At 41.6% G+C, this 64,164-nt stretch overlaps 1 protein-coding gene across 2 annotated transcripts; it reads right to left on the bottom strand.

The window, feature by feature from the left end:
- Positions 1 to 18,302: 18,302 nt before the first annotated feature.
- AGTR1 (angiotensin II receptor type 1) lies at positions 18,303 to 44,803 on the bottom strand. 2 transcript variants are annotated; one of them, XM_068145579.1, is made up of 3 exons: positions 44,588 to 44,803; positions 40,128 to 40,245; positions 18,303 to 26,295 (listed from the first exon to the last, which is right to left on the bottom strand). In XM_068145579.1, the coding sequence occupies exon 3, from the start codon at positions 26,245 to 26,247 to the stop codon at positions 25,168 to 25,170; it is 1,080 nt and encodes a 359-aa protein (XP_068001680.1). In that variant the 5' UTR covers positions 26,248 to 26,295; positions 40,128 to 40,245; positions 44,588 to 44,803; the 3' UTR covers positions 18,303 to 25,167. The 2 variants fall into 2 exon arrangements, 1 of the variants encoding a protein (XP_068001680.1); XR_010988199.1 differs by lacking the exon at positions 18,303 to 26,295 and adding an exon at positions 30,628 to 30,864 and having other exon boundaries at positions 44,588 to 44,801.
- Between the last annotated feature and the right edge of the window lie 19,361 nt (positions 44,804 to 64,164).

The raw sequence follows: 64,164 nt of genomic DNA, 5'->3' as shown, positions 1-64,164 counted from the left end.
CCACCTGGAGTACTGTGTCCAGTTCTGGAGCCCCTATTACAAGAGGGATGTGGAGGTGCTGGAACGTGTCCAGAGAAGGGCCACAAGGATGATCAGAGGGCTGGAGCACCTCTCCTACGAGGACAGACTGAAGGAGTTGGGGCTGTTCAGTCTGCAGAAGAGAAGGCTCTGAGGTGACCTAATTGTGGCCTTCCAGTATCTGAAGGGGGCCTACAGGCAGGCTGGGGAAGGACTTCTCAGGATCTCAGGTAGTGATAGGACTAGGGGGAATGGAATGAAGCTGGAGGTGGGGAGATTCAGGCTAGATGTGAGGAGGAGGTTCTTCCCCATGAGAGTGGTGAAACCCTGGAATGTGTTGTCCAGGGAGGTGGTCGAGGCCCCGTCCCTGGGGGTGTTTAAGAGCAGGCTGGATGAGGCTCTGGCCAGGCTGATCTAGTGTGGGGTGTCCCTGCCCATGGCAGGGGGGTTGGAACTAGATGATCCTTGTGGTCCCTTCCAACCCTGAATGAAACTATGAAACTATGAAACTATAATACTCCTACCTTGTGATGTTTCATAGCAAAAGATTAATTTCCTTCCCTGCTGTGGTCACCTGGTTTTTACTACTACACAGCAGAATGCTTGTAGAAGGGTTGGGGAATTTTCTTTTGCTTCCAAAGATTTTCCTACCTAAGCAAAGCTGCCTCTTGGTTTGTTCATTGTGTTGCTCACATTTCACTTTGCTTTCTCACTGGAAGGCTTACAGGAGAATTGTGTGACATTTGGAATATTGCTTGTTTCATTCATGGTTCTTAATCAAATATTATACTTTCATTATGCTGCCTTTTGCCATTCCAGTTTTTTACATTAGGTAAATTGCTGGAACTTCTCACATTTGAAGAAACTGGTTATGGTTATTCACTCCAGGAAAATAAGAGTAGGTCATGATGTTCAGTACCTGCCCCTCACTGAATAGCAAGCTTCTGGAGCTTGAAATGAGAGGTTATGTCAGGGCTAAACATTGGAAATTAAATCCAGTGAGATTCTCAGTCATATCCTCTTGAGATGTATACTTTTGAGATGAATAAACTTTTCCCTTTCCCTCTGGTCATTTCATGGTCTTTAGATGGATGCTTCGGCATATCCTAAATGCAAAGGACTCATGAAGAGTGATCCATGTGGAGCAAGCCAATGGGGTGTACATTATATAAGAGAAACAGACAATTCATTCATACAGCAGGCATGAAAAAAATTCCTTGAGAGAGTTACACAATCCCAGAATAAGCTGTCCAGAATATGCTAAATGTAGAGGCATTTACTATTAAAGGAGAGGTCTCTCTTTTTCTATGACTTGCTTTACTGAAAGTTAGCATTTGATTTGATTTGGAAGTGCAAAGCTGAACTGGTTGAAAGATTCATCATACTTTTAGTAAATAACACACAAAAAGAAGACCACAACATTTTAATCTGAAATATGACTTTGTTTAGTTGTATTTAAGGCTTGCAGTTCTTGTGGCATACAAGCCAAGTGACAGTGCAATTTGTAGGCGAGGGGTTGAATAACAGCACTGCTGAAAGGAAACCTTAGGCCACAGGGACAACAGTCTTCTTTTTCTACTGCTGTTCTCCTGTTTCCATGTCGAGTGGAAAATCCAGCACAGATTCATTTGGTCTGCAGTGCAGAACTCTGATATTTTACAGAGGAGAGGATTTATAGACTTTCTAGAACATTTTACATGGAAAGTCCTCAGATGTCTTCAAGGTGAGCTGCTGTTCATACTTTTACCCTGGTAGTGTTTATAGGGGTCTGTTGGGATGATGACACTTCCAAATCCATGTGAACCTTCTGCACTAATAAAAGCAGCATGGAACAGCATTACCAAATATTTCAGGCTCTGGCACTCATGAGACCAGGTGGCACAGGGCAAACCAGTGCAGATTTGATAACTTAAGTATTGATCAAGCTTGCTGCAGTTTTTTTCTTGCAGATTCAGGATAACTGCTAAGGTGCTGGTGAAACTGGTAGGTTAAAGGTTGCTATAATACGCTCTGCATGTTCATTGTGTGGTCTGGCAGAAGTGAAACAATTGCTCTGACTTAGAGCTTTCCTATCAGTAAAATAAGGGTATCTGAAGGGCAAAAATGCTGGTTGTGAAACCCAGCATTTTGTCTAAGATTTGACATCTGCAGGTTCATGCAAAACTCAATGGATCAAACTGGGTAGCAAAACAGTTCAGCCAACATGCTGAACAGAAAACTTAGCAATGAGCTTGAAAACCTAAAGCTGATGAGTTCCACCTAGATTTGCTTTTTCCTCTGGCTGATCAGAAGGAAAACAGAAATAGATAAGAAATTTCGACAGCATGATAGGAAGTGGGAAGGCAGGTTGAGAATAAGAGGAGATAGGGAGACTGAGATTAGAAAGGTCTTGGTTTGTCTTTGCTGCACTGTCAGCAGATTTTCAGTATGCTTTGGGATGCAGTTCTGTCTCAAAAATGTGGTTGTCATTGGTAAAGGTTTTATATTTACATGCTGAGATACACTGCAAGGTGTGTGTGCTCACATTTACTCATTGTATGTCTAGGTATTATTTAAATATACTCCCTTGAGCTGCCAGAACAGCAGACCTTCAGCATGTTCTGTGTACACAAAAAGAAATTGATCTTGTATCTGTTTTCTTTGATACTCCAGATTAATGAGTGCAGTTCAACAGGAAAACAGAATCTTTGTCCTTCCAGGCTGGATGTGAGGAGGAGGTTCTTCACCATGAGAGTGGTGAAGCACTGGAATGAGTTGTCCAGGGAGGTGGTTGGGGACTCATCCCTGGAGGAGTTTAAGCCCAGGCTGGCTGAGGCTCTGGCCAGGCTGATCTAGTGTGGGGTGTCCCTGCCCATGGCAGGGGGGTTGGAACTAGATGATCCTTGTGGTCCCTTCCAACCCTGACTGATGCTATGATACTATGACTTCTTGCTTTCTCAGGCATCACATTGTGTTATTCTGTTCACAAACTTATCAAGTGCCACCTTAGGTCTGTTTGGCCTGGTGCTCCCACTACTCCTGTTAGAGAACTGTTTCTAGGCATCACTCTTCTGGTGAGTGGAAACTGCATTTTAATTAGTAACCTTAATTTGTTCATTCTAAGCTGATACTCAACTCTTCATGTATCAGCATTATTGGTTTTGTAAGAGAGATGTACACTCCATTCCTCGCTGTCCCAATCTGTGCAGTTTCAGCCTCAGACTTTGCTTCTATCTGTGGCTAACCAAACTAGCACTTCAGAGGAAGAACCACTAAAAATTTCCTTAACAGCATCAGTGTTTTCCCAGCTCTTGACAGCATTTCATGCCACACATAGCAGCATTGCAATGGCTTTCCCATGATAGCATTGCACGAGAAGCTGATGATCAGCTTGGTTTTGATCACAACTGAAACAGCTCTGATGCTGATAGAGAACATAAAGGGCTGAGTGGTTTTAGGTCAGTCCTACACTTTATCTTTTCCCAAGTCAACTGACTCTCTGCATAGCTTATTACTTCAAAATGCTCCTAGTCACTTCATAATGTCCAATTAAAAAGCATGTGGATGTATGAAGGAAACTTCCTGTAAATATTTGGGCTAGACTTAAAAAATGTAAATGAAAAAAAAAAAACATCAAAGCATTAAAAATATTGGTACCCAGGGAGAGCAATGGGCCTGCAGCACTTCTTTTATCTAGTACCTACTTAAAGGCATGTGTGCATTTCTTTATATGTGGGGGAACTGCAGTAGGGAAAGTGTTTGTGGATTTGATTATTTTTTTCCCCAGATTTCCACTCTCAGCTCCAAGTTCATGAAATACAAGTGGCTGGTTTGTCTTACTGAAGATAAACCTGGATCAAGTTAGGAATATTATGCAGAAAAAAAGAGAATAATCTTTCCATCAACTTTCTCCTTCATTATATATATTATATATAGGTACAACTCGGCTTTCAGCTGCAGAGAGCTGGCAACAAGTGAGGCCTTAAGTGCTTTAAGAGCTATACAGGAGCCTGAACAAAGGCTGATGGCACTTCACATCCCAGTGTCCACTTGTATGTGAACATTACCTGGATACCTGCTCTTGTCACAGTGCATTTTCCTGTTACTTCCATATTATGCTTTTAATTTCTGTACAAGTGAGAGACTTGAAGGTGTCCAGAGAAGGGCAACGAGGCTGGGGAGAGGCCTTGAGCACAGCCCTGTGAGGAGAAGCTGAGGGAGCTGGGGTTGCTTATCCTGGAGAAGAGGAGGCTCAGAGGAGACCTCATTGCTGTCTACAACTCCCTGAAGGGAGGTTGTAGCCAGGTGGGGGTTGGTCTCTCCTCCTAGGCAACCAGCACAGGAACAAGAGGACACAGTCTCAAGCTGTGCCAGGGGAGGTTTAGGCTGGAGGTGAGGAGAAAGTTCTTCCCAGAAAGAGTAATTTGCCATTGGAATGTGCTGCCCAGGGAGGTGGTGGAGTTCCCATCCCTGGAGGTGTTCAAAAAGGGATTGGATGTGGCACTTGGAGCCATGGTTCAGTTGTCAGGAGGTGTTGGGTGACAGGTTGGACTTGATGATCTCTGTGGTCTTTTCCAACCTTACTGATTCTATGATTCTATGATTCTATATTCGAAGATGTGACCCTAATATCCACAGCAGTTAAAACTGTGATCTGTCTAACTCTTATATTTCACTAAATTCCAGTGGCAGGAGCAGTGGGTGGGAGGTGGAGCTGTTTGTAACAAAGAAGATTCATCACATTTTATGGAGAAGTTCCTGAGAAGAAAAACCATTTAATTGTTTTTTAATCATTTTGTAGCACTTATTCTTTGAAGCTCATTTTTGTATCTTCATAGCTGCAAAGGAAAGGAAATACCTGTTACTAATTCTTCTTAGACTAGCAAAGCAAATTCTGGTGTAGTCATTGTGCTCTGCTGCAGATGCACAGGAGTGTGTGGTGGAGCTGTTCACCTAAATAGCTGCTTAGCTGCTGTCTCTTCCCTGGGATCAAAGAATGACAGAAACTACTGGGAAGACAGATTGGAAGTCAGAGGCATCCCGGACCTACTACGGAAGCACAGTGAAAACCAGAGACCTTGAATGATAATAAAGCAACTGGCATGGTAAAAACCCAACTGATGGAGCTCTCATGTGGAACACATTGTGTCTACAATGTTACAGGTCATTTCCTTTGCCTTTCTCTATAAACATGTTTTTCAAATTGGTTTCAAGTTGGTCCAGCTGCTTCAAGCACAGTATATTGAAAGCATATTAATATGACAGATAACTAGCAGCTGTTGTTGGAAAATTGACAAAGCAAAGGGTAGATGTTGCTTCAGAGGATGAACTTGGGCTTTCAGGCAAAACATCTTGCTCGATGTTTTGTCACTCTATGAATTTTTCATTGCAAGGGCTGGGCTGGTGACACAGAGAGGCCACATTCTTTACAGAGTATCTCTAGTAAACATAGACATGCCTTCAGATGAGGAGGCTCAGAGGAGACCTTATTGCTCTCTACAACTACCTGAAGGGAGGTTGCAGCCAGGTGGGGGTTAGTCTCTTCTCCCAGACAACTAGCACCAGAACAAGAGGACATAGTCTCAAGCTGTGCCAGGGAAGGTTTAGGCTGGATGTTAGGAAAAAGTTCTTCCCAGGAAGAGAGATTGGCCATTGGAATGTGCTGCCCAGGGAGGTGGTGGAATCACCATCATTGGAGGTGTTTAAGAGGGGACTGGATGAGGCACTTGGTGCCATAGTTTAGTTGATTAGATGGTGTTAGGTGATGGGTGGGACTTGATGATCTCCAAGGTCTTTTCCAACCTGGTCTGGTCTGGTCTATTCTATCCCTATCCCTATCCCTATCCCTATCCCTATCCCTATCCCTATCCCTATCCCTATCCCTATCCCTATCCCTATCCCTATCCCTATCCCTATTCTAGTCTATTCTATGAGACAGATATGCTGATGAACTCATTGTTCAAGGCACTGAATGACAGGGAAAAGATGTTCTTAATCTCTCTGCAATTGGTCTCTGTTAAAGAACATACTGTCATCTGTGAACCCTGCCTATGATTTATTCCTATCCATAGAAGTATTTCTCTATTGAAGATCTGGCAACTGTATAGAGCAATACACATGCTCCTGGTGAAAATCTGTGTTCCAGAGGTGACCAGATACATTTACCTGTGACCTGCCTCCTACCTCTTCAATTCAGACTGGTTTAAATTATCTTTTTTCCCCTCCCAAATGCAGTTTGGTTAAAAGACAGGAAAGTGCCCTTTTCATGACTTAAAAGAAATACAATTTTCCTTTCTAACCATGGGTTCCTTTGGTTTCTTGTCTAAATCACTGCATTCTTGGCCTGAGAAGGAGAGAAAAACACCACAATCCATTTAACTGACAGCATTACATTCTTATTTTGTATTTAAATCTATCAAGACACACACTGCTTCAAGTTTATTGCTGTTATGATCCTACAAGTTTCACACAATGCACATTGCCTGTAGCTGTCAAATACCATACAGCTTTCTTAATAAGAGAGAATAAACACGCACGTACTTTGATCTACTTCACTGCTTCAAAGTTTAAAATGCACTCTGAGAGCTTTTCATGGGATTTCAAAAAACAGTTATTGAGAGGAGTAATTATGAAAGTAGTAATTTTCTCACTGAGGTTATTTTGCTATAATTGAGAGTTAAGCAGTAAGAGCATTATGTTTCTTTGTATTTTTTTCTCCCTGCAGTGTAATCTACAAGGACTTTTGATTTATACCCTTTTTCTCTCATCATTCATTCTGCCTTGAGGAACTGCTGTCAGGCAGAAGGTTAGGAGACTAGAAGAATGCAGAGATGCTATAGAAACATATATAAGCAACCTGACAAGCACAAAGCATTTAAGGAAAAAAAAAGCCCAAATAAATCTGCATTTCAAACAGACTTGCATCAGAAGCTCTTAAGCTCGTTTCTGAGCTGGGCTGCGTGGTGAAGGGAAGATTGTTTGTGTAATCTCTTTCTGCCCATTCAGGAATTGTGCTGACCTTCATTCCTTTCATAATTTTTGAGCATTACTAGCATTTCTAGCAGCAATTACTTAACATGGAAGAGGGATTTAATGTATGTTAAACTTCTTGTAATGCTGTTTAGCATCTGGAAACCTGGAGGACAGAGTCTGCTTCCCAGGGACCGCGTTTCAAGAAGTGCTGACTTAGGCCACAGTTCCATTCAGTCACAGGGATGCAGCTGTACAGAGCTCTTTCCTCCGAGAGCCTGTCATTACAGGGAGCTATATAGTGGTACAAGCTGATTCCTTTTATGTTGCATTAATATTATTTCAGATGCTTATTTGCTTTTCCTCCCATTTGTCCTGAATTCTGCATTAATAAAATAGCTGTTTAAGGTTGATGCCCTGTTAGGAAAAATGTAATCATGTTCTTATGAAGCTGAGAAAGCAAGCAAGCAAGCAAGAAAGAAAGCAAGAAAGCAAGAAAGAAAGAAAGAAAGAATTGCTTGTTTGAAAAGAAAAATGGCATTGTTCTCTCAAGAATAGCAATGGAGCCTTTTGTTTACTTCCTTTTTATTTTGTTTTGTTTTTTTTTTTTAATGGCCTCCACTCTTCTGAAATCTTCTTTCATTATTATTCAGATCTAAATTCTTTCAGACTGTTGTTTGTAATTCCTGCATGGAGCCTGAAAGAAGTAATTTCTGATTTCCTTGCCAGCTAGACCAAGTTAAAAAGGCTGGTGGAGAGAAGGGAGTTCTGTTTGACACGCAGGGTCAAATAACTCACAGGTTCTGTTATCTAAGAACATTCTTCCTTGCAAATCTGCAAGGTTGGAAGAATTTTGCACTTTTTACAGATCTCTAGCATCAACATCTCCAAGGTTTTGCAATCTCTGCAAGGAAAATTGTGAATCCTGTAAAGTATGTGTTCAAAATACACATGGGTCATCGTGTCAGTGACTCACGCCTCTTTCAGAATGTGCAAAGAACAGACACTCTCCTGCCATTTTTGAGTCTTGCATCCTTCTGTCAGAGTTTGTAGCTGTGTTGTGGGGAAGCCAAGTTCTGAAAGAGCCAAAGGTAGTTCAAGAGTACTGATCTTAATGATTTCCTGTGAAATAACACCTATTAGAGGAAGACCATCCCAAGGGACAAGAAGCTAAAAAGCATCTCAAACTGTTGAGGCTGAGCTCTGCTAAGGTCTTTTCTAATTGTTCCAAGCTGACCAAAGGCTTTATTTCCCTCCTATACATTATCCTTGTCAGTATCATGAACTTCAACCTTAGCATTATGCCTTTGCTGTTTCCAATGAATGCTAGTGTGTTTGCCTGCTGTTACAAACTGCAGCAAGAGCTGAGAAAGCTGATGTCTAAATGAAAGTGAGTTAATCCATCAGTTTGCCCTCTGCCTCAGAAGTAGCCTGTAAACTGATAGAAAGTTTCTGTCAAGTTAGCTGGCTGGATGGCCTGCATCATTCCTGATAGCTGTCCAAACTACCTGCTCTTTAAAGTTTCCAGTAGTACAGATGCCAAAATTTCTACACATAGGAGTTTCAAAATGTAGTAAGTAAATGTTGCAACATTTTAGATAAAGCTCTATATGAACAGAAAAAAATTGGTTGAGCTCTGAAACATGGAAACCAAGTCTGCTTTCTAGTCTAGTAAGTCAAGAAGAGAAGCACACAGGTGTGTTGCTACGAGTTCATGGCTGTAAACAGGTCATTTGACCTGCCAGCTGAGGAGTTTTATCACTGGGACAAACCAGGCTGCACTGCACTTTTCTTCATTGCATAATGTTTTGATGCTTGTCAGGTGAGATGGAGGCTTAGAAAGCAGGTAGATGCTAAAATGTAACTGAAATTATTTTGGCAATCCCAACCAAAGCCCTCCCTCATGAATTCTGAGGTGAGTTGTGTAGGATGCAATGATAGTGTTGAGTAAGCTTGTGTGGAAAACTTTTGTACCCCAGTCTCTGACACAGCCAGCTCTTACCCCCAGTGACCACTACCAGACTAATTTCAAACCTCTCAGCTGCACTGGAGACACTTGTCCTTCATTATCTCTGGGACTGGGACAGACAGACCCAGGCTGGGCTGAAATGGTGGCCTGAGCTAAAGGGTAGGGTGGAGATGTCCCAGGTGGTGCTCCTCAGGGCTAAAGGGTAGGGTGGAGACACCCCAGGTGGTGCTCCTCAGGGCTAAAGGGTAGGGTGGAGACACCCCAGGTGGTGCTTGTCAGGGTTGTTAAGACCACCCATAAGTGCCCTCAGGACCCAGAGTTTGTTAACTCAGGACGTGGTATGTGTCCTGGGGCTGAGCTCTGTAGGATGCTGCCATTTTCTCCTCTTTGGTGGGCAGTGTTGGTGGTTCTGGTGTGTCTTTGCTGTGCTGGATGGAAAAAAATCTCTCTGTGCTGGGAGGAGTGAAAGACTGGTGTCACAGCCTTCCCTTTCTCCTGGTGGCTTGCTTCGGGCAGGAGGACTCATGCCGCAGCCTTGCTGGCCACCAGCCGCCTGACGATGAGAGGACAGTTCTGGGGTAAGTTGATGGTTTGGTGGGCTTTGGCATGGCTGGCTTATGAAGAACTCCTTCCCCCTTTTGCTAGCTGATAAATGAATGAGGAAAGAGTCTTATTTCATGCTCAGTGTCCTGATGAAAGGCAAACGTGCTGTTTGTGAGCTGTATCTGACACAGGGACCATGAGCTCTGCCAGCAGTGAAGCTACGCTCTAGTCAGGTCTGTTCGTGCATCTGTAAGAGCTTTTATCCACAAGGATTGTGCTTGTTGGGCTGGGAAAGAAAGTACATGGCCAAATCCTGATCTCAGTTGCACGTGTGCGGCTCCCAAGGCTGCACCCTGGCTCAGCACGTGGCCTAATGAGGTCTTGCATGATTGCAAATAATGTGGATGGCACACTGGAGAGCCAGCGAGCGAGCAAGCAACTGTTCCTTGTTTTGCTGTGCTCTCTGCGCTGCAGCATCTGTTTTGCTTCACCATTTTTGAAAAGAAAACCACAAATATTTGTCACTGGGGAGCTGATAAATAGCAGTGCTTACAATATTGCAAAAGTTTCAGAGGGGGTAAAAGTGGTGTCTGAAGTCCTTACGTTTGGATTTGAGCATTAATTCACAGATTGTCTCTTATTATTTTGTTCCCAGCTCGGGAAATCCTGTGGGGTATTTTCCCTCAGGAGATCACATGGGGTGATGCCTCAGCTTGATTGATTTGTATTTCTGTGTCTATCTCTGCACATAATTGCCTTTTGTAGCAGCATTTGGGTTTTTTTTTTAATGGAAGATTTGTGTTTGTTGGAAATCTGGGCAAACCTGGGGAGTGTTTAACAATTTGCCTGTGAAACTTGAAACAAAATCTGTTGTGACTTTGTGGATGTACTCGGTCCTGGCTCGGTGGGTGTGATGGAGTAAACTAAGCACAATTTTAAAGGGCTGTGGTCAAAAGGTTTACATGTTTTTTTTTTTTTCCAAAACAGCTGCTTGAGAGGAAATGCATTCTAGTACATGGCAGACAATGTGTGTAAACAGAAATAGAGTGAGATGAGTCTACTCTTAGAGCTTCTCCAATACTTTGTATTTCTCTGGTGCTTTCAGTCCTTTTAAGTGCATGTTTCACGTGCTATTTGTATTCTTGTGAAGAAGTGTCCTTAGCTTCTCTTTCATATTCTTGACTTGACAAAAGGTTTAAAAACTATCATCTATCACAAAGGATGTTACATAATAGAATTAACCAGGTTGGAAAAGACCTTTGAGATCATGAAGTCCAACCTATCATTCATCACTATCTAATCAATTAAACCGTGGCACCAAGTGCTCCCATCCAGCCTCTTCCTAAACTGTGCTGGAGTTTTTGTGATGTGGGATCTTCAAAGGGTCATGGTGTGATTTTGAAGTTATTCCTGAGTAGGTTCTGAGTTAAGTTCAGATATTTTTTGGAATGAGAAATATGTGTACCTTCTTATATATATGTATTTTTCTAAGGGCTTAAATACACACTGTCTTGTTTCTGAATTTAAGTGACAGCTTGTTGTATTGTTGTTTACCCAGCATCATAAATAGACAAATGATTCTACAGAGCAAATGCAAGGATCTGTTTCCCTTGCCTACACAACGTTTCATTATAAAAGCAGACATAACATTTTAGCAAGAGACATAACAAGGAGGTCAACAACAAAGCAGGGAAGAGAGCTGTTTTCTGACTAAAGCTCTTTGAATTTTTTTTGTCATGGTACAGTTAGGGTTAGACCTTCCAAAGGTTACTGAAATAATGTGATTAAATCCAAGCCAAGACTCTAATAACCTCAGAACATACCAAAGACTGAGGGCCTTGCTTGGGTCTCTGTTATGAAGAGTTGCAGAAGTTCATTGTTCTAAGCAAGTCTTGCTGCATGGCCTGTGAAACAAATGCCCTTTTACGTTCTGTGACTGAGTAGAAGTAATTTTTAGCTCCTATGAAAAAGGTGGAGCTTTGTTTATGTCATGGTATTGGTGCTTGAAGATTTGCACAGACTTTTACAGTACTGGGTTTTCTTTTTATAGTGCTTTCTATCAATATTTCTGACTGAATTTATTGCAGTCATTTGTTACATAACTTCTTATTCAGTTGATGAAAAACTCAGCATGAGCTGGCGATGTGCACTCATGCAGCTCAGAAGGCCAGCTGTGTCCTGGGCTATATGGAAAGAAGTGTGACCAGCAGGATGGTGATTCTGCCCCTTTGCTCTGCTCATGTGAGACCCCACCAGGAGTACTGTGTCCAATCTTTGTGCCTCAACACACAAGGGAGACATAAACCTCCTGGAGTGGGTCCAGAGGAGGGCCATGAAAATGATCAGGGGGATGGAGCACCTTGCCTACAATGACAGGCTGAGAGAGTTAGGCTGTTCAGCCTGGAGAAAGGAAGGCTTTGGGGAGACCTTATAGCAGCCTTCCAGTACTTGAAAGGGGCCCATAAGAAAGCTAAGAGACCTTTTTACAAGGGCTTATAGTGCTAGGATGAGATGGAATGTCTTTAAGCCTGAGGAGGATATTTTTAGCCTAGATATCAGGAAGAAATTCTTTACAGTGAGGGTGCTGAGACACCTGTTGCTCCCTTGCTGGAGGTGTTCAAGGTCAGGTTGGATGAGGCCTTGGGTGACCTGTTCTGCTGGCAGGTGTCCCTGCCCATGGCATGTGGGTTGGAACCAGGTGATTTTTTTAAGGTCCCTTCCAACCTAAACCATTCTATTAAAACTGTTTCACTACTGTTCCTTTCTCTTGTAATTCCTTCACTATAATTGGATTGTATATTTTGCACTGCTGTGCAACACAATGTAAGTACTAGGTACTGAAGTGCATATTATTACTTGCAAAACTCTGATTTGGTGACAGGAATTAATTACAGACATAAATTATTACATAAATCTCCTGTTATGCTGTGTGGGCTTCAGGGAAATGCTGATACTGGATCATTAGCTGGTGCTAATCTGTATCTTCCATTTTGGATAGCCCAAAGAAGATTTGATGTTTCCTTTAGTGAAATAAACAAAACCAGCTTCTGAACTGTCAGAAAACAACAGCAGTTCTCGAGGGCTAATCATTACCAGACTTTGTCATGGGGTTGTAATTGTTTCATGAATTCTGCTTCAATCAGGGAAAAATAGACTTAAGTGCCAATAAAAGTTTTTATGCTGCTATGATTTCCTCCATCCTCATCTTCCTCCTCCCAATTTATGGCTTTATTTCACTGCCTCTGTTACTAAGCAACACAGTACATGGCTTTAATGCAAATGACTTCAAACTCTCTGATAGTGAGGCAGAATAACATCAGGTTAATTTCCTGATTAATATATGCTACATAGAAGTCCTGTACACACAAAAACACAAAGGCTATGGCTAGGAAGCTGCCTCATAGCATAACAGAAGTATTTCTTGGGGGGGGGTATTTTCTAGATTATCTTGTCTGTGTTTAAAACACCCTTTTCAAGCCAGAGGGATCAAATGCCTGGTTCTGTCATTTTTGACTCAATCTGTTCTGTGCTGAGCTGCCCAGCTGCTTGCACAGTGTCTCCACCATGATGATGCACGTAGTTCTCCTGTGGCTTCATGCTGTATTTTCAGCTCTGTACAAGAGGACATAAAAGGATTGTTTGGATGCTGGTTTTGCTCCATTCCTAAAATTAATGGCAGCATGTGAGACTTTCCAGAACGCAGTGTTGTCTTTTCATTCGAGCCAATGTTAAGATTCCAGCTGACATCAGCATGAGCAGGATTTGACCAGTGTTTGATAGGCTTCTTGTTTGATGGTTTGGTCAGGAGGAAGTTTTACACAGAGAGAGTGATTGCCCATTGGAATGGGCTGCCTGGGGAGGTGGTGGAGTCACCATCACTGGAGGTGTTCAGGAGGAGACTGGATGGGGTGCTTGGTGCCATGGTTTAGTTTATTAGGTGGTGGTGGATGATAGGTTGGACGTGATGATCTTGAAGGTCTCTTCCAACCTGGTTTATTCTATTCTATAGGCTGCTTTAGTGTGTCACAGTACCACTCCCCATATTCTTAAACCTCTCCCATATTGTGGATTGCAGGTGTTTGCATGTTTTTCTTCCTTCCCACCCTAATCTTAAAAACACAGTTATATTTTTAGCCATGCAGCAATGCCATTTCAGATGGCAATAAGACAGATTTCAGTGCCATGCTACAGAAATGTTAGGAGTAGTGTTTAGGCTGCAGTGTTTGCTCACAGGAACAGCTGTGACAGGTTTTTGGGGCAATGTTTGCAGACTTACTTTGGCTACTTGAAATCTATGTCAATATTTGCTATTACAAGGTGGATTCTGAAGGTCTTAGTGTGGACTATTAAAGGGTTTAAAGTATACTTAAATGCATGTTTGCAACTCTAATTCCTGTAGTGCCTGGAGGTTTATACCTTTCAAACAGCCTGAGGTGATACTGAGCTTTCAGAGAACTTCTGCCTTCTAGATGGGTAGGTTTGAAACTAAGAGTCTACTTTCCATGCAATGTAAGTAAGAGTCTGTAAGGCAGCTCTAGGAACCAGCTCTTCATTGATCTGTCTTCAAGTGTTTCTTGTTCTGTATATTTTTAAGATCCCCCACCTTGTTTAAAAAAACCTTCTATCTCCTGCTACTTAGAGGCCCTCTGAGAGAGGGAAATACTGAAATGGCTGCCAGCAAAATGCTGTCAAATGCACAATCAACAGAATGAGTAGCAGACCAAAAAAAATAATCAAAAATGTAGTTTAAAAATGATGTTGAAATTGTGATTCCAAAGTTGTGCCTAAAAATGTTTGGTTTTCAAGTTAGGCAGGGACCTCCCGAGAGAATTGTTCTGTGGTTTGGGGAAACAAAACATTTCCCAAATTCAAAGCACACAGAGAAAGTCTTTTCGACTCCTTTTGTTTTCTGTGAAAACACACATTTTAAAAACAATGTGGGATTAACAGGGCTGTGGAGCACGGCTTCGCTACTGCCCGTGTGGCTTTCTCCAGTGTTATAGTGCACTTAATAGCTGTGCTTCAAATACTCTGTAGGTTAGGAGAAGAACATATAACGTGTGTGTGCATAGTGCAGTGTGCAGCAGCCAGTATTGTACAGTATCAGCAGATGTAATGCTGCAGGCATTGCTGGTATTTCATTGCAGGTGAAATTTGGGGATACATCACATTAGCATCTTCCCCACCTCATGCCTTGCAGCACTGTTGAGAACTTGAAACTTTAAAAGATCCTTATACTGCTTTATTTTACTACTAAGAGCTGCTACAGGACGTGTGTGTATGATCAATACTACTTCAGGATAGCTTGGTTGTACCAGTGCAGTGATAGAATAGAATAAACCAGGTTGGAAGAGACCTTTAAGATCATCATGTCCAATCTATCATTCAACACCACCTAATCAACTAAGCCATGCAACCAAACACCCCATCCAGTCTCCTCCTGAACACCTCCAATGATGGTGACTCCACCACCTCCCTGGGCAGGCCATTCCAATAGGCAATCACTCTCTCTGTGTAGAATTTCCTCCCAACATCCAGCCTAAACCTCCCGTGGTGCAGCTTGAGACTGTGTCCTCTTGTTCTGGTGCTGGGTGCCTGGGAGAAGAGACCAACCCCCACCTGGCTACAACCTCCCTTCAGGAAGTTGTAGAGAGCAAGAAGGTCTCCCCTGAGCCTCCTCTTCTCCAGGCTAAGCAACCCCAGCTCCCTCAGCCTCTCCTCACAGGTCTTGATGTAGGGATGCCTCAACCTAAAGGTTCCTTTGTTCCAGGATGTCTTTGCCTCCCTGGCTGTGTCGGGCCAAAGGAGTAAACTTTATTTGCAGTAAGTGAAACTGGATTAAATTAATATGTAGTAAGCATGCTGATGTTCTGTGCAAGTTTGGAAGTCAGGGGTGATAACCTGCTTGTAGCTGGAAGTTGCTGAGCTTTGCAGCATGGATCAGCTTCTCCTGTGACACAGGCAGATCATCAATCAAGTGGTATCACAGGAGAGATAAAGGCATACTCTGTCATGGAATAACCTTGTCAAAATATTTGAATTAACTTGGCAGAAAATCTTGCTTTTAAACAGCTCCAAGATAAGCAGTGAAGTGTAAGGAACATTTTATCTTGTGTATAAAATATGCAGCCTTCTTTTGGCCTGGAGGTTGTGAGGTTAAAATTGCAATATACCTTTCAAGGTGTGTGTGTGTGTGGGGGGGTGGTTTGATTTTTGACTTTTCTACATGTACTCTATGCTTTTCTACTCTCTCAACAGTATCCTGATTTGGTTCCACACTTGACTCCAACACATACTTGCATGTCACTGTAGCGAATGCTGATGTTTTGACACTGCTCTGTCAAGGTCTTGAAACATGTTTGATGTACACGTTAGCAGTGAGTCCCCCAGGAAAATTGAAGTTAGGTGCTTAAATAGATTGTAGCTGAAAGAATTGTAGTACTCTTTCTTGGTAGAGTATTATCAAGACTCAAGCAATAAGTACAATGTATTTTTTCCAGTGAACTTATCAACTTTTCTTTAGCAGAATACTGAGTCACAAACCTTGCTGCTCAAAATTATGTGCAACTTCAGAGTTTCTGAGGTGTGAGCTCTACAGATACATTGCCTTTTCACTTAGTGTAGTGTTCTTGCCAGGCTTTGTTCTGCTACCTCTGCTGGGAGTTAAAGGCAAAACCCCTCTGGCTTTGTAGGTTTGATGAGAAACAATTTAACCATAGGGTGTGCTGGTTCAGTAAAAGCAATGCTTAGTTAAAGTTATTTTGTCTTACTTAGTACTTTCAGTATCTCAAAATACAATCAGTCTGATGTAGATATTTCTGTGAAAATGCTTACATAGAATAGAATAAACCAGGTTGGAAGAGACCCTCAAGATCATTGCATCCAACCTATCATCCAACACCGCCCAACTAACTAAACCCTGCAACCAAGCACCCTGTCAAGGCTTTTTTGGTGTTTTGGTTTTTTTTTTTTTCCTGGTTGTGTTAGATAAAAACCTGTTGAAAATGTGAATTTATTTTTCTAGTGTAAATGGAGTGGTGCATCTCTACTGTCTACTCTTCTGTAAATAAAATACAGATGACAGGACAGAGGCCTATCAGATAAGCAGAGAAATTCAATGCCAGAAGTACACTCTTGCTGGATTTAACATTTATACACTACACTGTATAGCACAGTCTCATTCTCACTCTATCCATATGATTCAAAGCATGCCCTTGTTCATCCTGTACACTCTTCTCCAGAGTAATCATATCATAAAACCTAGGTTCAATGCTAACAGTTTTCTAGCAGGTAAAATTCAGTCTCATATAGACTAATTTATGATGTGCCTTTGAAAGGTACCCTACAAATCATACCCGTCCCCTCACTTTTTAGGTGCACTTACACAGAAAGAGGGCTGTGGGTCTGCAAACTCTTCTCATGCTTGGGAGTGTATTAGTGTGAAATGAAATCCTTCTGAAAGCTACTTGAATACAGACTTGTGAAAACAAACTTATTTTAGATCCTTTAGTATTTGATAGTGCTATATGTAAATTTGACGAACAGCTACTATAATATACTATATTTTTGTGTTCTGGATTGGGGTTTTTTGTGTGTGTATTTGTATATTGTGTGATAAACTAAGCATAAGGAGGCGTTCAGGCTAGGCAGGCAAAAGGGCAACAAAGCTGGTGAGGGGTTTGGAGCACAAACCCTATGAGGAGAGGCTGAGGGAGCTGGGGGTGCTTAGCCTGGAGAAGAGGAGGCTCAGGGGAGACCACCTGCTGTCTATAACTACCTGAAGGGAGGCTGTAGCCGGGGGGGGTTCTCCCAGGCAACCAGCTCCAGAAGAAGAGGACGCAGTCTCAAGCTATGCCAGGGGAGGTATAGGATGGATGTTAGGAAGAAGCTCTTCATAGAACGAGAGATTGGCCGTTGGAATGGGCTGTCCAGGGGGGTGGTGGAGTCACCATCACTGGAGGTGTTTAGGAAGAGACTGGATGAGGCACTTGGTGCCATGGTTTAGTTGATAGTGTTGGAAGATTGCTTGGACTTGACCTCAAAGATCTCTTCCAACCTGGTTAATTCTATTCTGAACTCATGTAAATCTATATGCAGTACCTCATCTTCTCTTCTGGGCATATAATTATCTGATGGGTTTCTAATGCATAATTTAACTTAGTTTATCTGAAAGAAAAGCCTTTAGTGGTGAACAGTTTGCTAATATCTTATACACATCCACTAACTAAAATGTTTCTGGATCTTCATTCAATTTTGTAAAAGTGGCCAAGTTTACATTTGAGAATATTAGTTGGAGATGCCTAAAAGTCTCTGTGTATGTGCAGGGCTGTTCCTTACTCATAACATAAAATATTTCAGTATTTTTTTTCCTACTCTGTTTTCATATTTTCAGTGAGAGAGAAGGTTTTTGACTCACTTAGGAAAAAAGTATTGCAAAAAGAAAACACCAACTCTTTAAAAATGATCCAACAGCAGGGTGAAATATCTTCACAGTTTTCTACTTGTTCGGTAACAGCCTTTGCTTTTCACTTTCTCTACCAATTTTTCACCCTCTGATTAGGCTGTGAACCTCCAAGGCTGTATGTCTCTGTGTACATATACCTCCTCCTGCTCCAGGGCTCGTGTGCCTCACAGCACTGCCAATATATAAAGCTGAGGAATAATTAAAATCCATAAAACCCAAGTGAGTTATTCAGTAGATAAGCTGTAAGAATTTTACAGGCCCAGCCTTTAACTGGTTTTCAGTTCTTTCCAGTGTACAGTGCTATAAAACGCAGTGTGAAGTAGGATTCACTGGGGATATGCAAGATTAAATCAGCTTTTATTTTCATACAAATTCAACATGTAAACACATGATTTGTTCTATCATTCTTTTGACAAAAAGTAACCCAAAACACCAGCCCCTTGTTTCCACTGAAGCCACTGTACCAGTGTGGCACTGCTTGTGATCATAGAATGGTCTGTGTTGGAAGGGACCTCCAAGGTTATCCAGTCCAAACCTCTCTGCAGTCAGCAGGGACATCCTCAACTAGACCAGGTCACCCAGGGCCCTGTAGAGCCTCACCTTGAATACCTCCAGGGATGGGGCCTCAGCCACCTGCCTGGGCAACCTGTTCCAGTGTTCCACTACCCTCATGGTAAAGAGAACACTGAATCTTTTTCTAACCAAGTGGATACATTTACATTCAATGCTCAGCTACAGATGGCCTGAGTCTGGCTTTTCAGAGCCATTATCCATAGTGTAATACAATCCTGTATTTGACACAGTATTCCAGGTAAATCTTTCCCTGTAAGTTTATTTTAGCTTCTAAAAATTTAAGCTGAAATTCTGCCTTTTAGTCTAAGCTTTATATATAGGAAAATTCAATAATTTGTGGATTATTCACTCCAAAGAAACTTTGTTTTAGCCAGTTCTGGGAAGCACAAGTAAATTACTGGGCTGCTTATGTGGTTTTGGAGCTAGCCAGATACCCTTTCAACTGTGAACTGCAGATAGAGCCTGTTTATCTCAAGAGTTTAGGGGAAGCTGGGTTGAACTTTGAGTTAAAAGCAATGAGGAATAAAGGTATAAAATATTTCAGCATAAACCAGAAACACTTTAAGGATGATATTGCCAAGGATACATAGCTACAGGTACACTGGTGTTTGTGTCCTACTTACAATAATACAGAACCATATCTCTCTGCAGCAGAGACAGCTTTCACAAAGACATCTAGAGATGGCATGTATGGTTTTAGTAATACTTCAGACAATAAAAGCTCTTATATAACAGTAGTAAGCTTCTACAATATAAAACTGTATCTATTGAAATAGAAAACATCAATTACTTCACGAGTTATGACTGCACAAAAGTAGCTAAAGTAGTATCTAGTCCTTGACACTTAATTTACCAAATACTTCTAAAGCTGCAGACCACAGCACCAGTCCACTAAAAAGATTGCACAGTGCTGTTCTCAAACATGAGCTGTACAGATTTTCCTGAGTGCCTGGCCACATCTGCAGAACTGACCAGTGACAATGAGCTTGACAGCTCTGCCGTTAGCATTGAGAATTTGTCAGCTCAGCCTTGGTAGTGAGGTCGCTGTTGAAATGGACTCGATGATTGATAGAACAACCTCCTCGTTTCCCTCGAGCTGGTGGGACAACGATCTTGCCAGGCCTTTAATGTGATGTAGAGCAGAGCTGGAGACCCTGACCTTTTGAGTGGGGTAAGAGTGGTTTGATATGTTCCACACTGAGCAGAACGTTATTAGGAAACAGAAAAATCGAGAAGAGCCTTTCCAAACTTTCTGGAAGATTTTGCTACTTAGCTGAAATATTTGTTCTTAGGTTTTGTTGAGCTGTTTTATGGTTGGGTTTTTCCCTTTTTCTTTTCAGTTTCTTTGTTGGTTGGCTTTCATTGTTGACATTTTTTCCTTTTTATAAAATCTGTGGCAAAACAGTCTTTACATTTAACACTAAAGAGTTCCAAAATCAGTAAGTCCTTGTTGTACACCGCCTTCCTCTCTCTCCCAAGTTGTTTGTTTCTGTTCTACAGTGCAAACTTCTCCCTGGGAATATTTGCACTCCAGTATACTTAAAGAGGAGATCAGCAAGATAAATCATTGCTGGAGCTGTGCAAGCAAAACTAAACCAAAATGGAGTCCTACCATATTCTCTGCTGCTGTCACAGTTTCAAGTAGATAATGAAAACCATCACCTAAATAGCAATTCTGGTAAAGGGCTCTTGGCCTCATGCTTACTCTCCATCCTCTTTATTAACAATGTAAGCATGATGAAATAGTTCAGCAGAGATGCCAAATCAATCCCCACCGTATCTGTAATGGTTTTGTTGAAATTTGGGTTAACCAAGTGAATGTAACACGTTATGATTTAGGATAGGCATAAAATGGGCAAGCAGCTAGAGACCAAAGCCTGAAACATGAATCATATAATGTACTATTGCACAATAAATAGCAATAAATATTATGTATGTACATGTCAAACACAATAGGGATCTAGTGATTATTCTGCCAGCAGAAAGTAAGTATTCAAACAAGTCAACAGAATATAACTGACAGAACAAGGGTTGTGATGCCTGTATTCAGGGCTACGTGCTGTTCCCATTGAGTTCCTTGCATCAGGAGAGCACAAGGACAGACTAAGTGTTTGTCAAGTATTTTACTTTGGTCACCCTGAGAATGAAAAACACTTTGGATACTCCTTTTAAAAATAACAGTGTAACATTGTGTTGCAATTAATTTCACATTCTTTAATACAGTGGGAGTTTGTCCTTAAACATATATAGGTAGTTCCCATTTTGATATTAAATAATGAGGGTTTGACCCCAAGATGGCGAAGTCAGAGATCTCATTTCCTCCTCTGCTGGCAAAAGTTCTTGCACCAACACCCATCTCTTACTTGCCCCTCTGTAGAGACCATGCAGATAAGTGTCCATAACAAATGTCAGATCCTGCTCACTGCTTTTCTCAATGTCCCATACACATGTCTCCAGCACAGTAGGTGAGCAGGTGAGTACAAGTCTCAGAAGCAATGTACTTCTCATCACCTGCATTAGTTGCAGCTAGATACAGAATGGAAGTGGTATGGATATTGAGAGTAATGGGGACTCTTTGGCTAGCTGTTAGTTTGGGCTTTTGTGGGGATGTCTGAAAGTGTAGACGTGGCTGGACACAGTAACCCTGTGCTGCAGGAGAGTTTGCTTGCTGCTGCCACCCAGTCAGAGTTGCTAGACAGTTTTATTTCTGGATACTTTTCAGAACCTAACAATTTGTCACATTTTATCATTAAAAAGCCATAACAACCACCACACAAACTTTTCCAAGGAAACACTGAACTAGGAGCCACTGTATTTGGCAGCTGATGACCACTTTCCTAGCCCTTAGGAGAAGAAAAATTTCCTAGCATTATTTAAGAGCAGCTTTGCCCTCCACTTTTGTTGTCTATTAATTCAAGGTCAGTCTGGCCTTCAAAGTACACCAGCTGCAATGCTTTCCTACCTTTCCTGAGCAACCCAGGCAAACACACGTGCTTGTGCTTTTTCATGTGACACTGCTAGGCACAGGTGGCACCAACAGCCTAGGCTACATGGTTCAAAATGCAGGATCTGGCATGAAATTATCAAAATCACTAACCAATGGCTTCTCTTGTTTTCTGCTATAAGGGAATAATCTTGTCATTCTCAGTCACTTGTGATTCAACCTCTTTGTTATTGGTGTTGAATCCTTTCAGCTAATTACTTATCACTTGTGCAAATAATGCTTTGCTTTCTGTTTTTGAACACATAGCTATTTCTTCTCTTTGGAATGGGATGGCTCTTGCAGTAACACAATCAACGTTTTGCAGATGAGCTAAGTATTATGGTGGTTTGGAACACTGGAAGAGACTGGATGGGGTGCTCAGTGCCATGGTTTAGTTGATTAGATAGTGTTGGATGTTAGGTTGGACTCGATCTCAAAGGTCTCTTCCAACCTGGTGAATTCTATTCTGTTTTGGGGACCAAAGGGATTTGCAGATTCTGAGCAAACTGCAACAGGGTAGGTTTGGACTGGCCATTAGGAAAAGATTTTTCACAGCCAGAGTGGTCAGACAGTGGAACAAGCTGTCTGGGGAGGTGGTTGAAGTCACCAACCATGGATGTGTTCTAAGGTCATTTAGATGTGGTGCTTGGGAAAATGATTTAGGGGTGAACATTGCAGAGTAGGGTTAATGGTTGGGCTTGATGATCCGAAGGATCTTCTCCAACCTGAATGATTCTGTGAAATGCTAGCTTAGCCTCTGTCGAAGAATCCAACTGCCTGCCAGCTGGACAAGCTTATATTTCACTTCTACAGGAGTTTTTGTCGCAGGTGAGAGTCTCCAAACTCATCAGGAGCCAGGGAAACATTGCCGTCGCAATCTTCAATGAAAAACGAATTTGTGGCTGCATCCAGCAGGTGGCAAGCACAGCACACTGAATTGTGGCTGAGCAAGAGCTCCCGGTGCTGCTGAGCACATGCGTACATGCACAAACAACATCACACAAATAAAACACAAGCTCTGTCAACCCTTCATCAGTTTACTGAGTGCTGAGGCAGTGGTACTATTCTGGATGCTATTTATAATGCAGGGGATTATCACCATATTCATCTTTAACAAGTGGCTGTCTCACACGTAAGAGCAGATAGAAGCTAAATACAAAGCATTTCATATGGTAATTAAACTGTGTCTTTAAATGATCCATTCAGGTTTCAGATTTCAAGATACTAGCTTGCAATTACAGTAACTTAAACCTTTAATGAAAGAGTTTTGTTGGCTTGTTGTGGTTGGTTGGTTGTTTTTTAACATACAGCTTTAGGAGTTTCAGTGACTCTTTACAGTGTCCTGTCACACAGGACTTGAGATTCTTCAGTTTTGCCTTTGTTGTTCTAACTGCAAAATGTGAACAAACTTGCCTCTAAGTAAATGCAGGAAGGTGCACAAGATTCCCAAACCTGGTTTTAGCCCTGTGATTCCCAAACCCAGCTGTAGTCTTGTTGGTGTTTGTTTGGTTCAGCCAAAAAGTATTAAGCTACAGAAATTACTCTTCTGTTGTATTTTTGATTTTTAAAGTTATTTCCTAATGTAAATACCAATTATTTGCATATATGCAAAAGACTGATAACCAGAAAATATGGATCCTCCAGCTGCTTGCTACCTGAAGTGAAACCACATTAGATGTCAGACTTTGAGGATCAGAAATATGGTAAAGGTTCAAGGGTGTGTGATTGCCTGTAGGAGACATACAATTTTGGATATTTTTTTTCCCTTGTGTCAAAAAATACTTCTGAACTCATTTTATCTTTGAAGAAAACAAATAAGTGTGAGTCAAGAATAAATCTTTTTCTGGAGCTCATAATTTGAGGTAAAAAGGACACATGAGCAGATAATTACTTGAAGCTTCCTACGGTATCATAGTATCAGTCAGGGTTGGAAGGGACCACAAGGATCATCTAGTTCCAACCCCCCTGCCATGGGCAGGGACACCCCACACTAGATCAGCCTGGCCAGAGCCTCATCCAGCCTGGGCTTAAACACCTCCAGGGATGGGGCCTCAACCACCTCCCTGGACAGCCCATTCCAGGGCTTCACCACTCTCATGGGGAAGAACCTCCTCCTCACCTCCAGCCTGAATCTCCCCACCTCCAGCTTCATTCCATTCCCCCTAGTCCTATCACTCCCTGAGATCCTGAGCAGTCCCTCCCCAGCCTTCCTGTAGCCCCCTTCAGATACTGGAAGGCCACAATGAGGTCACCTTGGAGCCTTCTCTTCTGCAGACTGAACAGCCCCAACTCCTTCAGTCTGTCCTCACAGGAGAGGTGCTCCAGCCCTCTGCTCATCCTTGTGGCCCTTCTCTGGATGCAGTCCAGCACATCCATGTCCCTCTTGTAATAGGGGCTCCAGAAGTGGATGCAGTACTCCAGGTGGGGTCTCACCAGCGCTGTGTTTATCACCTTTTCTTCCTCATTTACATGGACGTTCTGAGCTAGACTTTTATTCTGATTTATGCTAGTATGAATAAATTAATAGAATTCATTAATTCTATACACATTGAGTATTTACTCCCTGTAGAACCTTTTTCAAAGTTTAGCTTTGTATAATGGAGAGAAATTCCACGAAGCCATGGGTCAAGTTTGGCCTCGGATCTTTTGTGATGTGATTAAAATCATTATTAGTTAAACCATAACACGGTCGTCATATTTTTGCTTGTCAGAATGGCAGTTGATTGATTGTCCAGGAATTGGAGTGGTTGGTAACTCCTCTCATAGAGTGCCTTAGTTATTACACAATAAGTTCAAAGTTTTCTGTCCCAAAACTCATGTTTTCAAGTACAGAGTTCCACTTTTTTTTTTCCCCCACAAAGAGTATGGACTCAACTCCTGCCCTAAAGTAAGGTTCTCTCAATTCAGTGTGGACGTTTGTGAGGAAATGTTGAATGGGGATATAACTCTACCTTTGTGAAGCAGTGTTTGAAAATCTAGGAGTAGGAATAGAAATCTAAAAATAGATATTTATTATGTATTTAATAAATAAATCTGCATTTTTATTGCATATATTATGATGGAAAAAAAATTCCATTTCGGAAAAGAGAACTAGTAGCATAAATCAGAATGAGACCAACTTTCAAGGACCTTCAATTTCCATTTGAGTTTAAAACTGGGCATATATGGCATATATCTGAAAACATATTATAAATATGGCATGATATCTGTCGTTTAAACCCCCCAAACAACTCTAATGAAACAATCAATGCAGCTCCATCCTCCTGAACAAAAATGGGAATAGCCTGTGTGTGCACAAAACGGGTCCTTCACAATTCATCTAATCTATGCAAGCTTTTCCTTTAAAAAGACTTCTGGACTGAAGTTCCCAGTTTTCCCTACCCTTCTTTTGTAGTTCTGAGTAAATGGCAGGACGCTGATAGACTCTGGCACGCTGCTCCATCCTTTATGTTGCTTCCAGCAAAGAAAACCAAAACGAAAACCAAGCAGTCCTCTTCGCAGCACAAAATAAAAGGCCACTGCTCAATCTTTACAGCATGGTTTTGCTGAGGTGATCTGATGTTTCTGTAATAAGCAGTAAGTGGTGATGTTCAGGACTGCAGATGGATTTTTGTCATTCTTGCTGCTTCGCTCACAGGGCTGTTAATAGAAAGCGTGTTGCGAAACGCATCACTCGGCGTCGAAAGCCCCACCAGTCTTTTTAGTGTGCAAGTGTATATTTTCTGGTGGCCGGTAGGAGAGAGAGCTCATTTTTGTGGATAGGCTTGGGTGTGCACTGACATTGGGAGGGATGTATTTTATGAGCTGAAGGAAGTATTTTTTAAAGTTCTTTCCAAAAAACACATAGAAAAAAGGATTCAAGCAGTTGTTGAAGTAAGCGATGCAAATGGTGAAGGGCATAGCTGTATCCACAATGTCGGTGATCTTGCAGTCCGTTATCACGTGCAGTTGAATCAGCACATCCAAAAAGGTAAACACTTGATGAGGAATCCAGGAAAAGAAGAAGAAAAACACTATTGCCACAATCATCTTAAAAATGTCATCGTTTCTAGTCCTATTTTTTTGAATTTGATATGCCTGCTTCAGGGTCTTCCAAATTAAGGTGTAGCTGGTCAGAATGATCACAAAAGGAATCAAGAAGCCCAGCAGATTCTTGGATAAGCCCAGCCCAACCCGGAGCGTTGTGTTGTTGTTGTCGTACCGATAACCACAGATCGTCATGTTTAGGTTCTCGGCAAAGAATATGTTCCGGTGAATGAAGACAGGCAAGCTGGCCACGCCGGCTAGAAGCCAGATGGCAATGCAAGTCACTCGGGCCACAAACGTGGTGCGCCGGATTCGGGACTTCACCGGGTGCACGATGGCCAGGTAGCGATCGATGCTGAGGCATGTGAGGAGGAACACGCTGGCGTACAGGTTGAAACTTATCCCTGCTGAGGCTAACTTACATAAACAGTTGCCAAAGGGCCACTGGTACTCCATGGCCGTGTAGGCTGCCCAGAGTGGCAGAGTTATTAAAAAACACAGGTCAGCCAGTGCCAGGTTTAGGAGAAAGATGCTGGCGACTGTTTTTAGTTTCATGTAGCAGTAAATGACAATGACAACCAGGCTGTTGCCAAATATGCCTATGATAAAGATGATGCTGTAAACAGTTGGAACCATGATGTAGATGTAGCTGTGCCTTCCTGAAACAGGACAGTCCACGTGGATTCTTTTAACAGTTTCTTCAGTAGAGTAATTAGGGATCATCTTGATCTCTTTAGTGGGAACCTAGTTTCAGAGAGAAAATATTCACACCTAGGAGGGCAAAAGAGGAAGAAAATATTATTCGTTACAGGGATTTAATTTTTTTCCAAGCTCTTGTGTCTAACACATGTTGATGTCTTTGAGTTTAAAAATAAGACATCTTCAAGTGTTTTCTCACCCAATTTATATTGTAATGCAGACTTTTGTTTGCTGAATAAAACAGATAAGGATGTTAGGCTAAACACTAAGAGATTCTTTTCAACAGATTAAATCTATCAAACTCCTGTCAATTAACAAGCTTCCAATTTAAGACTGGTTGGTAAATGTGTCTAAAAATAACAACAAAGACTCAAAACCAGCTAACCATAATTCAGAGACTCTTAGGGGCATTTTCTTTCCTTAAGTAGGCGATATATCCAATAAGCAAAGGGAAACCACACTCAAGCACTCTGAATACTAGTTCAGTCTGTAAATACAAACTGTGAAGCATTAAATAAGTCAGTTCAGTTGTTACTATGTTTCCCCCCTCTACATTAAACTTTTCACCTTTCTCTGGGATACAAATATTGTAAAACACTCACAAAAGCTTGTCTTCTGTGCTACTATAAACAGCCTAAGTATTTGAAGTTACTTTGTTTCAAACCAGATGGGGAGCTATGGTATTTAACAGCTAAAGAGGGGAGGGAAAAAAACATCATCATCTCTGAGAATCTAAATGAGCTGATTCATTGCACATTAATAACTGCAGAAAGGGGTTAAGAAGGATGCAAAAAGGAGTGAGAGTTCATATTACCTTTTCAGCTACTGACAAAATATATCTCCAAGAGTTGAAGCTGTAGCCTTAGTGTACCGAAGGTACACTCTGGACTACTTAAGTGTATGGCAGTGGCATGAAATAATTACAGGACTCCTATTTGTTTTGCTGGGGTTTTTGTTTCCTGTAAGCATGAGTTCCTTAGTAATCACTTATGGCTTTAAGACACAGGTAATATGCTGTGATTCTGACAATACATTTTCTTTTCAGGGTCTAAAACTAGTTTTTTTTCTCTCTCAAAAAAGGTATTAAACCATTAAAAAATGATAGTTGTTATTGCAGAGCAGTGTTTGTTGCTGTCTACAGGATCCTGACAGCTGTTAGCTAAACCCAACGTGTGCTGCCTCCAACTCGGACTAAGTGAAATATACTTGCTTTGTGAAAACCAAGTGATCAAACAAAACCCTTGTAACTGTAAGTCACTTTTATACAGAAAGCCCTACACACCTTAACACCCTGGGCAGGACAGGTACAGTGAGACAGAAAAGTTGTCAGTCATTATAGAAACACGGGTGAAGCTGTTACAGAGGTGGTTGCTCATTATTTGTGTTGTTGGGAGATTATCCTTATGGATTTCCTTTTTAATAGGGAAGGGAAGTATAGATATGTATCAGGAAAGTCCACACAGTAAGTCAGAAGCAGAGCCACAGAGGAAGCAGAGCCAGAAAATGAACCCAGAATATGGGTTGCAGGCAGCATCTTGCGAGTAAGGTCACCCTTTGGTTCTCAAATTATTAGCTTTAAAAGTACTTTATATTCCTCTCTCTTAGCTCATGTTCTATGTTTCCATTAATAAGTTGATTCATTTCCATAAAGCTAGCAGGGTAATTCCAGTAATGCTGTCAAGTTTGGGATATCTAGAGCAATGCAACTACAAAAGCCTTTTTCAGTAGCCATAGTGTGACACCTCCCAGTCTCTGACGGTTCATTCTGTGACTTAGTCTCGTTGCCTAAGTTGGTACAGGTGCCTGGAAATGACATCAGCTGCTTTTGCCGTGTGTAAAAGTTATAAAATCAAGCAAATATAGCTGACAAAAAGAAATGTACACCATTCTGATCACTTGTGCCACTGTAATACTTCCTGAGCAAACCTTGCTGGCTTTCAAGCTGCGGCAAACCTAGAATATGTGGTATCCATAAGACAGGGAGAACCAAAATTAGAAGATTTTAAGCTGTATTTTCTTATCCCATCATTGTGAACGTGCCCAAGGAGATTTTGACAATAACTGATTAGGTTCTGCAACATCAAGGTCTGATAGTGTTTGCCCTGTCCTAGCTACATGCGGGTGTTGCGTGGTCTGTTAATTATCATAGCTTTTGCTCACTCATACATCCACTGAGACTGAAGTGCAGAACTTAGCAGTAAGAAACCATAGTGAAGTCTTTAAGAAAACCACCACTGCAGGTTAGCCTTGCAGTAAAATAGATCAGGGCCCAGTTAAGGCTGAGCAAGAGTTTTCTCTGTGACTAGATGAACCAGTTGGTGGTTAATTGGTGCATCCTGCTCTGTGTGTACTGACTGGCAGATTTGAGTGTAGCTGGTGGGGAATATTCACCTTTTGATGGGATTGTTTCTGTGCAGCAGTAGTTGCCAAGACCCCATTCTTGCAGTCACTTCACCCACTCCAGTGCAGTGTGTTCTGCTGTTTTAACTTCCACTTTGCCCTTCCACCCACATGGTGGTCTGTATTTTTCACGCCAAGAGTTGCTCTAGTTGATGTAATTAACAGCATATGTACTATGAAGAAACTCTAATAACAATTATATCACATTGTCAGACATGTGTTAAATAATTTGTTGGAAAAACTTGTGTCTGGCCCTCCAAGGTATTGAATTCCCTGAACTTATTTTGGAGTGCTTGGGAAGTAAAAAAAGGAGAAAAATTCCCATGAAAGATCAGGAATGTGATCAAGAATAGTAGGGTATGTCAATTAATCTCTGTAACACTGTAAAGAAATAGTAGAATAATTCAATCAATCCCTCTAAGACTGTAAGCTTTCTGGATTTAAAGGTTTTGGTGTAACACTGACATCAGAATTGCACAAAAGATGTTTGGCATGTTACCTGTTTTAAATTATACTATGAAATTACAATCAGTAAGTCCACCACTACGTTCAGTAAATTAAAAGCAAGCAGAAATGCATAATGTGGTTGCTTTTGGGTAAATAGATGCAGATTGCCATATGCATATCCAAAACCAGTCTGAATGTTGCTGTGAGATTGTACCTTCTAAGAGTCCTACATCTGAAGTATGCTGAGGAAGGCAGTGTTAATCATGAGAGGAACTTTTAAATACCTTAGAAACTCCAAAGTTCCAGAGGTAGCCTTAGGTATATCTGCTGCTTGGAGGACATCCATACCTAGAGAGCATTAGGGAAAGCTTCAATGCAGAAGAGAGCAATTTGTTTTTGAATGCATGGAGTGAGTGAGTGCAGTGCTGAGTGGGGAGGCTGGGCAGCCATGGTGGTGTGAGCTCCTTGCAGACAGTGATTTCTTGTCTGTACCAATGTTGGTTTTGCTGTCATTCTCACTTGTTTGTCCCAGGATCCTGGTTATATACGTATTATGTAAAGCTGATTGTTTAAAAACATTATAGGAATAGTTGGCTGGTACAGCTGCTGCTCACAGAGCTCCCCAGAGCAGGTTAAACCACTGACCAGTTAAATGCAAGTACTGAAACTGTGCACCTTGATAATCCCATTTAAAGCATCTCAAATGACCTGAGCTAACATAATGATAATTGAATCATTTTAAGGCTGATGCAGAAGGAGATTTTTCTAAGAGTACTGAATTGATGCAACTCTGAATGCTGTGGCAGCATCAATCTCAAAGCAAATTATCTGGTGAGCAGAAACCCCTGTTGTATGCTGCTGTCCTGTTTGACCTTTAATCTTTTCTAATTACAATGATTATAAGTCACTGATAATGACTTCAGACTGCTCTACCAACTATTATTTACCACTCCATTCACTGCTGCTGTTGGATGAACAGGCACCCTAATTAAACTGCCTGTGGAAACAGAAAGGAACCCTGAGCCCCCGTGCAAGGCAAACAACACTTTGCTCACTGCAAGATAAGATAGCACTGACTGTGGCTTTTTTTGTGAGAACTTCATCAGCTATAAATAGGTAAGCAGGTGTCACAAGTCAAATTTTGAAGAGAAATGTGGTTTTGATATTTGCTTTGACAATGGCTAAATAAATGCATGCAGACTAACCATGCCACAGTTCAGCCACTTCACCATTGGGTAATGCTTTGGGGCTTTTTCTTATGATGGCAGGTGGATTACTTGCTTTTTTTTACAAATGAGGAGATAGTCCCCAGTCAAAGAGGATGATGCATTCTATTTTAGCATAAAACTATTGTTTGGGGAGAAGAAAAGATGAAGTAACTTTGGAACAATGTGTTCAATATATTTGCTGTGTTTGTTTCCTTCTGACAGCATAAGCTACCTGCCAAGAGAGTTTAGGCATATTCCCCACCCTTCTCCAAACGTCTATCTTCTTTTCCTAATTGCTGAGGAACTAATGACACTTTTCCCATGGTTTATTTCACATATTTTAATGTTTTCTTTTTTTCCATATCAAGTCTAACAATTTATTCTCATTGCCTTAATGCAGATAATTTCCTTTCCTTCATATGACTACTTCAGCATCTTCTCTGTTTTATTTTTAGTTCCTGAGCGGTACTGTTGTGAAGTCAGAAATCGACCTTTCTCCTACTTCTTATTTCTGCTGCTCCTTCTAAAAGCCTGCATTCTCTCTTCACAACTGGGAAAGTATTTATAGTCCAGAGCTGTTGAATTGCTGGGGGTAAAAGAAATGCAAACACTCAGGCAAATGAAAGCATGTAATTCAAATTATCGTGGCCTTGCCACGTGCATAGGCTTCCTGTCATCGTTGCCACTGTCTTCCACAGAGGTCAGTGTCTGACTTCATGGTAAATGACAATAAATCAACATATTACTGAAATGGAAGTACAGTAGTCAGTGCAGGACAGGAACAGGTCTGTACATCAATTTATGAGCACCAAGAATAGAACATAACCTTTAGATTTGTTTTAGTAACTCTCACTGGGTGATCCTTGTGCAACTTTTGGATCAGCAGGTGGTCTCTCATGAGAAAGTTTCCTTCTCTGGAGACTTTCAAGATCTGTCTGGATGTGTTCCTGTGTGGCCTGCACTAGATTCTATGGCCCTGCTCTGTCAGGGGGGTTGAACTTGAAGATCTCCAGAGGTCCCTTCCAGCTCCTCATGTTCTGTGATCCTATGAGGACAGAATTCACAAAGACTTATATTGGCCTGTGTTTTCATTTAATAGCTTAGTCTTTCATGAAGCAACAGCCAGCCTGCTGAAATTGCTGTCAGTTTGGGGATGTTTGTTTGCTTTTTTGCCTTTTCTTCTGAATGTTGAAGTAGTTTACCTTTTTGTGGCTTCTTTGTGTCTTCCCCTTGCAAGAATTTAAGTTAGTCTGCTTTATTTGTGCTAGTTCTACCTAACTGAAACATACACTGCTTTTAGGATCTGGTTCTTCAGTGACATCAAAAGTACTTATCTATTTTGTTCTAGCACAGAACCAGTTATTGCTGTTAGGTACCCTGACTTACCCTGTGAAAGCTCCTGTATTTATTTCCTCCAGCATACTTCAAAAGAGTCTGTGCTCCTGCATGAGCTTATTCTGAAAAGAATCAACATCTCTCTTTTCATAGACTGCTTTCATTGATGTGTTTTTTTCCCTTCCCAAATATCTTTGAACTGTGCTCAGTTTCAGTAACAAAACTTATGTATGGAAAAGACTTCTTTTTCTTTCTGTAGGAAATATCAGTGCTTGTGGAATGACTGAACAGTAGAATTAGGGGCATGTGTGTGTTTGTTTTTCAATGGGTGGGGGAACATATAGGAAAGTAAGAGAGTGAAGCATTTGAATAGCTCTGAAGTTTGACTCGTGTTTCGACCACTAGAGGTCTGTATTTCCTGCTTTAAAATACAAGAATTGCTGCCAGGTGCCATTGCTTTTCAAAATAGCCACTTTCTTCAGGATTACTTAGGATTCAAACACAAGGCAAAATACTATCATTGAGGGGAGGTTTAGGCTGGAGGTTAGGAAGAAATTCTACACAGAGAGAGTGATTGCCCATTGGAATGGGCTGCCCGGGGAGGTGGTGGAGTCACCATCATTAGAGGTGTTCAGGAAGAGACTTGATGGGGTGCTTGGTTGCATGGTTTAGTTGATTAGGTGGTGTTGGTTAACAGGTTGGATGTGATGATATTGAAGGTCTCTTCCAACCTGGTTTATTCTATTCTATATGAAGTATAATGTAACAGTTTCTTTTAGTGCCTTCTTGCTTATTTTTAACTTCCTATATTCTGGTACTCACAGTGTCACCAAGTTTGGAAGAGACCTCAAAGATCGAGTCCAACCTGTCACCACAGACCTCATGACTAGACCATGGCACCAAGTGCCACATCCAATCCCCTCTTGAACGTCTCCAGGGATGGGGACTCCACCACCTCCCTGGGCAGCACATTCCAATGGCCAATCTCTCTATGAAGAACTTTCTCCTCACCTCGAGCCTAAACCTCCCCTGGTGCAGCTTGAAACTGTGTCCTCTTGTTCTGGTTCTGGCTGCCTGGGAGAAGAGACCAACCCCTACCTGGTTACAACCTTCCTTCAGGTAGTTGTAGACAGCAATAAGGTCTCCCCTGAGCCTCCTCTTCTCCAGGCTAAGCAGCCCCAGCTCCCTCAGCTTCTCATAGGGCTTGTGCTTGAAACCCCTCCCCAGCTTTGTTGCCCTTCTCTGGACATCTTCCAGCAACTCAACATCTTTCCTAAACTGAGGGGCCCAGAACTGGACACAGGACTCAAGGTGTGGCCTAACCAGTGCTGAGTACAGAGCAGAATGACCTCCCTCCTCCTGCTGGCCACACTGTTCCTGTTACAGGCCAGGATGCCATTGGCCTTCTTGACCACCTGGGCACACTGCTGGCTCGTGTTTAGCCTACTATCAACCAGCACCCCCAGGTCCCTCTCTGCCTGGCTGCTCTCCAGCCACTCTGACCCCAGCCTGTAGCACTGCATGGGGCTCTTTTGGCCAATGTGCAGAACCTGGCGCTTGGATGTGTTAAATCTTATGCCCTTGGACTCTGCCCATCTGTCTAGCCTGGCAAGGTCCCTCTGCAATTAGGACAAATAGACAAAGGAGAGAGACTGTTGGTGTTATGCTGACATTTGTTTTATTCAAACTATTAGGCAAGCAAAGTAGAACCAAAAAATGTGTTAAGGGTACTGCCTTGTGCCAGATAGGCAGAAATAATCAGTGTCTTGTCCTTCATTTACGTCAGATGGGTTAAACAGTGTCAGTGTAGCTCTATGCACTTAAGGGATGTTTGGGTACAAGCATATGATGTTTATATCTTGAAGTGCTGAAAATAGGAGCATTTAGATCAAATTGAAGTGATATCTAGAGATGGAAAACGAGCAAGTAGCTGATTAGCTTTAACACACAGAAGAAAATGTGGGGGGTGGTTCTTGATCTGGCAAAAACTGGTTTAAGTGAAAGACTGCCTTTAAAACACTAATTTGTGTGGCCTGTAGAGTGATGAATAAAATGTTCCCTGTACTTTTTGGGGACATTCAATGTTTAATAATATTACAATATAGTATATGATGAACTCTTCACAGGCTGTTTTTAGCAGCCTACAGTGTAATAACGTCTCAGTTATAATCCTGGCAGTTGCAGCAGCAGTGAAAATGTAGCCTGTCATAGTACTCAGAGTCCCAAAACACTGGAAATATTTCTTTGTGCTACTTAGCTCTTTGGCCAAAGTTAACTCTAACAGTTCTCTCCTCAGCTATCTGTGGTTTCCCCGCACACACACCAAGAAATTGGGAAATCCTGATATACTTGTTTCCATAAAAGTGTACTTGCAGATGTTGGTGCCAAGGAAGGATTGCTCAACTTCACTAGAGCTTCTCAAACCCAGGAAAATGTAGTGATTTAGAGCATGCTAGCATAGCAATGATGAAGGGCTGTGGGGTTTGTTGGGACTGAATTTTGCTGACTGATCGATCCACGGAACACTCATTATAGTTACCCAGAAGGCTTTCAGCTGAGAGTGAGTTTCATTTTCCAGGTCATCTAGGTTTAGGTTTAAAAGTAAACATTGTTTTCTGGAAGGTTTTGCTCTATAGACACACATTTTCTTAAATTTTTCTTCCTGCTGCTAAGGGGAGGAAAAACCTTCTTGGGTTCAATAAATATAGAACTGAACTCCAAAACCCTGAAGAATTGCCTAACCTCAACATGCAGTGTGTTTATCTAATCTCTTGGGGAAGATAGCGAGGTAAAGGTTTTAGACACCACTGGTCCTGGCTTGACAGCATGCCTCATACTCCAAAATATCTTAGATTTTTCTACCTAATTTTTCTGGTCTCTTTTTCACATTTATCCATGAGAGAATTATTTTTCCTTTCTTTGGCCAAGGCTGCACAAATGTGTTAAAATCCTGAATGTTTAATATATTCTAGGTATTGTATATCCTGCTGAATAGAAAATGACTTGCCCAGCCATAACTTAAAGAAATAGATTTCTATCTTAAAACTCCTAAATCACTACTTCTGAAACTAAGCATCAGAACACTAAGCTTCACAAAAGATGTTGTCTGAAAGGTTAATACCCATGTGGCATCTCCTTGTCTCAGTCCCTATTGCTGTGTCTTGGCAGGAATGAATATTTCTCTTCTTTTCTGGGTTATTAAACCTATAGCTGAATTAGTTTTTAGATAGGAGAAAAAAAATAAACTTCTATAGCAGGAGAGAGTTCTTCTTGTTTATACCACAGAGTAAAGAATTGTCTCTTCTGAAAGTGGCTGAAGACACTTAAGCATATTAAGACTTTGAAATGAGGATGTTAATGGTGTTAATCAATCCAGCATGGATTTTTCCACCTCTGTTCTAGCCGTTAGCTTTACAGAAACAGGAAGATTGGTGCCATCCTAGGAGATAAAAGTGATCAATAACCAGCAGAAAAACCTGGTCTGCTTGTCAGGGACATGTCATCTCCTCCTCAGATTGTTGCAATGCCATTTAGATGCCGGGGGGGTGGATAAAATATCTATTTCAGATCAAGGTAGCACTTTGATTTCTAGGGTATTTTAGCACTGACATGAAAAGGTTTTTGGAGGGCAACAGAACATAGGTACTATTTTGTTATGAGTGTACAGCTTACTGCACACTCATAACTTCAGGTTTGATGCTTAGTTATGTAGTATCTTCAGGGTATTTCTAAGTACACGAAAGAGTCAATAGTTAAGAAGAATTAAGCCATCAGGTCCCAGAACGAATAAAAGGGAGATTAGTTTGAGCTGTGAAAGGTTACGTGCTGCACAGTTACTTTCTCTGAGTGATAGTAAACAAATGGATTAGCACATTTCCTTTATTGCAGCTGGAATTGCCTATATAAAATATAGTGTGCCCCATGTGATCATTTTTAATAAGAGACAGAAATCAAACTTAGGTTTGTTAAGTGCGAGAGAAATCATTTGATGGATTTTAAGTTTCTGTTCTGATAGCTTAGTTCCATGGAATAAGAGTTTTCAAGTGTTACTTTATGTAACTACACAGGAGTGTACACAAATGTGTATGCACAAAGGTAGCTTCTGGATACCTAACCACACACCTAAAATTCCTCCTGGCAGCGTTGTTACTGCACAGAGTGAACCATAAGCTTCTGCTGTGAAATCCTCCAACCTCAGGAGCAAGAGAAACTACATAAATTCTGGGCTTGATCCAGACCTGTTAATTATATCTATATTGTATTTTATACTTCAAAGCCTGTGGAGAGGCAAGAGAGTAAGAAAAGCTTACTGAAATAAAAAAGCCCTGCTGAAAGCCTTTATCATGTCCTCTTCTAACAGGTAAGATACCTCATGAGTTGTATCTCTGTTCTCTTTTCAGAATGTCCACAAAAATCACAAATTCACTTACTGAATATTTCATATAATTATTAATTTGCCTTTAAGGTTATGTAGTTTTATACAGTTTTCCTTGTGGCTACTTCTGTATATGAAAATAGCAATTAACAGCCCTGGTCATTCACACTTGCAGGAAAAATACTGTGTTACATTACTGTGATTTCAAGCATGTAATGCTTAATAAGGGGTTACAAGATGTTTTCTGTGCTGTTTTGAATACCTTTGGTCTCTGGTCATTCTTATTTCTTGTTGGAGTGAATATCTTTGTGCATCCACCACTGAAATTCTTGGTTTTACTATCCAGATCTTCTCAGTATTAATCAGTGGTCCAGTAGAAGTTACCTCTCAGCTGGAGAGGAGCCTTTTGTAGGGAATGATGGCTACTTCCACAAACCAGTACAAACACAGGGCAGAGCCTTTCTCTTCTACTGCTGTTCAAGGAAGAGGGAATGCACAGACACACTTGGACAATTAGCTTGTTGCTTTGCTGGTTTTTAACATTATCTGGTTTTTATGAAGATCATAGTTTCAATGCCAAATATGCAATTTAGAGGTCTCAATAGAGCCAAGAATTGCTGAGACCAGAACTGGCCCTGATAGGAAGAAACACTACTGGCACATGAAGATTCTTTATAAAGATGAGGATCTTTAGGGTTTTAGGCAATTTTGATGCACAAAGCTTTCTCCCCCCACCAGAGAAAGGACGATTAAACTCCTCATGAGGTCACTACAGACAAGGTGAGGAAAATCCTAGAAATCTCTCATATAGATTGTTCCTCTTTAGGTGGTGTTTGAATAGTGACTTCTTTTTTTCAAAGCAACATGATCTTGAGGGCACAAGCAATGAGCAACTCTGCAAAATGACATGACTTCTACTTTCCTGGTATAAGAAACTTCCTTTCTGTACTTCCTTGTATAAGAGTAAGAAAGATGCTACGAGAGAGTTTACATACATAGATTTGCTCCAGTTTGTGCAGCAAATCAGTAACGTGTCTGTGGAAACAGCCTGCTGTGTGAGGCCTTACCTGTACACTAATCCTCACAGGGACATTTTATTGTCATTAAGGTGAATCAGTAGGGTGGAGCCATGACATACCTAAGAGCCCTCTACAGGCTTAATACACAATCCTTTCTGAAGGATGTGCTTTTTTGTTTTTACTCCCCCCAAACACACAAGGCAAGTGGAGATGAATTAATAAGATGCTTTAGGAATGCATTGTTCAGTGTCATGCAGTTATTTCTGTCTTCAACAATGGCTAATCTGTCAAAGTGTGAGAGAAAAGAGATTTAAAATTCTCTGCTTCTACTCCAGAAATGGTGAGACCTCTATCAAACAGAGGAGTTCCACTTGCTGACCTACTGGAAATTAGACAAGTTGTTTGAGAGTACATGGCATTGCTCATTGTTACCTAACCCCCCAAATCTCTAACAAATTGCATCCCTGTCTCATAGCTATCATCGGCGTGGAAATGACTGATAGAAGCTTTTGCTTTGAGTAGTGAAAGCATTAACTGTAAAACAAGCACAGATGCAGCATGTCTAGGTGGACAAAGAAATAACAGTGTCACTAAAATACCTGTCATGTCAATGAAACCAACTAATGGGGAAGTTCTGTCACTATTCTTACGTGGCTAATCATTTCCCTGTAACATCCCAAGAGTCGGTGTTATGGCTGGGGAAAATAAACCTCACATTAAACTTTTTTTTCCCCCCCTTTCTCCTTTTTTTGACCTCATGCTGAAAAGTAAGGGTAGCAAACCCAAGTGTATTGTGGATTTCTGTGCAAAGAGATGAATGTTAGATTTCAACACCTTTGTCTGGAGGAAGTGTTGGTTTTCCATGTGTCATAATTCAGCAATCCGTAATAGGATTTGGTTCACTGTGTTTGACTGAGACACTTGATTACTTTTCTTTTATATAATTAAGTACCCTTACAGTGGGAAAATATCACACAATGGCAATATGCCTCAGAAAAGACTGACTCTTTTTTTTTCCTCTTCCCCTTTCCCTTCAATGAGAATGTTAGGAACAGCCTGAAGGGAAAAGTTAAAGATTAAAAGCAAAGGAGATCAGCATGGAGGCTTCTTAATGAATACCTCATTAGGGTCAGAAAAAGGGAACCAAAGGCAGAAAGGAAAGAAAACAGTATGAGTAACTGGTAAGGTAAGAGATTTTATTCAGACTTTCAAAAAAATAAAATAAACCTTTGAAAATGGTAATGCAGCTAAGCCCAAGAGAAGTTAGTATCATTGTTAACTGTTAGTAAGTATATCATGGAATACAGAGGCTGAATTGTGCTTTCATTTGCACAAAACTCCTGTTAAGGGGAGATCATTATGAGGACTAGAAGAGAATTTGAGTAGCCAAATATAAAGACAAGCAATGTATCTGCAGTTTTTGTGTAAGTCAAGTGGACTAGTGAGGTGCTAAGGAGTCAAAGAGAATGAAAAGGTCAAAAACTGACATCTTAGTTCATTTCAGTGTGGCAGGTATTGTCACCCATGATCAAAACAAGATGCTGTGATCCTTAGTGCTTTGTCTGGAAGGCAGTACAATGAGTAGAATGATACCAAAATGGATGTTCTGCTGAACTTGAAGGCTTTTTCCTGGGTGGTTTTGGTTTTCTGGTGGTTTTGTGGCTGGTGTATGTGGGGGTTTTTTGTTTGCTTGGGGGTGGTGTGTGTTTCAAGTACAATTTGTTACTCTAATTTGAAAATAAAATTGAATATCCAACACTTTTTACGTCTTGGCTCTGAGGACCAGCCACAGAGATAGTAGACCAAAGGCAGTAGATTGCGAGCTTACACATGGTGCTGTGAATCAGTGCATCCTCAGCGAGGTGCAGTCTTGGTTCTCAAGCAAACATAACCACATAGATGGCTGAAAAGGTAGTGCTGTGGCATCTTTGGGAGGGCACAACACTACAAGCTCTAAGTGATAAGAAAACTACCAATTGAGCTGAGCAAATGTTTGACTGTGTGGCTGTCCTGTACTGACATGAGGTTTTTGATGGTTTCTTTAAAACCATGAAACAGCATGATAAAATATATTTGAAGGCAAAATATTTTTAAGCCCCTTCCTCTGAAGTGCTTTTTAGGAAGCCCATGGGTAAAGAAATATTTTTTTACCTGATATAAAGCCTTCTTTGAGAAAAAGAAAACCTGTTATTGTCTTGTCATGGTAATCTGCTAGTAACAAAGCCAAAAGGAGAACAATACAGACAGAAATCTATCAGCTGAACTAGAGTTTTGCTTTGAAAACACAGGCTGATTCCTGCTCCATGCTTTCTGTTTCTGGTACTGTACATTAGTAAAGAATCTGAGGCAGGAGGAAAATCCTGAGCAGCCTGAATGGTAGCAGACTACCTCTTGGACTCTATCTTGTAGGCACTGGGAAGCCGTCACTTTTTCAGGCTTGGGTAAGAAGAATGAGTAAAGAGGAAAAAAATTAACTAATAGGAGTTTACAAAGGAAAAGATGCAAGAGTGACATACATCCTATAAACATGGACTGGGAGAAGCATGCATAGTTCCCCAATAAACAAGTTCAGGCTGCATATTTGTATGTTATGTGCTCTCTGGTTCAAGGAAAGGGTCTGGCCAGGCCCTGCTGATGCTGAAGAGAGTTAAACTGAGTATAGCTGCCAACAGAACATTTTTAGGGAAGTCAACTAGTGCATTTTTCTCCCTTGTATAAGCCCCCCCAACATAAGAGTACAGCTGTTCAGTGGATTTCTGGAATGTTTTACTATTTGCATGGGCCCTTCTGAGCTAAAAATGCTGAGGCACAGTACTCTCATTCAGTATATCCCTCTCGGTTTTCAGAGAACTGAGGAGGCACAGGAATGCTGCTTTGTTTTCTGTTTCTGTTCTTAAACTTCATCTGCTGAATATTAGATGCCACTAGCCAATGATCTGCCAGTAACTGACAAACTTGTGTGACCTACAAGTAAAGAAAGGGACGGGTGAATTAGCTGAAGTTCGGCGTTTGCTTAAATCATTCTTTGTTCTGACCATAACTGTAATTACAGCTTTCAGCTCAAGCAGTGATATGCTGTCTAAATATCGACCTTGTCCAAAATCAGATATTGCTGGTTACCTTTTGCTGTAAGCTACTTTTTGTCTCGTCTTCAATCACGCCACTCACTGATGCATTGCCAATGTGATCTCACTTCCCTGCTGTGAGGTCGTCTTCAGTTATTACCCATTTTCTGTGCCTGTAAGAGAAATGCTACTCAACTACAATAAAAGGAGATAAACACCACAAATAGTAACCAAGCATTCCAGCAAGCATTGTTATATAGTGGATACCTGGACAGTTTTGCTATCAAACAAAGACCTAATGGAATGAAAATTGCAGAAGACATCTGACAGCCCAGAATCTGTAGTTCTTTCAGATGATGGTGCAACAGAGAATGTTAACAGCATGCCATTTGGAGCTTGGTATTTTCCTACCCTTAGTTGCAATCCACTTGAAAGCTCAAAGTAATTTTAGTATAATCTATCATTTATCTGAAGATAAGGCCATAAATGATTAGAATAACTGGTCTATTTCATATGTGTTTTGTCTCAAACAATCCCAGCTGTTAGGACTTAGAGTCAAGATAACCTCTCTGCTTGTTTGTTACAGCTGAGGTAAAAATAACAAGTACATCTCTCGGAGCTTGCCTTGTCTGTCTGATTTGTTAAATTTCCTAAAATGTTAAAAAATGACAGAGATTATTCAGGGTACATCTGTTAATTTATTTTTTCCTGTAGGGCCAATTTTAGAAGATAGTACAAGACATGGCATGAGTGCTCCTAGTACAGCAAGCGTCCATCGGCGAAAGTGATCTTAAGAGACGAATTTGTTGATGGAAAGGGAGCTAAAAGAAAGGTTGTGGTTAGCAAAAGCTTACTGGCTTGCTTTTCTCTGCAGGGCTTTTAGGACCAGAAGGAGACAGAAAATGATACTGTGATTAGTAACTTTCTGTGTAATAGCAGCTGTATCGATGAAAACAGCTCTGCTGGGGCCTTTCTGGTCTTCGAGCTGCAGGATGTGGACCTCATGGATGAGGTCTACACATGTTAAAACTCTAAGAATAAATTATGCTGCCACCTACTCAAGCTCTCCAATATATTTGAACTTGCCTTGTGTATGCATGCCAGAATTAAGTTTACATAAAATTTTAACTCCAAATAGGTAGCTGAGGTTAAATTCTCAGCCATAAGAACCTTATTCCTGTTAGCATGCTACAAACTAAACCTACAATAGTTAAAAAAAAAAAAAGTCTTTCCACTATTTTCCCTTCTCTTTGGAATTAATCCATGTTTTTCTAAGAAGGCAGAAGCTGACTTCTTCAAAATACCATTTTCTCCCTTAGGACAAACTGTCCAATAATCAGAACTGCTATCCAAGAATGCTGCGAAACCATTCGTTAACATATGGTAGGACATGACATCTGTGTTGCTGCACTTCTGATGGTATTGCTGCATGGCTGAAAGCATGAGGCACAAACTTCCTAAGCTCTAGATAAGGCTTGAAAATGGAAACAAGATTAGCCAGAGGCTAGGGATTTAGCTAAACATGCAATGGAACCTACAAGTAGACTGCCATGGGCCTGTCATGGCCATGCTCTACCTTTACTATAAGTCTTAGCATGCCTGCAACTCTGAGTGGGTTCTGAGATTATACTTCACTCTGGAGAGAGATCATTATTGGTTTGTCAGTATCACTGTCAGAAACAGGTGAGGGGTTGATTTTGCTTGGCTGTCCACCCCTCATTCATTTGGTCATTTTCTTTGGCATATCTAATATACTGCCCAAGCAGATCTATTCTGTATGCCAGTGAATATTGATAACACATTTCTCCAACTCTGCTTTAGGTATAACACATCCAAATTAAATTCTAGTCTATTTCTGCTCTTATTGAGGTGTTTCCTGGATGGATAACCATTACCTTCAACTGGGGAAAAAAAGGGGGGCTGTGTGTATTATTGTATTATTAACCATGTAATGTGAGTCACAACATCGATATTTATGCGTTATTTTAATCAAATACTATGTTCTCTATCCAAGTCAAGACAGAGCATGACCTTTATTGAAGTCACCAAGGCAGAAAAGGTGGAATACAGATAGATACACATAAACCACTCAGTAACAACTGATTAGATGCCCTAAACTTTGGACAATGCCCTCCACAGAAGAGATGATGAATACTCCTGGTGGCACTAGTTGCTTCTGAAGCTCAAGAAGGCAGAGAAAAAGGAGAGGTAGTGAGGAAATGGAAGTAATTTGTGACTTGAAGATATTCAATTAGTATTACACTTCTGCATAAACAAGCATTTAACTAGGACAGTGTAATGGGGGTTTGTAGTTATGGAACTTTAAGTTCCCATATTAATTGCTGAAGCTGTAGTAAGGAATGATAGGCAGTGCCAGAATAAAGGACTATGTAGATGTATCCCTTTAACAAACACAGAGGATAAAATTTCCAAAGTGCAGAAAACCTAAAGAGCATAGGAAAATACAGAGTGCCCATTATCTGAAATAAAATTTGTGATGGGAATTAACTCTGACACACATAACCATGCCTGCAAACACAATCCATATGTTTCAACATAATTATTCTAGGAAGTGTAAATAAATCACCCTGTTTGCGTTCTGCATCTGCCTACATTTTTATAGTACAAAGAGCAAAAAAGAAATGGGATACACTTTCAGATATAGAATACAATTAAAGATAATATTAGTCACCCAGCAGCTAACACAAATACAAGCCATGCATCTCCCTGTTCTGAGTGGATTGTAAAAACCGGGTTGTGGAGTCATGACCGTTTTAAATTGAAAAGCAGCACTCTCCTCACTTCGGCAGCGCTGTGGATACTGGCACTTCAAGTTGGTATTTACTGCCTGTTAAACCAGTAGCTCCTAGTTGCCGTCTGCACATACTGTCCAATCCAAGCCAGTTGCTGTTTCCAAGCAGGAAGGCAGGATGCCTCACACTACTAGAACTGGGCACACTTCTCTTCTCAGAGAATTAACTCTGTTTCAATCTCCTACCTTGGGAAAAAAAGTACATGGAGTATGAAAGCAGGTATATTCAAATTTAATGCTAAAGGTGGTTTCTTTTAAATCATACAGGACTGCTTTGCTTTGTCAGTTTAACAACAAAAAGTAGGAAGCACTCTGTAGTTGTAACTGATTTTGTGGTTTTTTTTCTCTGCTACCTAGTTCAAGTTGTAGAGAGGAAGAGTGTACAAGAACAGCATGTTCTTGCTGGGAAAGCATACAGCTGAAACTTTTAATATATGAGTGAAAGCTTAATTTATAGGCACTTCATGTTTCTGAAAGATGCTGTGATTTAAAAGCCTGTGGTGGCAGCAAGCAAAATGCACTGCCCTAGTCAGAAGTGTGAAACATTTAGCTGTTTTAGTATTAAACAGAAGAGCCTTTTGATATCACCATGGTAATCACCTGCTCCAGACCATACCCAGTTCTTCTCTCCAGGGAAAAAAAATCTGATCAGGCTTGTGGTGTGGGTCCATGCAAGTGAAAAAAGATGCCTCCCCCCAGTTAAAAAAAAATACCTCTTCACCCTCATCCCTTCTATGGCTTGTGATTTTACTAAGCCCAGTTACTGTCCTCTCCCATGCTATGCACCACACAATTTGAAACAAGTGCTGGTACTTAGGGACGTGATGGAAATTTACAGAGAGCTACAGCCCACTCTGGACAGAATCCTGCTGTTGCTCGTTGCCACACATCTCATTGGTTCTAGTGAGTTTGCAGAACTGTACAAATGGTTGTCACTGAATCCTGCAACTGTACTGCTTCTACATACTGTGATCCAGCTGATTCCTTTAGTTGCTGAGGACAGTAACTATGTTACATAATTGAACCTGGACATGCTGTTTTGATGAAACCAATATTGGTTGCTCACTGGCAGATGTTCTCTTGCCCATTAGACTGGAAAACAGAAGCGTTTGCACAAGTCTCAAAAATCATCAGTGGTACTTTTAGTCAGTTTTAATTAATGTATGATGAGCTTTGCACAGTGATACATTTAAGTGCTCATCTGATTTTGACCAAAGGTAAGAGGACTTACTGCCTCTTCTAGGCTGTTCGGAAGAGCCTTTTGAGTGAGGTGTTACTGGTCCGAGGGCTGTACCTTCTGTCAGGATGCCTTTGTTTTATCTTCAAGCTGCTGACAGGCTCAACAGCTTACACGCATTGCACGGCAGTGAGTTTCTAGGACACTTCGCTGTCTCAAAAATAACTAGGTGGTGTGGGGTCAGTGGGCAGGCCTGGGCTGGCAGAGCCGTGGCACAGGGCTGCTGTGCCTGCGCTCTCTCCGGAACTGGGACTTCTCTGTCAATTTCCTCTAGACAAAGCGCTAATTCACTAGGAGGCTGCACAGACCACAGGCACTCCCCTTCCCCCGGGGCTGGGCAGCGTGTTCCCGGCGAGGTGTAGGCAAGAAGCGACGCGACGGCAGAGCCCGCGGCGGGCGCGCAGGGGCCGCCCCGCGGAAGCCGACCCCCTGCACTCGCGGAACCTGCCGACGGGACGCGCCTTACCTGGCTCCGCGGAGGGCCGGCCGAGGGTAGAGAGGTGGCCGTGGCCCGGCGGTGCGGGCGAGCAGGGGGATCAGCCCCGACGGCACTCTCACCGCACCACACCACGTTGGGCTGGGCTAGATTGCGCTCAGGGCACTCTCCGTGTCCGGCCGTACCACTCCTCCCGCTCCGTTGCGCGGCCCTTCCATTTATAACGAGGGGCGTTGCAGCCCAGCCCAGCTCGTCCTCTGTCTCTCCCCACCCATCTCCTGGGACAGACCCTTCTGACCCTTCTTCCTCCCACTTCCCCCCAGCTCGCTTTTCCTACACCCTCCTCCGTCCCCCTCCGCTGGCACGCCCGCAGCTGGAGCGTCTCCGCCCGCTGCAGAGGCGGCCGGTCGGCAGGGCTCCGCTGATAGTGAGGGGTGCCCAAGGCGCGGTGGCTGGCTGGACGAGGGTTTCCTGACGCTGGGCATCGCAGTGCAGAGCCAGCACCCTGAAACTTGTGGTTACTTCAGAGAAGGGCGACTGCCAGCGCTGGTAGTGCGAGGGGGTGGGCATGGAAAGCACACACCTTCCATTCGCTTTCAGCTTGACTGAAGCAGGGGTCGCAAGCAGCGTACAAACACTTCCAGTTTCTCAAGGAATCCCCTGGGTCCCCTGTGAGCACAACAGGCATGCTCGGATCATCACTAGTGAAGTTGAAATACATGTAAAATGGACATAATAAAATTGCCAAACTTTATTCCCTGCGAGTAGAGGGAAGAAGGAAACAGGTACGTTAACCCCCCCTTGGAATACCCATCCCAGGAGATGTGCTTATTACGTTGCTGCTGGCTGACATAAAGATAAAAGGATTTTATGTACGAAGGAGTTTGTTTCTCTCTTTTTTTGATCTAGTAAGCTGGACAGGGAGTAGCTTTCCAGACAGGATTTTTTATATTGTCATAGTTGTCACAAGGAGGATTTCAGAAGCTCTCTTTTAGGGCTATCTGACCATACTTAGGGACAGAACTATTGCTTCTAATGGAACTGCACAACTGCAGATTGTTTTGTAGTCTTTTTAGATAACCTAGTGTGTTTTTGGAGGCCATCTTAAGGAAGACATCATGATCTAGGATGGTAATATCTGCCGAAGGTTGGCAGTGTAACTTTACTGTAGTAATTAGGATCTAATTAGTGACAGGAGAAGGCAAATCAAGAGGAAACATTTGGATTCTGCAGTAATAACTTTAGCTGGGATAATAATTGTTTTTCAGCATCTTCATGTGTAATCAGTCAAGTCTTGTCTGGCTATAATTTGGTTTTGAAACTCTGTTAGCCCAGGTAGAAATGCAGAATTTAGGGACATTACATGAGTGTAATTGTTCCAGGCTGTGTCTGATGGGCCAGGAGTGCATTACATGGAGTCATTAATTCACCTGTGACATAATTTTCTTAGCCTGATCCTGCTTACATAGCGTCAAGAAAAACCATCTGCGTTCTCATCAGAACAGCAGTCAGGATTGAAACAGTCTGTATTGGCAGCATCCTCCCGCCCCCGCCACTTGCAGAGTTTGTAATTGGCTTTCTTTCTGAAGAGATCATGCTGAGATCATCATCTTATGATGAACTATGTACATATTCACAGATTTATCACGACAGGGACCAGAAGCCACTTGTCAGTAAGTACTGTTCAGGCCTCTGCAGCCCCTGAAGCTGGCTTCAGCAGTGGATGCTTTTATTTACATATATGTTGCTGTTTGTGTTACATGGGGCTCTTGACATATGGGACACATTTATTCTAGCCAAACAATTCTTTGTACACGTGTGACTGATTACAAAACTCTACTGAGTATCAGTCTATCTGGTAATTTGTATACTGCTGCCCTACTCTGTTCTATGGTAAAACCCACTGGATGGAGCTGATGGGGAGGAGACATCCATAAGATGATGCATGTGGGTATTTGTCCTCTAGCCAGCATCAAGCACTGGCTACTTAGTCACAAAATGCCTCTGGATGTGTGAATCACTGCCTGGAATCAGGTGTTCCATTTATTACCTTCTATCACTCTTTTTCTTCAGGAAAGGAATAGGGAAGTAGAGGACAACTGTCTTTTTAACCAGAATAAAATGTAAAACAAAACAAATAAAACCTTCCCACCACAAAATTTCCTTATTAATTGCATCATTATTATTTTTTTTAATGATGCATGTAAAATTGAATTTGAGTCTGCATCTCTGTGTTGAGTTCAGCCCATCTCTGGTGGATGTGCCCAAATGACAATACAAAATGTGATGTAACTTTGGAAAAAATGACCTTAGTGCCAGCAGTTTGATATCAGGGATCCCAGTAACTAAACTGTAAGATGATGAGTACTGAAATATGCACTCACTACAGAAATGTGATTTACAGGAGCATCCAGTGAATAATAGACTTGATGACTAGAATTCTGTGTTCATTGACTTGCTGTAAATAAAGAGGCTTCTTCCTACCGCAACTGATTGACGTGTCTGTAATACAGAAAAGGCTTCAGGGAGCAGCTTTCATTCTATTGCTGCTGTTAGAGCAAAGCAGCTGCCATTAAGAAGGTGACTGGACTGGACACTTTGATTGCTATCAGATAGATAGCTCTTCTAATAATGAGGTTTATTGAAATCCCTACCACTGTCTTGAGACTACATTGTTTAAAACAGATTTGCATTGGGACCTTGAAGTCACCTTGCCTTTAAACCCCTCTGATTTTTAGTAATACATGTGGAATGATTCACATCTGAACCTTTTGGCTATATTTTTTTTCTCCTATTTCCAGGTTTTTCCAGAAGAATAAGAAGTAGAAAAACATTTCTTTTGTTTAAACCTGATGTTTCATCTATAGATTCCCATGCCTCTGAGTGTCAACAGCCAGGCTTGAGGAAGGCACCACGGGTTGTGAGATTTGTGGCATTGCTGCTTCTGTTCATTGTGTTCCTTTGTATGCATTTCTGATGCATTTCCCTACCTCTGCTTCTTTTAGGCAATACATTGGACTTTTGCACGTATAATGTAGCTGTGCATTTGCTTAGAAGAAAATGAGTAATTCAGAACCAGGCCTTTGCCTGTACTGGAAATGTGTACATGGCCTGACTGACAGCTGCCTGAACATGTGCCCAAGTGGCCAAGAAGGCCAATGGCACCCTGGCATGCATCAAGAATAGCGTAGCCAACAGGAGCAGGGAAGTCACTGTGCCCCTATACTCTGCACTGGTTAAGCCACACCTTGAGTACTGTGTCCAGTTCTGGGCCCCTCAGTTTAAGAAGGACATTGAGACTCTTGAATGTGTCCAGAGAAGGGTAACGAGGCTGGGGAGAGGCCTCAAGCACAGCTCTGTGAGGAGAGGCTGAGGGAGCTGGGGTTGTTTAGCCTGGAGAAGAGGAGGCTCAGGGGAGACCTTCTTGCTGTCTACAACTGCCTGAAGGGAGGTTGTAGCCAGGAGGGGGTTGGTCTCTTCTCCCAGGCAAGCAGCACCAGAACAAGAGGACACAGTCTCAAGCTGTGCCGGGGGAGGTTTAGGCTGGAGGTGAGGAGAAAGTTCTTCACCGAGAGAGTCATTAGCCATTGGAATGTGCTGCCCAGGGAGGTGGTGGAGTCACCATCCCTGGAGGTGTTCAAGAGAGGATTGGACGTGGCACTTGGTGCCATGGTTTAGATTCTGTGTCATGAGGTGTTGGGTGACAGGTTGGACTTGATGATCTTTGAGGTCTCTTCCAACCTTGGTGATTCTGTGACCTGAGTGTGTTTATGGCTTGCACGAAGATAAGAAAACTTAGAAATATATTTCTAACAGCACCCAGTACCAGAACAAGAGGACACAGTCTCAGGCTGCGCCAGGGGAGGTTCAGGTTGGATGTTAGGAAGAAGTTCTATACAGAAAGAGTGATTGCGCTATGGAATGGGTTGCCCGGGGAGGTGGTGGAGTCGCCGTCATTGAAGGTGTTCAGAAGGAGACTTGATGGGGTGCTTGGTGCCATGGGTTAGCAGTTTGGGTGGGTTGGATTGGTTGATGGGTTGGACACAATGATCTTGAAGGTCTCTTCCAACCTGGTTTGGTTTATTCTAATAAAGGTTTATTCTAATAGAGTGATTCTTTCTGCCACATGAATGTTTCAGTCATATCCTGGTTTAGAGAAAAGGAACCAAGAACCCATCACAAGTCAGTGTATCTATATCTATATTTAGCACATATCTGGGACTGAACTGTAGCATTTGCTCTATCACCAGCTTGATGCTGGACTCCTCTCCAGCAGGGAGGAGGGATCAGGAAAGGAAGAGGAGACCCACAGGTTGAAAGGAAAATAGATTTAATGAAAAAGCCAAATTGCTGCCAGTTTCAATACAAAGAATATAAGATTGTATTCTGACCAGGAAAGGTACATCAGTCACACCAAAATTGTGTGTCACTTCTCAAGAGCAGGAGATTCAAACTCATCAGACTTTCCTCCTTTATGCTGAGTGTGATGTTTATGGTATGAGATCCACCTGTGAGCCCATTCAGGTCACCTGCCCTGGTTAACTCAAACTGCTAAAGGTCTGCAGCTCATGGCTGGCCTGTTATTCTGTCCCAGCAAAATCAGAGCAATTAGTTATTTAGATTGTTTTCATCCCCTTTTGTCAGTTGTGTTTTCAGAGTGTTCCTTTCCTTCATGTCTACTGAAAGCTAGTGGACATTATTGAAGAAAGAAGATTTGGGGAGAAAAAAGCTAAGTATTGTAATTCTTACTGTCCTCCCTTTCATCCTAAACTTGTTCAGCTGTAGGAATAATGTTAGTGGCTTGTCTCCTATGAATAGAAAAGTATATTACTGTTATCATCCTCTGTCTGTGTGAGACCACTGGAGCCATAAGGGTTTGCTGAGGCTAGCAAGCTCTAAGACTAATGTGTGTTTGTGTGTGAGAGGAGGAAAGAGCAGAAGAGGGAGAAATGTCTTTTGGGGTGTGCTGGGGAGGCCATTTGCAGATTGCTGAGCAACAGTGGTGTCAGTATTCACAGGGTCTGCATCTCCAGAGCTATGGAAATTTACATTGTCCTTTCCTGTTTTTTTTTCCTCCTGACAAAGTACTTGAATAATTACAGTAGTTAATCTCTTTCCAGGAAACTATATGCTTTCACTTTTAGTCTTGCTTAGGTTGTATGCTTTAATTGCATCCCTTATAATCACCATAGAATACAGCAAAAATGGGGACTGGAAAATCTGAAGGCTCTGTAAATCGTTGTTTCAAATCTCAGCATTTTCTTAACCCTGTGAAGTTTAACTGGTTGTTTTGATAAACAGTAGATTATTTCTTTGCTTGACTTCTACTGTGAATTCAGAAAGCTGAACTGAGTGAGAAGGGTGTGGCATCCTAATTTTCTAAAGTTTATAAAGCAGGTGTTTGTTTTTATATCTAGGTTTGGGATTTACTAGATCATTAGTTTAACAGCAATTGCATTGGGGGATTTTAACTTGAACTCAGTGGCAGATGTAACAGGTGTAATGATTTTGGAGTGCAGGAGTTGCTGTGTAGGTGGCCAAGCATGAGCAGGCTGGCTGCCTTCTGGGTCGGGGTTGCAGTGAGGCCACACTGGACCTGTGGGTATATAGTAAGTGCAATGCATCCATCCCTGCATGGGAAGCTACTGTTACTAATGGGAAGTAGTATTAGATAGTTTTATGGGCAGAGGAGGATGCAAACTTAGATATCTTCCTTATTGCTAGAGTAAATCCATGACTGATGTGTCAGGTCACCAGATTAGTGCAGAACTCTGACCCTTGTGCCAGAGCTCTTTCTGCAATAGAAGGGCAGCTGCTCCAATGCAGACTTTGTGTACTCCATGTAGACATGATGTGGACTCCCAGGGGAGTGAATGGATCTGTAGGAAGCAGAGGTGACAGAGCAATACCATTTGCTCACTGTCCTAAAAAGTGGATGACAGAGACCAGCAAGTACTGCTGCTGGGAACTAAGACCTGAACCAGATGAGCCCAGATGTTGACAAAGCAGCATCCAAGGACTGGGCTGGGATCCCTGAACTGTACTCCCATTGCTTTGCAGTTCCCTGGGTCAGGGAACCATAGTCATCCCTTTGGGAAAATGACAGGCATGAAGAAGACTAATTTGGAAGATGTTTTCCTTTCTTTTGAAGACTTTCTTAAGGGTTAATAATATTAGGTTCATTTGCTTGAAAAATTCTAGATGGCAGTGTTGAAATAGGTTGTTACTCAATAAACCCCTCATTTCCATGGCTGCCCTCTCAGTTCATGGAGCTGGATTCTCACCTTCAGGTGCAGGCACAAACCAGGTGTGTGGGATGTGGAGGGATAATGCATGGAGGCTGGATTTGCTGCTCATGCTCTACTCCATCTTCATAGTCACAGGAGCTGCTGCAGGACTGGCAGCAGCTCCAAAAAGCACATTCCTGTCTTCCTCAGTGGGCAAGATATCTGTGTCTAAACCAGATGTAAAGTAGACCCTGGTGTGCTGTACTGATCTTTTATTTTAATGTAAAAGCAGGGTTTCAATGGCATGATGTGTTTCTTTCCTGTGTATCCTTCCTTTACTGTCTTCAGTTGTCTTTCTTGTTCATGTCAAAAAATCTGGTGTTTGTTTGAATGAATGAAGCTCACTCTTGATAAGCAATCTCTTATTCTGCTCATGCTGCCTTTCATCTGGCTTGGGCATGGAGATCCACGAAGAGCTAACTTCTAAGTGACTCTAATAAATGTCAAGCTGGAGTGAAAGTATGCCATTTGTGAGGAGGCAAGCTTTTGGGGTCCTTTCTTTATCAAACATGTTGCTGTGCTTTTGGAAACCAGCTTTTTTTCTCTCAGACTTGTAGGCTTTATCTTTAATAGTGTTTCGTCACAGGCTCGTATCATTTAACTTGCTTTTTTGCCATTTAAATGTGGTCTGGGGATGTTCATCCATTCTGCATGATTGTGGCCAAGTTCTTTCTGGCAACTGGCAGCAAAATGTTATATTTTAAATGCATTTGGTAAAATGATATATTGTTAAATAAAATATTACACAGCTCATGCCAGTCAAAAGAATGATTTTTACAAAGTTGAACATAAGGCAGTGAACGCTAAATGTGATCATGATCCAAAACTCTGTGCAGTTTGGCTCCCATTGCCTGTCATGTCTGTGCTAGATTCATCTACACAGTGCCAGGCTAGAGGCATCATTTATGTTACAGGTGAAATAAAGGCAGGATTTGAGCCAAGAAAGTATTCCTGTAAAAAGAATTATGTTCAAATTCCTTACAGTTGGAAGCTGTGACTATGGTGGTGAAGTATGTTTGGAAAGGCTTTGTGATTGATTCTCAATATGTGATGCTGTGTGTGAACTGAGTTGAGTACTGTTAGTAGGTGAGCACATCATAGCCTTAGAATAGAATAAACCAGGTTGGAAGAGACCTTTGAGATCATTGTGTCCAACCTATCACCCAACACCACCTAATCTACTAAACCATGGCACCAAGCACCCCATCAAGTCTCCTCCTAAACACCTCCAACGATGGTGACTCCACCACCTCCCTGGGCAGCCCATTCCAATGGGCAATCACTCTATGAAGAATTTCTTCCTAACATCCAGTCTAAACCTCCCCTGGCACAGCTTGAGACTGTGTCCTCTTGTTCTGTTGGTGGTTGCCTGGGAGAAGAGACCAGCCCTGGCCTGTCTACAACCTCCTTTCAAGTAGTTGGAGAGAGCAATAAGGTCTCCCCTGAGCCAAGACAGTATTTTTAACACAGAAGTAATAAGCAGCTTCTTCAGTTCTCTACATAAAGCCATGATTTTTCCCCTCCTCACCAGAGCAGTTAGGAGTGAGAATAGCTGTGACTGAACACTCAGTTGTGCCAGGCACATATTGGTCATCAACCTAACCCTGTGCAGTTCCTGTGGGACAAAACTGAACCGGGCAGAAGTACTCTTATAATCTCTCAGGGTGATGAGGCCACTTAATCACTCAGTATCTGGCTGGAGATCCTCAGGAAGCTTACAGCAGAGTGAAAATTCAACTCCCCTGCTGTCTCAGTCACAGAGCAGTGCTATCTGCAAACCACTACGGGCTGAGAATCAGGAATCAGCACTTTATAATCAAGTTATTACAAACAACAGAAAACGTTTTATGAAGTAAGATAAAAAATAGATTCCAATACTCAACAGCTTCATAATGTTAAAAATAGGTGCAGCTTTCCAAGTATTGAGTGTACCTTATCTACTGTAGAGGTAACCCTTCTTTACAAATCTGTCACTTCAGTCAAAACCTAATCAAAGTACCCAGTATGCTACTGAAAAGGTGTGTATCAGCTACAGAATGAACGAGCTTGACTTTTCATTGCCTTGTGTCACTACCTAGACCTGTATAAGGGCTCAGTATAATGTCCTGGCAGAGCAAAAATCCAGACAACGAATGCCCCCTGTGAACATGTGTCAATGGCTAGAAAATAATAGCTACTCTCTTGCAGGAATTCTCCACATTTCAAAATGTATCTGTCCTGAGCTGTAGCAAACAGTTGGCCTTTCTTGTGAAGGGAGAACTTTGGGAAAGACTGTTCTAGAATGACTGGATTGAATGGTGATAGTATAGCATCTTATACATGTTGTGGTAAACCAGTATAGACTGGGGACTGACCTGTTGGAGAGCAGTGCAGAGGAGAGGGACTTGGGGGTCCTGGTGAATAGAAAGGTGACCATGAGCCAGCATTGTTTTCTTGTGGCCAAGAAGGCCAGTGGTATCCTGGGGTGTGTTAGAAGGGAGGTGGTTAGTAGGTCAACAGAGGTATTCCACCTCCTCTATTGCACCCTGCTGAGGCCACATGTGGAATATTGTGTCCAGTTCTGAGCCCTTCAGTTCAAGAAGCACAGGAAACTGCTTGAAAGAGTCCAGTGTGGAACCACAAAGATGACTAAAGGAATGGAGCATCTCTCTTAGGATGAAAGGCTGAGGGAGCTGGGGCTCTTTAGCTTGGATAAGAGGAGACCAAGAGGTGACTTGTTAATGTCTATAAGTACATGAAGGATAGCGTCAGGAGTACAGAGCCAGGCTCTTTTCAGTGATGTCCAATGATAGGACAAGAGGCAGTGAGAGCAAGCTGGAACAGAGGAGGTTCCATGAGAGCATAAGGGAAAACCTTCACTGTGAGGGTGACAAAACACTGGAACAGGCTGCCCAGAGAGGCTGTGGAGTTGTCTCCTCTGGAGACACTCAAAATCCTTCTGGATGTGTTCCTGTGTGACCTACTCTAAGTGATCCTGCTCTGTCAGGAGGTGATATTTTGAGATCTCTTCCAACCCCTAATGTTCTGTGGTTCTGTGAAACACACATTATTTAGGACAGTATGAAAACTAAAGAATGTTTTTACATTTGAAAACACAGCATTGCTTCTTTGCAGCTACTTACCTGATCAGAATGATTCTATCATTGCACAAAGATCACTAATGAGAATTTTTCTTTTCGTGTTTCAGCACATGGGAAGTATTTGTTTTGTTTAAATAGCATAGGACTGTAGCATAAAAGTGTGAGCTTTTGGGTCAATAGGATATTGTTTAAGGATGTTTTATACTTTCATGACTCCCATCAATAGCTGAACAAACATCCTTGATGTATCACCTTTGGGAATGCAAAAGCCAGCTTCTCAGTGTATTGTATTGGTGTTTACAAATGAATGTTTCCAGAAACTGAGAGTCTTGACTGGAGTGTTGTTGAACCAGTTTGGAGTTGTTTCCATTAGAGACAGAACTTCGGGTTTGGACCAAATTTTAAAGCATAAAATCCACCAGAGATTCAAAGATTTACACATTCATATGCGTTTTGAAGTGCCTTCATTATGGAGTCAGAAGAGCACCTGAGTGACAGAGCGGCAGGAACTTCTAGCTCCTGTGCCTGTGTTCCCTTCTCTTATCTGCAAGAGCCCTGTGGGCTGTGACTAGGAGCAAAACCTCTTCTGCTGGACTTCTCTCTGCTCTTCCATTACATGTCACAGAGGGAAACATTTTGGCATGCTGGAGCACTGCTAGAGCAGAGAGCAGGGACAAGGCTAATCAGTGGGACTAACTACCCCCTTCATGGTTAATGACTATCTAGAAGACGTAGTTATTTGTGCTAATTTTGGTTGTTAACGGTCCAAAGACTCGGGACCTGTCTATGTATGATAACATATGATATAAAAGCCCAGTTTAGGTGGTTGCTTGCTTTATTTAAATCTTGGCCAGAACACGCTGTCATCCCCTTTTGTTAAGTCATTATCTCCATGCTCTCAGAGAGCCTGGCCAGGCCAGGGTGTGCCTCTGACACGCTGGTTTCTGAGCTTTCAGATGCTATCTGTGTTAAGGGCACCTTTTGGGGGCTGGGTTGTTTATCCGGTCATTGACTGCTTTTCAAAGAAGTAAAAGTAGTTCCTAGGCAACCTTAATGACCGGTAAGGACACTTTAGTTTGTTCATAATTTAGATGACTTGTGCTTGTTTACTGTGATGTTTGGTTTATAGCAGTGGGCTGGGTTAGTTTATTAACATTAAACTATGTAAATATGAGGAGGAGATAAACAAACCGCCAGAGGACCACAGCGTGGCTATCAGGCTTTTTGGTTTTGGTTTTTTTAAAGTGCTTTTATTGAAAAGATGTGTAGTGTTAAGTTTGTAACACCAAAGAGTAGCAGCATTTAGAATACTTTGATCTGGAGAAAAATATGAATTCCAGAAGGTGAATGACAGTTTCTTGAAGTCCCTTTTAGCGTACCCACAAGCATACGAATGTAGACACATGCAAAGACATCTCTATCTACTTACCTATATTCTCTGTGTGCTCACATAAGCATGTGTAAGAGAGCATGCTGTGTGGTGGTGTTGTCATTCACATTTTTTTTTTCTCCAAAGTACAGATCTGTGGTTTTGATGTGGTTGCCCTTTATAGCTGAGCTTGGACTATTAGGCTTAGGAGGACAATTCTGGTCATAATGACTGATGTTCTTAATGTTCTCCTCCGAGACATACATAAAAGGTCAGGATCACTCTGTCTTATGCAGTCAGCAATCATTGGATGCTGAAATTGTCTAATGAGCGGTGTCAACATGTTGAAATGTTCCTGACATCAAAAAACTGGTACAAAGACATATAAATCCTTTTAGAAATGTGCTGGATGAAATGTACGTGCTTCCTCTATAGATAATCAGGGAGTGAGGCTGGATTTATGAACACATTTAGTCATTGTACTCAATTTTCAGAGGAGTCTGGGAAACAGAATGTGTTTCTGCCATTCCCAGCTTATATTCAGCCCACAATGCTTTCTCCTGACCAGTTTGCAAGGATTTGGATACCTGTTTTCTGAAGGAAGAGCTGACACAGCTCAGCTGGAACAACGTTGTACCACTGAAGGAATGCAGAGGGGTTTGAGCAATTGGTGTAAAATGTGCTCCCTGTTTGGCACGTAAGTCTGAAGTCCAAAACATAATCACGTACAAACCTGAGTGGATTGATGTGACCTCGTCAGCTTCTGGAAGTGACAAGTACATTTCTTTGCTCACATTTCAATAAGCTATTTTATAGGTATGATGATTCTGCACGTTTTTCAAGAACTGTTCTTTCTTTTGTAGCATCTGAGTCTTTAGCTTTGAGCACAGGATTATAACCACAAGAGACTTACTTTAACAATAGGGCAAGCTGACTGGAAACAATCTCTGTTCTGGTTTAATTACATTAAAAATTAAAAAAGAGAGAATCCATACAGGAAAGTGTAGCTCTGTGATATAATAACTCTGTATCAATTCACAGAATCAGAAATATTCTTGGCAAGCTGCCTTGTCTCTGAGCAACATGAAATCTGCACACAATGCTTGGTTCTGTTTGCTGGATTTCTTGTGGAGCCTGTGACAGTTTAGGCTGTGCCTGTAAGAAAAGACAGCTGCAGAATTCTCTAGCTGAATGTTTGGGTGTAAAAAGGAAAACAAAGATTAATTCTAAATGAATTTCACTGGTCAGATGTGAGATGTACCATATCAAATATCTCTCACATTATTTTCTTTCACTCACTCCAGCTTCAGTCTGTTGTGTCTTTCTTTTCTTGGCCAGGGAGCATGCAGCTGACCCTGGACTGAAACTGATAAGATAAGAAAACTAACTTTTTAACAACAGCTTTGAGCTAATGAATTTCTCTTAATATCTTTTTCTCTCTTTTTCTCTTCTTTTTTTTCACCTAATTAACTACTAGGAAAAAGGAAAGGAGGGGGAGAGAGGTTTGGGGGGAACCTGAGGTGGGATCCTCCAGTGAGGGGATTTCTGTGTTTGTGTTCTTTCCTGTAAATTCTTGTATAATATTGTATATTTTGTGTATATATATCCATTGTACTTCATTATTGCTTGTAAAATACAGTCTTCATTTGCTTCTCCTACTGGGTTAGCTGTGCTTTATGTTGGGTGCGGGTGGATTAAACCATCTCACCGCTGCAGAGCCAAACCATGCCATTCTTTTCTCCACATAACTGTCTTTTGTTTTCTACTTTTCCTATTTATTTCTATAGGTTTAGTCAAGAAAAAAATGGTAGTTCTAATTTGGAGTGAAGTGAAAGTACCTGGTACTAGGAAGATAAAGTTTTACTTACCTAGAAGTTACAGCTGTAGCAATCTCTTCAGAATTACATCCCGAGAAGCTGGCAAGACAAGAGCTATCTGATGCATCTGACAGGGCTCATTTTCACTGCAAGCTTTGAAACTTATGAGAATCCAGTATTCAGGAAGGTCACAGAGTTGGGAGGAGTTGTTGCCTCACCAAATACTGTGGGTTTCAAACTATAAAAATCTTGGACCAGGCTGTGTCATTTGTGTTACAGTTTAGGGTGTGAGTCAGCTCTGCAAAACTACCAACAGCACCCAGGGAGAGATTTTCTAAGAAATCTGTCACATTGCTCTTGTGTTATTTATGCTGTATCTGAAGCAAGGATGAAACAGTGTTGGGTGTAGGTGACTTAAGATGGAGCCTCATAGAGGTCAATCTCTGGATTAGGGCAGCATTGCTCTTGGCCAGGCTGCTCTGAAGCAAATCAGGACCTCTCTGTACAGTTCCCAAATTATTATCCATAGGCATCTTGGTAGGAGGCTTTCTGCAACCAGCTTATTACTTTGTCTTTTGTAAAGGATGTTCCACCTTTTAGCAGTGATCATGTCCAATTTTTGTTGTTGCCTTTTCCTCTCTTCTTCTGTTAACTTTGTCTGCTTTTTCTTCCAGGTGATTTTTCTGTCTTAGCACCCCCAACCTTTTCTTCACTTAGAGGATTTGTCTGCCTCTGCATAGGTTTTGAGATCTGTCCTGCTTCTGTGCTCTGAAGAAAGTAAGAGGATAAGGTTTATTTGTTTGTTTTCAAGAGCTATTTCAAAAGAGCATTAGCATTGTAGGAAAGCCTGCAATAATCAGGAAATGAAAGAGAAGGAAGAACATCAATTCACAAGCAGATATCTTGCCTGTTTCCATGCATTCTCAATTTAAAAAGCCTCTTGGCTCCAGAAAGGTTTGATGCTGTTTGTAGTGTGTGGGGATTGTATTCTCCATTTTTATTTTGGGATCTGTACTATTACCAAATACATCAAGAGAACTCCTTAAGACCAATGAGAGGTTAGGAACAAGGCATTTCTTTATTTTAGTGCCAAATACACGAGGGATAACTCCAGCCAAGTGTACCAAAGCCAGTAAAATTCAGAGAATATCTCCTTACAGCTGATACATAATCATCATTTTTCTAAGAAGCGATTAGCTTATTCATATTAGGGCATGGAATTTGTTGCATATGTAAATCTCCTGAAAGCATGCTCATTGTATACTGTGGGGGTCTTTTGGTGGTCTTTTGGGGGGCATCCATCCTCTTCCTCCTTATGACCTTTAGCTGAACTTTTCCTTTGCAGATGCTCTCTAGGTTGTCTGATGTGGTTGATAGACTGACGTCAGAGTCAGTCTAAATCAGTTTGCTCTTCACTTCTTTCGCAAGCCCACAATTGCAATTTGTTGTTGTTTACACAGTTAAGGATTCTTAGTTTACATAGTAGATACATTCTGAGAGGATTACATGTTCCTAAGTTCATATGGTATCAGTATGAAGTAATAATGGTTAACATATTCTCTGTGTGCTGAGGTTGGCCACCACCTGTTGGAATGGAATGGAAGCATTGCTGCTGTAATAGTGTCACTATTGCTAAAGCTGCTGTCCTATTCTTCCTAAAATTTATCAACACTTTTGATAGGTCCAGGAGTTGCTGCCTTCAGTTTTTAAGCCTCTCACCTTTTTTAGAGCATGCTTTTCTCTTTGTAATAATGGTGGTCATCCATATTCAGGTAGACATGAGCACATGCATTGCAATACTCAACTAGTCTTCAGTATGGCTGGGTCCTTTATGTAGGCTACAAACAGATTTCAAAGTAGAACAAAGGTAATATACATTAAACTCTGAAGTTCTGAACAAGTCAGGTTTTGGTCAGCAGATATTTAGCCAAAGCATCTATGATGTAAAGTCTGCTATAAGCTAGACACCACTGGCTACTGACAGTCCCTTCCTTTCATTTTGGACAAATCTCAACATTTGTTTTTCTGACTAGAACTTAGAGTCAAGCTAATCTTGTTTGTACTGTGTCACATTGACAAGAGTCATATAATCATCAGTGGTTTCTTTGTTCTCCAATTTCCCCTCATGAATGAAATATATCTTCCATAGAGCTTCACAGAATGGTGTTTTGTTTTACTTTAAAGGGGAAAAAAAAGTATAAGAATTCTATTAGTTAGTTAGTATTCTGCTTCTGCTGCACATGAATCAATTGAGGTTTGTTCTGCATCCCTAGATTACATGATCATTATGCTAGTCCTGAAGCTGTACCTTTGTTAGGTTTCCCTTTTTAATTTTGTAGATGAGGACTTGGTAGCTGCTGGCTCAAGACAGCCAAGGTCCATATTTTGTCTTTGGAGCTCAGAGGTTTAGCCCAACGACATCAATAAAAAGGTTTCCTTTGGCTTTGGATAACATAAATCCTTGTGTCCTGAAGGGCATATCTATAACATAAACAACTAGGACACAGTGATGGCTCACAGGTAGAAATTGTGTAAACAAATGTGGAAAGAGATGTTAACAGTGTGATTAGTTAGTGTGATCTGTGTTGTAAAACCATTACCTCAGCGATGGCAAGGGGCAGATTAAATCCTCAGTGGAATTTTCCTCTCTTCTTTCAGGCAGCACTTGCAGCATGTGCATCCTCTCTCTGAAGAGGATCTTTCAATGAATACAGGTCACAGTTCTTGGCAACAAACATGTGGTTCTTTTTGTGAAGTTTTATGCTGTATAACGTTCTTATTAAAAGGGAATAGTAGAAAGAAAGTGGGGGAAGACTCATCTCTGCCCTCCTGTCTCCCCTGCCCCTTATTCCTCAAGAAACAATAATCCACAGTGATAACAACTCTTTTCCTGCTCTTACTTTGTCTGCTCTAAGGTATTGCAGTGCTTCAAGAATGTTGATTGGGCTTTACAATACATCTGACAGTAGAAAAAAAAATCCTTTTGTTCACTTATGAAACGTAGCAAGTTCTGAGTGGAAAATGATAGCTGTTTTAAAACTAACAGTGATACTATGAAATAATCTGAGGGAGGAAATTGCACATATTGTGACAAGCAAAATTTTGGAGGCAGTTAGGGAGGAAAGCATTGCTGGAAAAGGGAGGGGAAAAAATTGCTCACAGCCTGGGGTTAACAAACTTCAATTTCAGAGAAAGTGCCATGAATTTCATGCTGACTGTACACAGAGCTGCCCTTCAAAAAATTGTCCTCTTACCAGCAACAATTTTTATATGTTAACAAATTGTTTTGTAAATGAACTCCGAGATGTAATTATAAATACAGTATCTGGTACCAGCAACCTAATGTTGCCTCGCAGCGCTTTCAAAAGCAAACAGCTACCACGTTCAAAACCAGGAGGAGCAAGATGAATCTATGCTGTTCCCACAAAGTCAAATGATTATAAAATTTCTGCTGGCTTAAGGCAAAATCTTTCTTTTCTATCATTGTGCGGTGTGCTAGAAGCTGATGGAAAGGTGCAGGAGCCGGAGGGTGTGTTGTGAGGGCTGGAGGTTGAATGTTACACATCACACTGCAATGCTAATCCTAAAAGAAGCAATCAGTGCACCGCCTGCTTCCACCTCAGCATCTGTTCCCTTTCTTAGGGGCTTCAGATGAGGTGATGAGAGTATGAAAAGGTGAATTAGCTCACACCTCCCATGCAGCAGTAAATGTGTTCAATGTACTGAGCTAGCCCAACTGGGACCCAGTTCACTTAAAGCCTGGTCTACCGGCTGCCATCAATGGAGGAATTAATTTTCATTTCTGTGAGCCCTGGGCCGAGTCTCCAGTGTTTAAAAACAATATTAGCTGATTTTTTTTTTCCCCCCCTTTCATTTTTAATACATTGAGATAGATTAAAATGTTATGATTATCTTCCCTGCAAATTAAATTTTGTTTCCAAAAGGTCCTAATCCTAGCTGGAAGCTTTCTAGAATAACAATATTGAATGAATGTTAATGGCACTTAAAATCCATGCAATTAATATACTTAAAGACTTGGAGTGATAGATATTGTCCATAAAGTCTGAAAACGGGGGGAGGATTGTGTACACTTCAGTCCGCTTTTAACTGCCTGTATTTTAATAAGATTTTAAATTTCAGGTTTGTGGGTTTGTTTCAAATAACAATAACGCAACAATTGCATACAAAAGGGATTTATAAACTTTAGAAGAACGCCCTCATAAAATTCTCCGTGCGCACTAATGTTTATTATCCTAATTACAGTGGTCCCTTTTGAGGCAGGCTTTGGTGGGAAATAATTAATTTTGATGCCTGCAGCTTAAGATGTGTAACTTGCTTCCGCCAGTTGTCTTATTGGAGAGGCCACAAGGGTGGAAACTGGTGCTTAAGTATATTTTGCTCTTCTAATCAGTCTTTTTGTACCTTTAGAAGCCCTATCTGTTTCTGAGAGAATAGAATAGAATAAACCAGGCTGGAAGAGACCTTCAAGATCATCGTGTCCAACCTATCAACCAATCCAACCCACCTAATAAATTAAACCATGCAACCAAGCACCCGACCAAGTCTCCTCCTAAACACCTCCGGTGATGGTGACTCCACAACCTCCCCAGGCAGCCCATTCCAATGGGCAGTCACTCTCTCTATGAAGAACTTCTTCCTAACATCCAGCCTAAACCTCCCCTGGTGCAGCTTGAGACTGTGTCCTCTTGTTCTGCTGCTAGTTGCCTGGGAGAAGAGACCAACCTCCGCCTGTCTACAACCTCTGTTCAGGTAGTTGTAGAGAGCAATAAGGTCACCCCTGAGCCTCCTCTTCTCCAGGCTAAGCAACCCCAGCTCCCTCAGCCTCTCCTCATAGGGCTTGTGTTCCAAACCCCTCACCAACTTTGTGTCCTCGAGAGATCAGAGTGTACAGTGTTATTCAAGGTTAGAATGCATGTTCTCAGTTAAAAAGCAATGAGAGAGCTCTCTAAAGCATATAGGATTATAGATTTGGATCCATTTTACATCAAGCTGGTTAGCAAATGTTTGAATCTTCAACTGCATAACTATCTGCTTTCCTCAAGGCAGGTTTAGTGTGTTACATTTGGTTAGCTTTTGCACACTTGCTCCAATATAATTTCAAAACTGATCTTGGAAAGGCATTATGAATTTGAAAAGGACTTCAAGGCACTCACAGTGATTGTGATTATTTGGGATATTGGATGAGTAAAGGTACTTGAATATATGAAACAGCTTTGAAATAGTGACAGCCCACGTTGGGTTATTGAGGTGCTGTGAGAGCTATTAGCTCCTGCTTGCCTGACCTGTGAAATATGCCCAATACTGGAGGTGGAGGCTTAAGTGGGAACACAGTTATCTAGATTTCATTCTCCCTATGTGGAAATTTGTCTGGCCTTAATACCTTTTGGCTCACTAGTAAACTGGGGAGTTGTAAATGTGGCAGAGTACATCTCCAATATTGAGCACCTTGCAACATGGGCTGTCTGGATGCTGCAGCTGGAGCTAGATCATGTAGTACCTGATGATGTGGTGAGAACACTGAGGTTAAATCAGCTGCCAGAAATGCTGGTCATGATTAACTGCTATGCATTTGCCTCCAGTAAGTCTGTTTCACAGCTCTTGTTACCTCCAGCCAGAAATCTCTCAATGGTAGCTTGTTTTCCCAAGACCATTAAACCTGCAGAGAAAAGAGCTCTGCCCTTCCTTAGTTATGCAGAGAGGTCCACTGTCATTAGCCTTTACTTAAGGAGCTCACACTTAGATCAGAGCTGGTAAGAAACAAAACATTGTCTAGCACTGCCAGAGAGTGTAAGAAAGCAAGGGAGGCAGAAATAAAAAGATAGATAATGCTGTAACTATTTATAAACATGGTTCTGAAGCAGATGCTGGTGGGCATGCCCACATAGTTCTTAAATGTGTTTGCTACCAGAGAACTTGTGTATTGGTTTTGGGCCTTTGTACTAGTGAGGAAATAAGCATTGTGATTATTTCCATTTTCTGTTATTTGTTTCAATTTAGTTTGGCTCACCTGTGAAGATGAGATGCCATCCTTGATTAGTCTTTGTCTGAGAGTGGCTAGAGAACTTGGAATCTCTTTTTTTCCCAGCATGCCTACATTTTCTTATACCTTTATATGTTGTGAAACGTGGGCTGTGTAAGATCCAAATAACTGAATATGTATATGGATCACATTTATTTTAGCCTCATTTATTGTAATTTTCTTCTTCTTTCTAACAGTTCTTAGAGAATGCAAAGTTACTAGAAATTCCTGTTTACCTTTAGCTAGTCCAGCAAAATTCCCAGTTCATGTAAAAGTAATGATATGGCAAAGTTCAGATTTGTACTAAAGGGCCCTCAGGAGGAAACATTTTTGTTTCTAATGTTGTCAGATTTGAGTAAGTCTCCTGGCTCTTTGGAGACGTTTGGTTCTTTTGTTCTCAGTCTGGAGAAGAGGAGACTCAGGGGTGACCTTATCACTCTCTACAACTACCTGAAGGGAGGTTGTAGACAGGTGGATGATGGTCTCTTCTCCCAGGCACCCAGTACCAGAACAAGAGGACACAGTCTCAGGCTGCGCCAGGGGAGGTTCAGGTTGGATATTAGGAAGAAGTTTTACACAGAGAGAGTGATTGCCCATTGGAATGGGCTGCCTGGGGAGGTGATGGAGTCGCCGTCATTGGAGGTGTGCAGGAGGAGACTTGATGGGGTGCTTGGTGCCATGGGTTAGTTGTTTAGGTGGGTTGGATTGGTTGATGGGTTGGATGCAATGATCTTGAAGGTCTCTTCCACCCTGGTCTGGTTTATTCTAAATAAAGGTTTATTCTAAAAATAAAGTATGCTTTGGGGGTTATGATGCATCTGATATTAAGCTATAGAATAACTGCTGCACAGCTTAAGGACCACTTCAACTCATTGCTGCCTCCTGGCTTAGGTAGTGTTGATTTGGCAGAGTAGCTAACTGACTTGAGATTAATGTCTTGCTGTCAAACAGTCCTTTGCACCCATGGAAAAATGTAAAGTGCAATTATTTCTGTTGTGTTCTAAGGTAAAATCT

Source organism: Melanerpes formicivorus, unplaced genomic scaffold (assembly GCF_026170545.1).
Source record: "Melanerpes formicivorus ecotype bairdi unplaced genomic scaffold, bMelFor1.0.p_v2 SCAF_12, whole genome shotgun sequence".
In the NCBI taxonomy this organism is placed as follows: domain Eukaryota; kingdom Metazoa; phylum Chordata; class Aves; order Piciformes; family Picidae; genus Melanerpes; species Melanerpes formicivorus.
The sequence above is the reverse complement of the archived record's forward strand: the minus strand, read 5'-3'. Positions and strand labels throughout refer to the sequence as shown.

Coding starts and splice junctions, on each gene's coding strand:
- AGTR1 (XM_068145579.1), bottom strand. CDS start 26,247: ATGATCCCTAATTACTCTACTGAAGAAACTGTTAAAAGAATCCACGTG.